Source organism: Eleutherodactylus coqui, chromosome 11 (genome assembly GCF_035609145.1).
Source record: "Eleutherodactylus coqui strain aEleCoq1 chromosome 11, aEleCoq1.hap1, whole genome shotgun sequence".
NCBI classification, from domain to species: Eukaryota; Metazoa; Chordata; class Amphibia; order Anura; family Eleutherodactylidae; genus Eleutherodactylus; species Eleutherodactylus coqui.
In genome coordinates, this window is record NC_089847.1 from 83,976,296 (window position 1) to 84,048,384 (window position 72,089).

Below are 72,089 nucleotides of genomic sequence, written 5' to 3' on the forward strand. Positions count from 1 at the left end.
CAGCTCCATTCTCGCTGCAGTGGCCTGGTTTGATACTACAGGCCAAGTTGCCATTAAAGTAGCTTTGCTTGTAATACCACGTCTGACCTCTACAGTGGTAATGGAGCTGTCTGCTTCCTGCAGAACTCTAGGTAAATGCACAAGCACATCAGCCCAGATAACAGCTGATCAGTGGAGATCCTAGGTGGTGGAGCCCCACCAATCTACTATTTATGGCTTATCATGCAGATAGGCTCATCAATAATTTGGAACTGGACCACTCCGTTAAAGACAACAGTGCTACCAACTGAACCGTCATGTTGCCTGTAGTAAATCTGCCCCATAGTCTTTTTTTATTCAAAACCTGCACTTTTTTGAATTATGGTGTTTTTTAATCACATTTTTGCTGCAAAAAAATGCTGCATCTACATGTTATCTGTCAGTGAATAGTAAATAATAAAAGCCAAAAAACCTTGTGTGTGTTGTGTTTATTTTTGTGGCACATTTTCTCTCTTTTGCAGCTTGAGTTCATGAAGTTGTTTTGGCAAACAGCGGCCTGTATTTTGCTGTAGCTCCTCAGTGGAGGTATTCACAGACCTGCCGCACTTACAGCGGGTTCATCACTTGTCTGTAAACACCAATCTCTGTGGCTTTCATGTAACACAGAGGACGGGCGGCGATGGCGCTGTGATCACCTCCGCTGAGGAGCAATGGCCGGACATACACATCTCCTTATACCCACATTAAGGCTGCGTTCACAAGTCGGTGATTTGGTGCGGATTTTTTCACAGATTTGTATGCGGATCTGCAGCAGATTTCATCCTTTCAATTAAATTCAAATTGTATGGGTGAATTCTGCAGCAGATCTGCACCAAAATCCACAGCAAATCAGCAAATTGTGAACGCATCCTAAAAACACGTCATCTAAACACGACCTGGAAGAAAGCCAAAAACTGTACTTTTCAGCAGCACATCTATTAATCACAGTAACATTTCACATTACACAATGTACATAAATACAATATAATACAATGTAACATTTCTATCACTTTCCCCTTCTTTCTCCCCGGAATACAACATACATGAATTGTAAAAAGACAACTAACCAGAAAACTGTACATTTCAGCAGCTCATCTATAATCACAGTAACATCTGGTATTTCACATTATACAATGTACATAAATACAATGGAATACAATGTAACATTTCTATCACTTTCCCCCTTCTTTCTCCCCGGCAGACAACATATAAACCATCAGACATGGCGGGTACAGTGTGTGGGACCCTGAGGGAACGTTCACACCCAGCAGATCTGGTGCCAAAAATCCACACCAAAATCCATGTCCAATCACATGCCAAAACCCCCCTCACAATCTGTACTATTGGCGCGGACTCTGACACAGAGTTTGGTGTGGATCTGCACCAACATCTACCACATGCAGCGCTTCCCAGACCTCCGGCGGTACCTGAGCCTCCCGGGTCTTCTTTCTTGATCTTTACAGGTGGATCCTTTTCTTCCTCTGAAGAATCCAGATGCCTCTTCTTGGGTTGTTTCTTACCCCTGAGGTCTTTCTTCACCGAATGAGTCGGTGGAATGATGGACTTCATTGCAGTCGATGTTTTCTTCCTCCTCTTCCTCCTTTGGCTTTTCTTTGAAGTCAGTGATGAGTCCAAGATGTGTCTTGGTCTTTTCTCTCCTTTCTCCCTCCGAATTTGCTCCATAAAATCGCTCTGCCCTGGTCCAGCAGACATCGCCTCCTTCTCCATCGCCAGTCTCCAACACTCTCAATTGCCAACCACCGTGACAACACAATTGCCCTGGCTGTTACCATGACAGCAGTCATGTGATCAGTAACTGACCAATCACAGCCAACCATGATAAGTTTGAAAGCGTATGTCCGCCGGTACTGAGATGTGAGGAAGGACATTTACAGGAATATTCTCACCAGTTTCTTCAGACTAATGATAATCTTTATTAGTAAAGTGGGAACTTGCCATGTCCGTGTGCTGAAGCTGTCCAGAACTTGCCGGGGGATGATATTTGAGGGGGACATTCACATACTTACAGTTTGTCTTTCTTTTTGCCCTTTACTATTATTCTACACAATATCGTCAACTTGTATAAAACCGTGAATCCGTCCACCATATTAATCTGCTCATAGAGATGAACATCTGTAATCATCCACTTTGCGGTTGTGTCATTGTTTAGTAGATTTCCCATTATGTCCCCATTTTTCCCCATATGACATGATGATAGCTGACATCCCGGCCCGGTCTCTTGTATAGATATGGTGATTAATGATGATATCTCTCTACAAGGTGCCTCAATAATTCTACTTGTAATTGGCGCACACGCGTTCTGGGTCTCTAAATCCTTCGCTCCCCACGGCACGGACATAGAGAAAATGATAAAATCCTGACCGCTGCTGGCACCATCAGCTGATTATTGAAGACGGATCTATCAGGTGATTAATGACCTTTTAGGCCACTTTCACACAAGTGGGTCTATAAATCTATGTAATACGGATCCGCAATCTAGATGTATGACAGCGGAAATTGTATCAGTAACCGGATGCAGAAGCCGCCATGTGTATCAGTCATCCCTATACACCAATCATAATGGCGCCAAGAAATAATGAAAATCACAAAGTTCATTAAACATGTAATTATATGTACACACCACTAAAACAATTAACCCCTTAGTGATAAAGCCCGTTTGCACCTTTAATGACTGACTAATTTGTGAGGTATTTTCATTGCCGCATTCCTAGAGCCATAACTTTTTAATTCTTCTGTCAACATTGCCATATGCGGCTTGTTTTTTAAGGACATCATTTGTAGGTACACAATGTACTGTATAACTTTTATTAAAAAAATTTAGGGGAAAAAAAAAGAAACTCCATTTGTTTTTTGTATTTTATTTATGACGTTCAGTGTGAAGAATATATAATGTGATAAGATTATTCTCAGGTCGGCCCGCTCCGGCGATACCAAGTTTAGGGCGCCCACCCACTGGCGTTTGCGATTTCCGTGCGTGAAAAACGCCGCGTTCTCCCCGCGTTTTCCGCGGCGTTTTGTGCCGCGTTTTCGCGGCGTTTTCGCGGCTTTTCCATTAATTTCCATTGACTTTCATGGGTGCATTAGGAGAAAAATAAGGACACATATGCAACTGCCGGTTCCTATGTTAAAAAACGCCACGCAATGCAACGCAGAACGCCAGTGGGTGGGAGTACATTCAATTCTAATTGCTCTTGAGAAAAAACGCAAAACGCAGAGAAACGCAAATCGCCAGTGGGTGGGCGCCCTTATACAGTTTTTTTGAATGTTTTGTTTTAATACTTTTGTGTATTTGGTATCGCCTAGGGCTGCCTTCACACGGGTGAGGAAATCCCACAAGATTTGTGCATTGCAAGACGCACAAATCTCTCATAAACATGAACCCCATTCTTCTGAATGGGTTCATACACACAAGTGAAGTTTTATCACATCACACCACAATCGCAACAATTTCTAAATCTTTTGTCACATCTCCCATTGTTCGTGGGGAATTCACATGGTGGCAAGTGCAATATTTGACTGTGATTCACGGCCTGACATCGCACTCGCCCGTGTGAAGTTCGCCTGAGGAGAGCAGCGAGTGTCTTAAATGTTTCCATGTGTAATTTGTCTAATCGTGGATGTACAGCCCGGTCTTTAGCAATGCTTTGGTAGCCTTCTCTAACTTCATGCATCTCTAGAACACGTCCGAGGTCTTCTGGAAGTGTTTTGGCATTGAAACATAGTTTATGCTAACTAATCATTTATTGGAAGAACAGATTTGCCGGTAACCGGACTTTTAAAAGCTTTGTGTGCCTTTTTTAAGAAAGGGCAAAGCACACGTGAACCGATTCTATCAAATTAGTCCTAAGGTTATTCTCACACATGCGTTCAGAAAATGCATTTTACCGTGGTGAGTGTGAGAGCAACCTAAGAGAAACCAAATGCAGAGGTTCACTTACTTTCTCTCCCTGCACTGTGGATGGTTACTCAATGTGTTCAATAAAAGACGTGAATGGAACAACTGTTTGTTACAATTATAGACAAATACAATGTAAATGATGTGACTGAGGCCTCCCTCACACAGGTATATGCAGAAACACAGTTTTTTTTCAACGCTGCGTTTACTGTGGTTTTAGCAGCGCTGGCATGCCTTGTGGCAGCGTTTTGGATACGTTTTCAGCACAGCTAAAAACATAGCCAATGAAGCTGAAAAGGAAAAAAAAAAAGCAATACTCACCTAGGAAGTGCCGTCAGGGTCCCTCCCGCTGGTCTCCAGTGCTGCTCCGGGCTTCCCCTGCACTGACAGATCATCTATTGTTGGGAGCAAGGTTTGAGAACCCCATCTCCAACAATAGATTACTGTGATTGGTTCTCAGCGCTGGCTCAGCCAATCAGAGCCGTGAAATCATTTTCAGCCAATCTGAAACTGCTGCCCATTCATTTCAATGGGCAATGAATGGCTGAAAATGGGCAAAGATAGAACATGAACAACTTGCTGTTGAAGACGCTGCATTTTGACGCGTGTGTGAACAGCCCCATTGAAATGAATGGTAGAGTTGTAGAGCATTTAGCGCAGGGCTAAAAGGGCACTGCTAAATGCTATACAAAAATATCTGTATGAGGGAGCCCTTAAGCAACATTCAGACCAGGTTATTAGTAAGCAATGCAGAAATGCAGTGGATTACATAGTAACATAGTATGTTAGGCTGAATGAAGACAATGTCCATCTAGTTCAGCCTGTTTCAACCCCTAGTTGATCCAGGGTAGTGTTTCCCAACTCCAGTCCTCATGGAGCCCCAACAGGTCATGTTTTCAGGATTTCCTCAGTGTTGCACAGGTGATGTAATTATAGTCAATACCTCAGACATTTCCACAGGTGTTCTTACTATAGGAGATCCTGAAACCATGACCTGTTGAGGTGCCTTGAGGACTGGAGTTGGGAAACACTGATCCAGAGGAAGGCAAAGAACCCCAAGAGGCAGAAGCCAATTAGCCCATTTGGGGAAAAATTCCTTCCAGACTCCGTAATGGCAATCAGAATAATCCCTGGATCAACTTTCATAGTTCCTACCTAAATATAAGACCCAGAACTACAAACCTGCTGGTCACCTAATGTCTATATCCTGTAATATCCTTCCACTCTAGATAGATGTCTAGTCTCCTCTTAAACTCCTCTATGGATTTTGCCATCACCACGTCCTCAGGCAGAGAGTTCCACAGTCTCACTGCTCTTACAGTAAAGAACCCCCTTATGTGTTGGTGATAGAACCCGCTTTCTTCTAGACATAAAGGATGCCCTCTTGTTACCGTCGCAGTCCTGGGTATAAACAGATCATGGGAGAGATCCTTGTATTGTCCCCTCATGTATTTATACATAGTTATTTGATCACCCATTAGCCATCTTTTTTCCAGGGTAAATAATCCCAATTTGGATAGCCTCTCTGGGTATTCCAGTCCTCTCATGTATTAGTTTAGTTGCTCTTCTTTGAACCCCCTCCAGCACTGTAACATCTTTCCTGAGCAGCGGTGTCCAGAACTGTACACAGTATTCCATGTGAGGCCTGACAAGTGCCTTATATAGTGGGAGGATAATGTTCTCGTCCCTCGTCCCTATACCTTTTTTAAGGCACCTCAAAACTTTATTTGCTTTTGCAGCAGCTAACTGGCATTGATTGCTCCAATTAAATCTACAATCCACTAGTACCCCGAGGTCTTTTCCCATCTCACTTTTCCCTAGCAGTACCCCATTTATTGTATATTGGTGACATCTGTTTCTCCTGCCCATGTGCATAACCTTACATTTATCAACATTGAACTTCATTTGCCATTTTTCTGCCCAAGCCCCCAGCTTATCTAGGTCCTTTTGAAGCCGCACATTGTCCTCCGTTGCATTAATTATATTGTATAATTTTGTGTCATCTGCAAATATTGATATTTTACTGTGCAGCCCCTCTATCAGGCCGTTGAACAGAATGGGGCCTGGTACTGAGCCCTGTGGCACCCCACTAGGGATGGTGGCCCAATCAATCAGAGTACCACTTATTACCACTCTCTGCTTTCTATCTCTGAGCCAATTGTTTACCCATATACACACATTTTCACCCAATCTAAGCTGTCTCATTTTATATACCAACTTATTCTGCAGCACGGTGTCAAATACTTTAGAGAAGTCCAGATATACGAGATCAATAGACTCTCCCAGGTCCAGCCTAGAACTTACTTCATCGTAGAAGCTGATCAAATTGGTCTGATATGATCGACCCCTCATGAACCCGTGCTGGTGAGGAGTTATTCCGTTGTTCTCTAGGATGGCGTTTCTCAGAAACCCCTTGAATATTTTTCCAGTTATTGAAGTGAGACTTACCAGCCTGTAGTTACCAGGCTCTCTTTTGGATAGGAAATAGTGGTCTAGCCATCACATCACTTAGTTTCCTTAGAACCCTTGGGTGTGTTTCATCTGGACCCGGCGATTTATCGATTTTAATCCTTTGGAACCGGCTCTGCACTTCCTCCTGTGTTAGGTATGCAATATGTAGCTGGGGATTCGTTTTATCCCCCTGCATCTCATGTGACATTTCCTTTTCGTTAGGGAATACACTTGAATTGCACTGACACATGGAATAAATATAGTGTTTTGGCATGCATAAAAGGTAATGAGGTCTATGGATACACACAGAACAGAAAAAAAAACTATGCAAAATGTAAATGTAAAAGAGCCTAATAAATACAGTATAGCCAAAAAAAGGAAAAACCTGATTGTTTGCTATGAGCAACTACTCAACTTTTCCGCTTTACAATTATAAGGGTATGTTCATACATGATGAACTTCACTCCTTGGGATGAATGGAGTGAAATCTGCTGTGAATCTACAATCTCAATATCAAAATCTGTACCTAAATCATCCCTACTGACCACAATACATTAATGCATGATTGGCAGAGCCACATTGGTATCTGGGCGAAAGCATTATCTACCTTTAAACTTTTGATGGCCAATTAACTATTAACGACTTAGCTGATCTGTAGGAGTCCCAGGTAGTAGACCATGTCCTATCCTCAGGATGTCTGCAGAGTCAACGGGTCAGTGAATGGAGCTGGAAGTAGAGCGCTCTGAACACAGTCGGCTACTGATAAACTATTGATCTATTCTGAGAATAGGCCATCAATACTTCGTTAAAGGGGTTGTCCACTTTTGAACAGGTAAAGGCGTTTTTAAAACTTAAACCAGCTGTACACATTGAAGTGGACAAGATCGGCGGATGATCTACCGTGTGTGGGGGGAACCCAAACAGCGCCATGATGTCTACTGAGGGATGAGGCATATTGGATTTCAATATGCACAATCCAGAGATGTCAACCTGGGAGAGACTTTCACAGGACGAGTCTCTGGTCACAGCAAGAATGTGATTGGCCTTTTCATGACGTGGCTTATATAAGGGGCATGGCTATCCTACAGCAAGAGTAGTACATGGAGACATAATGGAGAATAAAGTACATGAGAGAGAAGATGAACAACATTGTTGCTGCTACACCAAGAACAAATATTACCATCATACAGTATCTATATACGGCTATTGAACAAAACAGTATATAAAAACCAACAATACCTCCACATCATGACCACCAAGTAGTGAATGAATACCACCAGACTGAATAAAAACCACTGTCCTAACATCATAGTGAAGCTAGTGTTGGCACACTGAGGGCTTGTGTGTGGGGGATGCCAGGGCTGGGGACATGCTCAGCCTCTGTAGTATGACACTGGGCGAAACAGAGAGGTGATTTGGTAAAGAGGCTTAGGAAATCGGGAGACTCCTAGGAATTCTGCCTGGGCTGACATGTATAACAATCGTATGTATGTATATATACACACTTGGCCAAGTCCAGTGTACATGTGAATGAGCAGTCTGACCGCAGCTGAGTATTCCCAAACACAATACAGATGTATTGTTCAATCACTAGGTTTTATTGTTGTTACTTGAAATACTGCAGGCTTGAAAAGGAGAAGCGTCCATCTTTGAACACCCTTTTGATTTTATTTTGTAGATCTTTATAGAAGTCAGAAGTCTGTTTTTCTGTTCTAGATCCATTCCATAGCCATTCTGATTGCCATGCAGCCTTATGAGCCTACTGCATACTATACTGTCTCGTTAATAAAACCACACACAGTAAGCTCCCCCTAGTGGTGGCAACAAGCAGCCAGAATATCATCATTTAACCAGGTCTCTGCAGGAGAACTAAAGTTCTGTATCTATATGATTGTATTCCTTTTTTAAATTGTATACTGGTGTCCAAAATCCTTCCAACTTCTGATACACTTACTACTTTAGATGAATGTCAGAAAAGTGGAAAAGGTAATAATTTGTCACCAGCCATTGCTCCAAGCATGAATGCTGTGCAAGAGCTTGATCACACAGGACACCATTTGTTTTTTGTGAAAAGGGTTTTCCAGAACTTAGATACAGAAAGTCATCAATATCAGATCAGTAAGGATGCAACTCCCAGCATCCTCGGCAATCAGCTATTTGAGATGGCCACACCACTCAGGAGAACACCACGGCCTCTTCCTTGGCCTGAGACGTCACGCTCATTGGTCAGAAGGACTTAGCACAGCTCAGTCTCATCCAAGCGAATGGGGCCGACCTGCAAAACTGGGCACCGCCACTACGAAATAACCTGCACTGTGCGTGGTATAAAGGTCACATAGGTATACAGTGAGGTGGCCAGGAGTTGGACCCCCACGGACGCGATATTGGCGACTTATCCCAAGGATAGGTTATAACCATCTACGTCATGAGAACCCCTGTAAATAACATCCCACTCCCCCCCAAACAGCTCTGTGTGTACAAGGGTATAGAGCGGTATTTGCCATATGCCGCCCTTTTGATTACGTTTTTACACTTCTCCTCAATGAATAAAAAGCAAACATGAAAATATTAAAAACTATTTATAATAAAAAAATTCTTAAAACCCTTAGTTGTAATGGAAGCATGTTCAATATGATTCTGAGGTAAAACATAGTCCAGCGGGCGGTGGATTACATGGAGTCTTTTTCCGGTTTGCAAACTCAGGCCCTTTGGGTAAATTGTTCTATCCGCCATTTGCACGTCCGTTCGCTGCCATCTACAGCCTAAAGCTTTGACCTAATTATGTACAATACAGAAAGGTTTTCATCACTTCTCCATATACATGTGTGAGAAGAGGGGTCTCCATGCAGATATACAGATACTAAAACGTATTTACATATACACATCAACTACTATATACTACAGACTCAGCATCTCTGCGGCTAGTAAACCAGTAGCGTCGCAGGGTCACTAACATGGAGATAGGCTACACACACCTCCCTGCTGCTCCTACTTCATCAGGCGTATCAAAATCTGCTTTAAATATCACCACAAACATAATCATTCTAAGACCTGAGGTAGAGGCGTTAAAAACCCCTTTTTCTCCCTCTTGTGGAAGGAAGATGGTGTCAAATACCTAGGAACCAATATTACAGCAAACCTGGAGCAGTTATTTTCAAAGGACTATAGAGGTAAATTACACGTTACATCAATTCCCTGGGAGAGCTAGCCAGACTACTGTCCCCACTCACCCCATTTGAAAAACTCAGCATTTCCTCTAATAGGAGAACATGCAGGATTTCCACATTGTACCGATTAATACTGGAGGAAGAGACACAAGCGGAGGGTCTGACTTATGTAAGGGGATGGGAGAGATCTGGGTCCGGGAGCTGACTGAGGAGTGCTGGACCAAAGCTTTTATGCCTACACACACAAAATGTCCATGTCGGGCAAGATCTAAGACTTATTTTTAAAGTTCTCCAACAATGGAATAGAACCCCGGAGCGATTGGCCAGGATCTTCCCTCAGTACGCAGATGTTGGAGCTTCAAAGGGGCTGTGGGTACTCTTATACATTTACTTATATATTGATTTTGGATCATTGGAAGGAAATGAACGCTCTGTATAATGAGGTTACTAGGAACACTATTCCGTTCTCACTAGAGATGGCGCTCCTTTTGGTGATACGGGTCCAATTGCTAGGACCAAGACATTGCTCTTAAATTTCTTTGTCATAGCAATGAGACAAATCATCCCTAGATGTTGGAGATCCACTACTCCTCCCACGAGGTTGATGTGGTTGGAGGCTCTGGATAATCTTAAATATATGGAAGAGCTGTGTGCGGGTGATGAAAACAAATTCACTAAACACTACAGTTTATGGGCAATCTGGATCCAGTTTTGCGCTTCTAGGACGGCTGGCTCCAAAGAGGTGTTACGACTTCATAGTTGGCGGCTTTGGTTTCAAACCATCATGTAAGAAACCCCTAAGCTCGTTGTTAGATGAGGGGCTCACACTGGATACCCTCCCCCCTTCCTTCCCGCCCTTTTATTCCTAGGATAGAACTATCCTCTTTCTAAATCTCTCTCATCTTGTTCACTTTTTCTATTTCTACTTATATTTCTCTCTTTCCTGTCAGCTATTCCCTACCTCCTTGGTAGGCTTTCTTACTTATTTGGTCCTTGTCTCCAAGGAGAGAGGCAAGGCTTAAAACCAAAACGCCAGCTTGTTGATCAGTTACAGATTAGTTTGAACCGGGCCTCTGATTAGGTTATTAGGCTGCACTTTACTCCATGGTGATCTATAATGTATCATTCTTGCACAAAGTGTACACGACAATGTGTGATGCGCCATTGTTCTATGGCATCTGTAATAACAATAAACCTGGCCACATGCCAGGTGCATATTAGGGTAGAACTGTCCGATGGATGGCTCATTACTAGTTTGGTCTTGGGATTTGTGCATCATGCGAATCTCTGCCACACTACTGGGTTAGTAGCTACAGGTATGCTGACATGTTACCTCTGTATAGGTGGCGCTCACACTGTGCCCTGTTCAATTATTGTGTGCCATCCTATCTTGCATTGTTGTATCTTGGTTGAGTTGTATACCTGGATGATGGCCTGCAGTGTGTGGAGCAGGTGGCAGAGTATTAAATGCTTGCTGAATAAGCACCTCCTGTTAATCTGATGATGTTAGATAAGTACTATTGTGTGTATAGGTATTTATAGAGCTGGGATGCTGCCTGCCAGCTGCTGCTCTTCACCGCGAGCTGGCACCTTGCCGGAGGATTCTAAACTGATGAGTAATTGAAGATGTGTGATAGAAGAGATGATCAAATATTGTGATAAGTGTTTGCATAGAGGAACTATACATTGCTTATTGAGATATTACACATTCTCTATAAACTTTATATACTGATTATATCCAGAAACCTTTAGCCCATTAAAACTCAGATTTATTGCCAAAAGAAGTGTAAATGTGAAGTAAAGATGCGCCATGTAAAGTGTACTTTTTAACCTCTTAAGTGCGCTGCCCTTTTTCCCCCCCATAATTAGTTTTTCTTCCCCTTTTTAAAAAAAATCATAACTCTTATTTCTCCATCGGTGTAGATGTCTGAGGGCTTGTTTTTTGCAGGACGAGTTGTATTTTTCAATGGTACAACTTAATGTACCATATAATGTAGTGAAAAACTTTTTAAAAATTCTAAGAAGTGAAATGGGGAAAAAAAACTAAATGTTGTCATCTTTGAGTGCATCTTGTTTCTACGGCGCACAAACTGCAACAAAAAATGCTATAACAATATTCTATGGATCAGTATGATTACTACTATACCAAATTTTATAATCTTTTTTTTCACAAAGATATGTAATTTTTTAAAATAATTTTCTGTCGTCATTTTTTGACGGCCATAACTACTTAATTTTTCCGTCGACATAGTTGTGCGGGATGTCCTGTAGTATCTGTTGGTACCATTTTGGAGTACATACGATTTTTTTGATCCCTTTTTTATTACATTTTCTCTTAGAGACTGAGTAACCAAAAAAGCGCAATTTTGGCGTTCTTTTTATTATTTTTTTACTGACGTTCACGGTGAGGAGTTAATAATGCATTACTTTGATAGATCGGACCTTTACAGGCACAGAGATACCAAATATGTATTTTTGTTTTATTATTTAGATTATTTTATTATATATAATGCAAACATTTTTTTTATTTATTCCCCCCCCCCCCCCTTTTTTTTCAGTCCCCAGAGGGGACAGGAACTTGCAATACTTTGATCGCTCCTGCAGTATATATTTGATAGGCAATTTGCAATGACATCCCTGGAGCATTTCAAAAAGCCCCTGGCTGCCATTGCAGACAGCGATCCTCTTGCGGGAAGCCAAGCCGGACTCCGGAACATCGGTTGGGGTATTTAAATGCTGCTGTCAGAATTGGGGGTTAACAGCTCTGATGTGCGGCGCAGCTTATCAGAGCTGTTGCGGGCAAGTGTCGGCTGTAAGAAGCAGCCAGCACCCGCATTGGATGGAGCGGGATACAATAAAAATAATCATCTTCTACCACTAGTGACAGAGGTGTTGGATGGAATCCAAGGTCTTCACAAAGCTTGATGTCAGATGTGTATACATCCTGAACTGGATATGTCAAGGCGACAAATGGAAAACCATTCAATCCTTGCAATGGGCACTACAAATACCTTTTTATGCCCCTTGGGCTCCATAATGCACCTGCTGTGTTTCAAGGGTTTATTAATGACATTTTCTGTGATCTGTTGTATCCTTGTGGAGTCGTTCACCTGGATAACATTCTAATTTTCTCCCCTGATCTGACTACACGGTGCAAGCAAGTGAAGATGGTTCTCCAGCACCTCTGTCCCAATGATCTGTGTCTTTTGAATAGACCAGCCTGCCCTTCCGATGATACATTATATCAGATGCTGGTCTCCAATTAATTTCACATTATTCCACTCTTGTAGCGCCAATCTCAACTCTAATTGGATCATGTGGAAATCTCAGGCAGTCTCTCCCCGAGGAAGCAAGAGCCTTCCTCAAAGAGTATCTGCACTTTCACTTTGGTGTGTTCCTGCCCTGTCGGCCATTTTTGGCTCCTTCTGGCCACTGAAGATTGCCCGGTATAGCGCTATATGGGGCTGTCTTCAGCGTGCGTAAGGAGGCGGAATTGGCTAACAGAGCAAAAATGCTCTGAAGAGAAAGTGCAAGTAGCCTTCTAAGGTAAACAGGTTTTTGCCATAGCTTCATTTCTCCATCGGCCCAATATCACCAAACCCTTTCATCTAGAGGTCAACATCTCTATTGGCGCAGACGCTCTCCTTTACCAGAAGACTACTAAGGGTAAGAATGTGACCGGTGGGCTCTTCTCCAAGGCCTTCTCTCCATCTGAAAACAATGAATCCATCAGAGACGGGGAATTTTTATGGAATGGCTACATATGGTTGAGAGAGCTAATCGCCCTGTAAATATCTAACCCCACCAAAAGCACTGACGGTATTTACAGTCTACTCAACATCTCAACCCTGTTGCGTTCGCTGATTCTGTTCTTCACTTGCTTTTTATTTACATTTTTGCTCAGTCAACAAAAATATTAAAGTAGATACTCTCTCCCAGTTGTTTGAGGTTTATAATTGAATAATTAGTCCCTGTTCAGGTGCCAGTGGTGTGCCGCCAATGTAGCCAGGCTGCACGATTGCTATGGATCCCATAAGAAGGGGAGCCTGGGGCCAAATTAACCCATTCTACCCGGGGGCCCTTCCTCTGAATGTCTGGCCAGCAGCATAAGTTTCACTTACATCCTAGCTGATACTGGCCCTGCGCTGCCCGTTCAGCCGCCCCTGAGTGCAGACAGCTCCACCCCTTCTCTTGGCAGTACTATAAGCAGGAAGGAGGGGGAGGAGCCATCTGCACTGACTAAGAGCTCTGTCCCAATGTGATACATGTTGCCACTGGCCAGACATTCATGGTAAGGTGGGGGTGGCATATAATCTTCAGGGGCCACAGAGAAGACTGAGGACTTTGTGGGGCCACCATGGCTTTCTAAGGATGGTTCATTGAGTGGTAGGATAGGGAGATTGTGCAGAGACAAGTCATGGCTGGAAGGCGTCTTCATGGTGGTCTGGACCTAGAATAAAGAACAAGAATGTAAAATGGACATCACCAATCAGAGGGGATGCTACCTGCGATTACGGCTTTATTCACAGATAAACTAGAGCTGACTGGTATAGCTAAGGCCACCAATATGTCGATTTCTTGTTGGAGGGGGGGTGGGCAATTCTGCATTTTTTGGAATGAATTCTGTTTTTTATAGCTATACCTGTAATTACGATGAGGTAAAGCAATTTGTGTGGGGGTTGGGCTAAAGCAAGATATATCATTAGTAATTACTATCTGCATTTCTCCTGAACCTCCTAATTAATGTAGCTGTTTGGGGGCCTTTCCCATAGAACAGGAGTTCTGGGCGCAGTCAGACACAATGGCAGGGGAGCTGTGATTTTTTCTTCCATTTTCCTCCAATGCCCCCTGTAATGTGAGAACTGCACTGACTAGTAATAGAAGTGCTATGAGCTACGTCCACCACCTAGCAGCGCCCGACCTGCCCGTACCAAACATGGCGACCACCTTCTCCTGTGACACCAGGAAGCATATTTCTTTTTTCAGCCGCACTTAAGCTGCGCTGCTGATTAGAGCCACCAGATTGGCTCTTCGGCACCACGTGACTACACAGCGTGCACGCGGATTGCCTTCAGCAGCCGTGTGCACTACAGACTACAGTTAACACTAACCCTAAACCTAACCCTAAACCTAACCCTAAACCCTAACCCTAAACCTAACTCTAAACACTAACCCTAAACCTAACCCTAACCCCAACCCTAAACCTAACCCTAAACCCTAACCCCAACCCTAAACCTAACCCTATACCTAACCCTAAACCTAAACCCTAACCCTGTGCTGCTTAAGTGTAGTGTGTAGTGCACGTCTGCTTAACTGTAGTGTGTAGTGCACACGGCTGCGGAAGGCAATCCGAGTGCACGCCATGTAGTCACGTGGTGCCGAAGAGCCAAACAGGTGGCTCTAAGCAGCGCTGCTTAAGTGCGGCTGAAAACAGAAATATGCCACCATATTAGCACTTTCTGCTTAGGTTAAGCAGCGCTGCTGATTAGTGCCACCTGATTGGCTCTTCGGCACCACGTGACTACATTACCCTACGCTGCGACACCACCCACTACTTCCGGGTGCTCCTCTGGCCGCCCCTTTCTCTACGTCATCACCCCACGCCGTCAGCTGCACAGGAGCCAGTGATGCGGGACTACGTGGCGCTGACGTCAGCGAAACTCCCGGCATAGACAGAAGCTGCGAGCGGCGGTGACCGGGGGACGGACGGAGAACCGAGACGCTAAGAAGAACCGTAAGTCGCGCTCAGAGGATGTACAGGAGGGGGTCCTGTGTTATGGGGGCGTTAGGACTCAGGGGCAGGGAGCGCTCTCGTAGTTTACACCTATGACGTCGTAAGAAAGGGGACTGCAGTGTGGGGTTGTTACTGGGGTCCTCATACACTTGTATAGGGGGCGCCACTTGTTGCTGTGGTGTTAGTGACGGCCCTTCTGGCAGCGGCTGGTACCCCCTAAAGCGGGCTGCTTGTGGGTCTTCTGGTGTCCAGCGCTCCTATTAGTCGTGTCTGATGTGTCGCTTTTAGCGCCGCCCCCCAGGATTATACCGATACAGCAGGATTACGTCCCAGACGAGCGATAATCTAACACGGAGGCCCCAGCGGCAGTGTGGACAATGTGGGAGTACGCAGCAAGCATACATGTACGTGCGGACGGTCCATCCTCGTAGCGTATCAGCGCCAATACGGGACAAGCTGCGTTTTTTTTCGTCTGCGTCATATGAGTGGCACAGTGAAAGTCACAACCGCAGTCTATCAGTGCGCTGCCGGCTGTGTGACTGGTCCAACGCTGCATCCAACGCTTGGAAAAGAAGACCTATGTTTCTTGGGGGGAGGGGGGTGGTTCTGAACATGTAGAGAACATTAAGATACATTATAGGTTGAGAAACAAGACGCGGGTTCACCAAGTTCAACCTTTTTTTGATCTGTCATGCATCATTGTTTCCTAGATATTTTTTTTTTTTTTAGTGGTTTTTAATCTTTTTTTTTTTTTTTTTTTTTAATACTACCTAAAATCTTCTTTGCTTTTGTAGCTGCTGCTTGGCATTGAGTACTGCTGGTTGGCTCATTTGTAGTCCGAGTACCCAACTCCTTCTCTTGCCTGTTGTATAAAAACAAAGGTTCATTTAGGCCGCCTGCAGACGGCCGGGTCGGATCCGGCTGGGAGAATTCTCGCAGTGGGACCCGACCCGAGCTTCTGCAGAGAGCAGTGCGGAACTCACCTGCTCCCGCGGCCCCGTCTCTTTCATGTGCCGGCAGCCGGCGCAGAGCGGAGGCCGGGGAGTGACATTTCTGTGCGGGGCTCTGCGACACCCCCCCCGCACAGAAATAGAGCATGCCGCGGTTTGTTTGCCGCGCGAGATTTCGTGCAGCTAAATCGCGGCCGTCTGCCTAGGATTGCGTTTGTTACCGCAATCATATGGCAGCTTCCAGGGGCAGAAATTCCGTGGGAAATCCCGCCGCAGAATTTCCGCCCGTCTGCAGGAGGCCTAAGTCACAAATATTCTACTCAATCATGCAAACAGTGATGATTTTGTTTTGCATTATAATTACAGCTAAACAATCAGGTCCCTTTCACACTGAGCGATCATCGTTTAGATTGTTGCTGGTTTGTGGGCATCTGAACGGTAACTGTTCAGTGTAAATGCTAGCGAATGAACGACGAACGATAATTCGTTTGCTTATCGTTCGTCATTCAGTTTCTGCAGGCATAAAAATCAAACTATGATCGGTTCGTGTAAATAGGCAGTCATTCATGTATGAGCGACTGCCTGTTTACTGCGTGTGGTCCTGCTCATCAGCTCTTCTGCTGAACGATGGATTTCAGGCAGAACTGATCTCCCTCCATACAAACTCCAAATCTGCAGGATGTAACTGTACGGGGTGTTAAGGGGTTAAAGGAACTCTGCAGGGAGATAGTTCCAAACATCTTGGAGAACTGAGCACAGATCTTCTTCTCTAGATGGCAGCTTATTCAAATCCTTCTATCTCTTCGTGTAATCCCAGACAGACTCAATGCTGTTGAGCTCAGGGCTCTGTGGGGCCATGTCTTCACTTCCAGGACTCCTTGTTCTTCTTTACACTGAAGATAGTTGTTAATGGCGTTGGCTGGATGTTGGGTGTCATTGTCCTATATTTCTCAGCGTCAAGTACAACATTAATCCTGACTACATCCCCACCTTCATTTGCTGAAATGCAGCCTCAGACTTGCAAGAATCCTCCACCATGCCTCACTGCTGCCTGCAGACACTCATTATTGTACCACTCTCCAGCATGCTTCACTGCTGCCTTCAGACACTCATTATTGTACCGCTCTCCAGCAAGCTTCACTGCTGCCTGCAGACACTCATTATTGTACCGCTCTCCATCATGCTTCACTGCTGCCTGCAGACACTTATTATTGTACCGTTCTCCATCATGCTTCACTGCTGCCTGCAGACACTCATTATTGTACCGCTCTCCAGCAAGCTTCACTGCTGCCTGCAGACACTCATTATTGTACCGCTCTCCATCATGCTTCACTGCTGCCTGCAGACACTTATTATTGTACCGTTCTCCATCATGCTTCACTGCTGACTGCAGACACTCATTATTGTACTGCTCTCCACCATGCTTCACTGCTGCCTGCAGTCACTCATTAAAAACCTTTGAACATCACATCTTGAACAGCCAGTCTGCTTTGAAATCTTTGCCTGGGAGATACTGCCTCGTGTCTTGTTGCTGTGCTCAGTCTTGCCATGGTGAATGGCCTGTGACATGAAAGTGTCTTCCACAACCTCACCTTTTTAGCAGAGTTGGCTGTTCCTCACCTAGTTTTGAGCCTTTTGCACATCTGAAAATAATTATCACCTGTTTGGTGAGCCGGTGCTCACCGATGACGCGGGTCCTGCGATACTTCTGCAGCGCCGCGGGACAAACGGGCTTTCATTGACTTCTTTGGTAGCCGTATGTGCATAGTCTGCAGAACATCGCAGCATGCTGCAATTTTGTCCCCCACGAGCGGATAAATGCAATCTATTTCCATTTGTGGGCAGGAAATTAATGGAAGTAGTGGTTCGAAAAGTGGCAGGAAAAGCATGACATAATTAATAGGACATACTGTGTCCCATATTTAAATACTCTGCCCTCCTCCCTCGCTCTCCCACGGCATCTCAGATCCACTGCCGTTACCACTCTTGGTTCGGTACATGTGGAAAAACCCAGGCGGCGCAATGACATAATTGTGCCGCCTGCATCACAGAAGAGCTGCAGAAAGCTTCCTGTAGCACCGCTGCCGTAGGCAGTTTGTATCTGCATCTTCAAGGAAACCCGTAAGGTCCTATGAGCACCTTAAAGGGGTTGTCCCGCGCCGAAACGGGGTTTTTTTTTTCAACAGCCCCCCCGTTCGGCGCGAGACAAACCCGATGCAGGGACCTAAAAAAAAATCCGCACAGCGCTTACCTGAATCCCCGCGCTCCGGTGACTTCTTACTTACCGGTTGAAGATGGCCGCCGGGATCTTCTCCCTCGGTGGACCGCAGGGCTTCTGTGCGGTCCATTGCCGATTCCAGCCTCCTGATTGGCTGGAATCGGCACGTGACGGGGCGGAGCTACCAGGAGCCGCTCTCAGGCATGAGCGGCCCCATTGAGAAAAGAAGAAGACCCGGACTGCGCAAGCGCGTCTAATCTGGCGATTAGACGCTGAAAATTAGACGGCACCATGGAGACGAGGACGCTAGCAACGGAACAGGTAAGTGAATAACTTCTGATAACTTCTGTATGGCTCATAATTAATGCACAATGTACATTACAAAGTGCATTAATATGGCCATACAGAAGTGTATACCCCCACTTGCTTTCGCGGGACAACCCCTTTAATTAAGATGCTGGTCTCATAGGAGACGGGCGCTGAGTCCGGGAGTCTTATATACTCTACTGCCCCCCCCCTCCCTCTCCCATTTCCTAACTGATCCCTCATACCCTCCCCCCCCCCCACCCCGAGTCTGCTGCTTTGTATTACATGTACTTCTACTCCAATCACATTCTCAGTATTGAAATTGCGGAGTACATGCAACGAGACCAGAAAACCCAAATAATACAAGCAACAGTAGAAGGATACGATGGAAATAAAAAGAGGCACACAATGATATTCAGGTGAAAACAGAGAATTTTATTGATTTACAATTTTATTAATACGGGTGATTTGATGCATATTTTAAATAAAAGCCAAGGATATGTTACATCCATTGACTTTCATTGATTCAGGGGAAGGCGAAAAAACCCTAAAATGGGCAAAAATTCCTTCCCGACTCCACTGAGGGCAGCCAGACAAGTTCCCTGGATCACGTATTGTAATAAATGAATCCAGGGGAAGGCGAGAAAACCTCATTGAGACGTCTGCTAATTCAGCTTCACATGAGGAAAAACTCCTTCCCGACTCCGCGCACGGCAGCCAGAACCGTCCCCGAATAAATGTCAGAAAGTGTTTGGGAAGTGGCCGAATTGGGTGTGGAGGGGAGGGGAGGGAAGGGGTAGGGTGGGGTGGGGGGCGGCAGTTGTATTGATCCAGAGGAAGGAAAGAAAAAACCCCTTTAAGACATCTGCCAATTTGTCCTGATATAAGGGGAAAAACATTCCTTCCTGACTCCAAATATGGAATCGGAAATTAGTCCCTGGATCGAATGCCCATGCAGATCACCTCATCTCCATCCGATGTCGCGGGCACAGCCGGTGAGTTCTGACTTGCTAGTAGAATGGGGAATCGTCAAGGTCTTGAAGCATCGCTTAGGTCTTGAATTCATCTCAGAGGTCTGGTGGGCACAGGAGGCACGGGCTGCAGGGCCGGAGGCGCTGGTTCATCCTACTGTGTCCAACTAGGTGCCAGAAATGAGAAGTTGGACACAGGGTGCTGAGCTGGCGCATCTTCTGGCAAATCCAGGTGGCCGGTACCTACAACATGCTGCAAGAGGAAGAAACAGATATGTAATAAAGTATATAATATTTTCTCCTCTTCTAGATACTTGGCCTAGAAATATAACATTCAGTAAGTCTTCACTTACGGGAAAAGGTTTAAATGGTGGCACTATTTTCCTCTGCTCCAGTTCCTCCCAACGCACATCTCCGAAAAACGGGTGACTCCTGATGTTTCCGGTCAGTCCCAGGCGCCTCTCTGGATCCTTCTGTAGCAGCTTCTTGATGAGATGTCTCAGGTCCGGATCCAGCCACGGTGGAAAGATTGGCTTGTCGGTGGTGATCGACTGCCGGACGATGTGAAGCTGTTGGCCATCAAAAAATAGTGAATGTCTGGTTGCCATTCTGGACACAACGATGCCCATACTCCACCAGTCCACTGCTACGTTGTAGGCTTGCTTCAGGATCATCTCTGGGGCCATGTAGCGGGTTGTTCCTTCTATTCCGCGGATCTTGCTGGACGCTGTCAGACCGTCTTGCGCCAGACCCAGATCGATAATTCGGATGTGCCCATCTCTATCCAGCATGATGTTGTCTGGCTTGATGTCTCTGCAATCAAAAGAAAATCCTTTTTAGAAACAGCGCCTCTCCTGTCCATGGCTGTATCTGGTATTGCTGCTCAGCCTCATTCAAGTGCATAAAGCTAAGCTGCAGTACCTTACAGCTCATGGAAAACAATGACATCACCGATCTAACCGATGCACGATGCCACGTCGGTGGAGAAACTGGAGGCCGCAGATCAGCTCCGCTGTGAAGAACCTGATGAAGAGAGCAAAGTGTTTAGTATCAATGGTGATCATTCTGGATAACTGCTGCACAATGTCATCTTACCTCTAACATCACCAATCCGCCCGCCGTACCCCAGAGCTGGTTACTCACTGTGTAGTGGGACGGTTCAGTTTACCCGATACATTAATCAGGGTCTGCAGGCTGCCGCCGGACAGGTACTCCATGACAAAGTAGACGTGGTCCTGTAATACAAAGCACAATGCTGCAGTAGGGGCTCATTCACATGGCGAGAAAATCACATGAGTTTTGTGTTGTGAAAGATACACAAAACTCACACAGACCCATAGAGAAGAACGGCTTCTGTTTCTATTTACAAGGGCGATTTTTCTCTTGCACCAATGTTGCAAGACGGAAAATTGCAGCGTGTTCTATTTTCATGTGAGTCTCGCATGACAATAGAACATGCAGATGTGTGATGGGAGTCGCGTCTAGAATGCCGGATGCAACTTGCACTCATCTGTGTGAATCCGCCCTTAAGAAAACACATCTTCTGATCCGTCACCTATTATGGAAAAAGTGACCGGAGCAAGAAGACCCCCGTATATACCTCAGACTGTAGTGTGACACTGAGATGACACAGGAACGGGCAATCTCTGGCCGCCAGGAGTAGTCGTCTCTCACGCTGAAGTTCTTCTTTGTTGTCCTCCTCCTTGTTGATCATCTTGATGGCTTTGAAGATGCTTCGGCGACGGACTGATGCCAGGACGACCTAAGGGAAAAAATGCAAAATAAGCATTTCAATTCTTCAAAATCCCTAATAGATGATTCACTGAACATTACTGTTGGCCATCTCCCACACTAAAATGGTTAACGGTGGGGAACGTACGGAATATCCGCACTATAACACTACGGATGGGATTTTACATCTGGTTAGGAAGAAATGGAGAAGTGTAAAACTTACCTTGCCGAAGCTACCCCTACCCAGTACCTGATGGAATCTGAACCCGCTGATGGTAAGTCGGGCGCTGGACCAGGGTGTAACGGCGGGGGTGCTGGGTCCTGAAGGGAGCGAATAAGGAACACCGTGTGAAAGAAATGTAATAAGACAAGCAAGAACATGAGCGGTCTAAAAGAAAAACTGTCATTAAGGGGTTAAATAGAAGTGGTTTCTCTGGAGGAGGCCTACTGAGACTCCCTGCACAAGGACCTGCAGAGACCTGGACCTTTTTATAGGGGGGGGGGGGGGGGGGGGGTCACATTTTTATGTAATATTTGCAAAATCACAACAAAACTACTTGGAGACTTTTTTTTTTTTTTTAGGGCTCATGTCCACAGGCAAAATGTGATTTAAAATCCGCAGCGGATCTCCCGCGCGCGGATCCGCACCCCATAGGGATGCATTGACCACCCGCGGGTAGATAAATACCCGCGGATCGTCAATAAAAGGCATTTAAAAAAAAATGGAGCATGAAAAAATCTGGACCATGCTCCATTTTCATGCGGGTCTCCCGCGGGGACGGCTCCCGCGGGCTTCTATTGAAGCCTATGGAAGCCGTCCGGATCCGCGGGAGACCTAAAATAGGAATTAAAAGCATTTACTCACCCGCAGCGGGCCGCGAAGCTCTGCTCTTCCTCACGGCCGCATCTCCCTTGCTTCGGCTCGGCGGATGTGCCCGGCGCATGCGCGCGGCACGTCGACGACGTGCCGGCGACGTGCCGCCGGCGTCAGGAATTCATCCGCCGGCCGAAAATGAAGATCCGGCCGTGAGGAACAGCTGACCTTCGCCGCCCGCTACGGATAGGTAAATGCTTTTAAATTTCTATTTTCAGCGCTCATGTCCGCGGGGCAGGAGGGACCCGCTGCAGATTCTACATGTAGAATCTGCAGCGGATCTGATTTTCCCCGTGGACATGAGGCCTTAAAGTCTGAGCTTTCTGAACAATACAAGAAATTACATCTTATCAAATTCCCACAGTTTAGACAAAAACTGTTCTAATCTAGCTACTTGCTGACTGTAAACTGTCACTTTATAGCAGCCGTCACTAACTACACTATAATGTACATAAGGACCATCTAGCCAACTATCACACTAGAACCCCCCCCCCCCCCCCCCCCCATTACAATGTATCACGTGGACTTACATACTGGCTATATGGGCACATTCACCATAAATACACCTATAACCACTTTATAGACATTAAATGTCCCCCCATGAAGGACGTTCCCTACCAGCTCTTGGCTCCTCCTCTTCCATCCTCCTCTTTTTCCTGGGGTCTTTATCCAGGCTGTCTCCTCCTCTCTTCCTCTTCTCTTCTCCCTTCTTCTCCATATTTTTTTCTCCTCTCTCTTTCTTCTCTTCGTTCTTTCCACTGGACGTAAATCCTGTAGAAATCTCGCAGAGCAATCCAACAATCTTCTACACACGGCAGTCGACGGTTGGAAAGTGAGCGGCAGTTGGCTGGTCGATGACCTCATAGAAGTTGCCTAGCGCATGCCATGCAGGACCTGTAGGTCCTGCATGTACCTGCTCTGCTGCCATATGCATTGTACTGTAGGCATCCTGAGGGGCATCAGGGGTGTAGATGGGCACATAAATTAATGGTTGGGTTCCCCACTGGTGTAATGTTAAAAATAAATGGGAGATGGAGGCTCAGATGGTATAACTGGCATATCTGGGATGGCAGTGATGCCTATATTTCACTTCAGGCTCCTGGAGGTTGATAATAAGTAACATTGCAGGCAATCAGGGCAGTTTGGGAGATGAAGGATGAAAGTAATCCAGATGAGGGGCAGTTTTGTCCAATACTCAGACCAATGACTTGTCAATGATTGTGGATCTCCTGCTCTTACTGGTTACATTATCACTGGGGTCTAATAATGATCACATTGTAACTGGGGTATATCCAGTGTAGAGGGGTGCGGTAATACCTGCATGGGCTCCATGTTCTAACCCTTTAATGACTGAATAGTTTTAGGTCTTCAAAGCCAACATTTTTTTTTTTATCATCGTCACATTTCACGAGCCTTTGCTTTTATATTTTGTCATTGACCTCGCTGACTGAGGGGTTGTTTGTGCGACAAGTTGTATTTGTAATGGCACTATTTTGGGGTAGAGATAAGGTATTGTATAACTTTTATTTATTTTTTGGAGGAATTTCAGTTTTTCCATCCTGCCCAATGTTTTTTGGGATTTTGTTTTTACAGCGGTACAAATAATGATATATTTTATTCCTTTATGGCATTCACTGTGGGATAAATAACACAATAAGTTAGACCTCGGGTTGATGTGATTATAAAGATACCAGATTTATTTAGTTTTTCAACTTCACTTCTGTTCATCTAATAACCCGTGAGTCTCATCTATTCTCTAGTAATCTTTCATTGAATAACCCCCAGAGGTCTTCTATGAAGTTATGGAGAACATAGATGGTAAAAAAAAATTGTTATAAAAATAAGTAAAAAAAAATAAAAGTTACAGAATAAAATAAAAATATATGCTTAAAAAAAAAACCGACCCTCCGCCAATGCCAACAATACATATTATATGTTGCAAACCAAATGAGGAACCCGTTCCTGTACTTTACTTTAGCATAAATATACTAATTTAGGGGAAAAAAAAAAAATTAAATATATATATATATATATATATATATATATATATATATATATATTTTAGCTTTTTACCCACAGTAAAACTAAACAGAAAAAAGTCAGTGAAGAAACATATAAAAAATAGCCCTATATGTCACGGAGGGAAAAAAAGTAGGACCTGCTTCCATCACTGCCAGCATCCCCGCAATAAAGAATTGGCCGTTCTTGTTCTCTTTTATGTAACATTTTAGTAGCCGTTTTCAAGTCTTTTAATAATAAATCTTAGATTTTTCTGTACAATGTGATGTTATAAGCCACGCCCCTTTTACATCTTGTTTTTGGTAATTGTCTTGTTTGCACCAGAAAGCGCTTCTATAACCCTGTATTTGTACAATATGGTACGGGGTAAAAACTGTCTTCTCCAATGACCAATAAATGCCTCTTCTATCACCGCCAGCACTAGGAATGTCTTTTTTTAAAAAGGGTGTCAGCGCTACGAAAGGAGATCCTTTGTTTCCCCCAGATTTGGACGTCCTTAATTTGTGTACAGATGGGTCTCTAAAGCCCAGAGAAGTTGGACAACTTGTGGCTATATAGAGCCATGACATTGGAGGCGTTGTACAACACCCAAAGGTATGCTGATCCACATAAGACACATCGGTCAAACTCCAGGCCGGAGCGCCAAATCTGTCCCTCACCGTTTATATGGCCCGCAGCAAGGTCTGGGCATGAAAGGACCGACTCGACTCTACTCAAAGGACGCAGCCAAAACTTGGCACTGGGAGCAGCACCAGCACAGGGACAGGGTGCCATCTTGGATTCTCAGTTGTGGTGCACACTGCTCTGTTCAACTCTGGTGCCACAACTCTGACGCCCTAACTGGGCACACTGGACACCCTTTAAAGTAGGAAGCTCGGTGCTGGAGAGGGGGAAGGGGAGAAACCCCATCATGGTGCATAGAGCACCATAGCCGTGTGAATGAGCTCTTTGAAGGCAACCATAATGTTGATGTGGCCTTTGGTGAAAATGCGTTTGACACCCCTGACATAAGGGGGCACCACTTGAGGCACTTTGTACTTTTATCCTATTCCTGGTTAAAAGGCAGTGTGTTCGATGAAGTGTCACCTTCTCTGTTTTTTTTTGTAATTGATTTAAAACTGTAGAAGTGGCCCACGTTCTGCCAAACCTGCCCTGTTCATAAATGACATGGACAGATGGACATTCATTTGCCACATGTGTCCTCCGTGGCAATAGCAGCTGGTTGCTATAGTCTGTGCCCGCTGCAGCCAATCGGTGCCCACAAGAGTCACGTGATGTATTCCTGACATCAGGGCTCCTACTGTTAAGCAGTGATACAATGATGAATTCCAAGAAGCCTAGAACATGAATAAAACACAGGTTTCTTCATTGAGATGTCGCTGAAACTAAATTTTTGGGATTTCCTGCGATGAGATATTCCTGGACATTCGCGCTGGATGTTTCAGCAGTAGTCCTCCATCATATGTGTATCCCATCGTCCGCAGTCCTGGTCTTCCAGTGTCCCCAGTAGTCAACCATCATGTGTGTATCGCATGGTCAGCAGTCCTGGTCTTCCAGGGTCACCAGTAGTACGCCATCATTTGTGTATCGCATAGTCCACAGTCCTGTTCTTCCACTGTCGTCAGTAGTCTGCCATCACATGCGTATCCCATTGTCCACAGTCCTGGTCTTTCACGGTCCTTATTTCCTAGTGAAATCTCCCTGTTCATCGCTTACATCACCAAGACGTTTTGATATATAGTATGTACAGTTTTGGTTCACAGGGCGCCTACGGCGACTGTTTTGGTTGGCGTCGGCTTTAGGTAATTTTCTTTCTTATGTGTATATATTGTTGTTTTATTCTGTAATTTTGTTTTATTTGTGTATGTAATCATGTTTTTTACTATCTATATCCCCCATGATATCATATAAGACCTCTGGGGGACATTCACTTTTTTTTTTTAACACTTTCCCACTGTAGCTGGGGCAACCATAGGAGCCCCAGTTACAGGGAAAAGCAACCCCTGTAGTGGCATTAGTCACTGGCAGAGCTGCCCAGGGTCTAGAATGACCCTCCAGCTCTGCTCTAGCAGGAAATCCCTGCCTTCTCCTACGGGTTATTAGCTGTCGCTAACAGCTGATAACCTGCCCTGTCTCTGATCACAGAGCAGGAGGCTTAAAGCGCTGCCGTATATTTACTGTGCCTGGTCCTTAAAGGGTTAAAAGCTTTACGGCCAGCAGCTCTTATCAACTGATCAGCCAGTAGCAGACCCCTGCCAACCTATTGAAATTGGATAGGACGCCCTTACTTAAAGGGGTTGTCTGAAATTGGTGGGAAAAAAGCAAAGAAAAAAAAAATTCATAAAAACCTGTTCCCCATGCCAATAAATAAGTCATACGCACCTCCTGTGCCGGTAGATCTGGTCTTGCCTGTGACATCACGTTTATAGGCTGCAATAAGTCTTATTGGAAATAGTCAACAAGCTTGACGTCAGACTCCTCACTAATAACTCAGCTGTGCCCTTGTTGATCGGCGGATGCTTGTTAGTATTTTTCTTCATTTATTCATTGTAGTATTTATTTATTATAACTTGTCCCCAGAAGGGAAGAACATATTTTCAGGGGTTCCTACACCAAATATTTCCCCAGTTATGGGTGAAAATGGCTTTGATAATGTGTCGCCTAAACCAATCAGACCGCATCCTCCTCTTGCCTGGATGTTGGCACGCTGCGCTGCTGTTACTGGCAGGAATCATGGGTCACAACGTAAATGTGATGCAAGTGTTACCTGTAAGTGTAAGTCGTCCTAATTTTGATTAACCATTTACCTTCTGTATGATGACGATGAGTTGTGAGAAGCCATTTGTTGGTTGCATTAGCGATGCCCGCACATTATGGGGTCCGCGGGCGGAGGACCCTTATACTATCCTAGCAGTAAGTGGCGTTGGGACGGACTGTAATTGTCTGGACAGAGAAGCTTTATTAATCCTGCGTGCATGAGACGCCATCGGTGTGAAACCTTTCATCTTATCAGACGGAGCAATACAAATGCACTAGCAGGTAAAGATCATTAGAAGACCCTCTTCCGCCTTCATCTGGATGAGCTGTTGATAAAGGAGCAGATGTCCATGTACTTTGTGACGCCTCGTTACATCAAACTTGTTGGGAAAATCCATCCCGTATAAAATGATATGCCGCGTGTTTGTAGAGTTTGTTCTTGAACGGTGAATAGTCAGATGAGCCCTTCTTATATGTCCTGCTGGAACACAAGAGTTCTCCACCGGATGTGCCATAAATGGCTCAGAGAGATAAGTTCTGTCTGTTATGAGGAGGAAAGTGTCTTCACCCCTAAGTCAGCGGTCGAGGCGACCCCAGCGTTCAGAGGGACCCTGGGGAGATTGATGTGCCGCATACGGCCGCAGGCTTCCCCGCTGTACACCGTGGGAGTAACAGAAATCATGTGTAGAAATGTCTTTATTGGGGGGGAAACAAAACAAAAGCCCTTCAAGCTGATAAGACTAAGCATAGAGAGGACACAATATCTCAGCACTCCCCCCACCCCCCTCATTTCCTTTGCTCTTATTTAATCATAATACAATGAAAATTGAGAAATATGAGGATTGTTTTTCCCCAAAAAAGAAAGTCGTCTATTTTTAAGTATTTCGTCTTGCGCGCACCCCCCCCCCCCCCCCCTCCCGGTTCTGCTTGCGTGTCTACAAGGCGATTTAAAGGGAACCTGTCATGTCCACACCGCACCATGAAGTAAGTTACGGTTTTCTCATGAGTTGCGACAGGGAGCCGGGAAGAGTTTATTTTTTTTTTTAATACTCGCACTCTTCCCCATTAGTGTTGTCTTATGTTGAGGGTCTCTTCCCCCCCCATCAGCTGGATAGCCCCTTTTGAACCTTTAGTGAACCATATTGTGTGTTGAGGGCACATCAGCAGCTCATACTTTACATCTATTACCCCAAATGTTCTTTTGCTATACAATAATAAAGGCAACCTCCTCACTACCGCCACTAGTTCTGTACAGTTCCATCCTAAGACGGAGCCGTTTGGCCATGGGGATTCCCCTTTCCTTTTCCCCCAATGGAGCCGGAAACCTTAACCCCTGACACAGGTGTGAAACCACCCTTAGGCCGCATGCACATGGGCGGATTTGCACTGCAGAATCAGGACCGGGCATCTGCTTCTGGATTCCGCAGCAAATGCCACCCATAGCACACTATGGAAAAGTGATTCTTCATGCACACGAGCGGGAACCAATTGTGGTTTCCACTCGCGGATGAAAAATCGCAGCATGCTCCATTTTTGTGCAGATTCCATGTGGACGGCTTCCAGTCAGTAGAAGCCATCTGATCCATGGAAAGATCAGGGATTCCACATCATCGCTAGTTGATTGACGCAGGAGTTGAAGAAAAGAAGAAAAAAAAACTAAGAAAACTGTACTGCGCATGTTGGACGGTGAGCCCTGCAGACCATCCGCAATACAGATTGAAGAAAAGAAAAGCAGGTACATGCGGACACCGATGCTGCCATGGCCGGATCCCGCTGTGGGATTCCAGATGCAGAATCCGATCCGCCTGTGTGCATGAGGCCTTACCATTTCCCCCACCGTGGGAGTGTGCTGGCAGTGAGCATGGGAGGGTTGCGTGTTTCCCTATGATTAGAGCCCATCATGGACACTACGGGGCACATCCTTGACTGTGTTTACAAGCAGGTACTTGCACAAAAATCTGCAACTTTTTTTCTTTTTTCTGCACCAGCCCCACCACTCTTTTGAAAGGTTGACGGAGGGCTTGTTGGAAGCGGGTGGGGTCTTCCTGTGGCAGTAGATTTGTGTATAATTTACGCCAGAAACAGGTGTAAATTATACTATAAATATACCCCAGGTCCAACCTGATGTACATTTCTCAGAAGGATCTGCGGGGGGTGCACTGAATACATGAAGAGCTGTGCGCCAGAGGGAATGTGGGGCTTGGTCAATGTCCCCCTGTGATCGGCACGGTTAGGAATGACCTGTATGGGGGGACTCTGCAGTTTTTCTACTCTTAGAACGGAACAGAAAAACTGAGAACAAAATGCAGATGTAAAGCCAGCCTTATAGTGAGGGGGATCATTTTGATATTGCCTTTCCAAATGTAATTGTCTTTGTTTTTTCTTTCCTTTCAAAAATGCCCAAATCCGTCTCGTGCAGAAAAAATGTGATGCCGTATAATAATTGTAAGCTTTTTCCACAGCTGGCCCAGGACCCATGAACGCTCGTAAACGTCACGGTTCCCGAAACACTGAGAACGGAGTTTACGTAGGACCCCCACAGACACAGGTCCTGCCCTCCCAAGCCGCTCCAGAAGTTTTACCTCCCCCTGCTAGCGTCCCACCAGCTGATAACATGTCTTGCCGGGACCGCACCGCTGAGTTCATGTCTGCTTGCAAGTCTTTACGTGGACGTCAGGTTAGTGCTGCTAAGAAACGCGTTCGATAGCGTCCTCAAAGTGACATATATGTATTTAGGTGCAGGTTACTGTGACTGTAGAGCAAAAAACAAACATACAAACCAGATGTAACAGAACCCAATCAGTGCCGAGAAATGTATCCACACTGATATATGAATTTAGGACAACATCACTGCTGCATTTAATATATAAAATGAAGGTTCATAGCGCACATTTTGATCAGGTTGTGAGAACACCTTGTAAACCTCTTTAGATGGGACCCTGCAGGAAAAGCTAAGGGCACATGGCTGGAATGTGAGAGCATCTCGCATCATGCAGTACACGGACCCTGCAGACTGCATGTCCTGTGCTTGGCCATTAACATGGATGGGAATAAGATAGGCCTTGAGTTGTTTTGTTTTTTTTCTTTACACGGACCACTGGCCCATGTGAAAAATCATTCATGTGTATCGCCTCATAGGCTATAGTGGGGCCGTGTGCTGTATGTGGAACAGTCTCGTCTCTCTTTGGGCCGCAGCCTCTACATTTCCTGGTGCTTGTAGGGATAAAAATAATGTTGGGTCATGAGAATTATAGTCTTCTTCTGACAGGTCATGAAAAGACTGCTTTCACACCCGCATTGGGGTCATTTCATGGTTTCTGCCTCCCCTGCTCCTTTTTTGAAGGCGAGAAACTGAAATGAAAGTGAAAAAATTGATCCAATTTCTTTTACCCATTGATTTTAATAGGTTTTAAAAAAAACGGAAAGACTTTCGTTTGTTTCCATTCTGTTAGGTTTCCGTGTTTTTTTGTTTTTTTTAAACGAAAAAATAACATTGCAGACTGCTCTAACGGAAGGGCAGCAAACTGAAGCCTTTCTCTCTGCTTTCTACTTTTTTGAAACCGCATTGGAATCAATGGTGGGAGGGGGTAAACTGATCCATTTTCTTTCATTTTATTTCAGTTTCTCTCCTCCAAAAATGGAGCGCAGAGAAGGAAACCCTGAAGTGACCCTAACGCAGGTGTGACAGCAGCCTTATTGCTATATACTAATGCTGATGCTTAGTGGAATAGATGACATCAGGCATCCGCATTTCTTAGTATCAATCTGGTGACGTTAAACAGAAATTTCTTAAAAAGTGAAATCCTCTGTTAGTGCCGAGGCTAGGGGTTCTTATGTCATTTCCAAAGTTGTCATGTAGCCCAAACCTAAACCAGAAGGGAGGCAGAGGGAGGCGTCCTAGGTGCTTGAATTTGGTCATTTTCCAAGATAAATTCTTTCTCTTGTAACTTTTATTTTCTTACAGTTCCTTTTTTTTTTTTATTACAAGACTTCCCTGCAAATACAACTCATAAGATGCTCCTTTGCTGGGACCTCCAGTGATGAGCCGTCCTTTGCCGCACCACTGCAGTTGAAACGAAGCATTACATAGTTCTCATTGAAATCAATGGGTTGTCTGCGTAACACACGGACATGACAAGTTCTCCAGAGGGGGAGAAGTTCACCGCTCCAGCTAATAGATGGACATCCAAAATAGTGGTCTCCTGTCTTTTTAAAGGGATTGTCCAAGTAAATCATCTTACCTGAAGTCAGTCTCAGTCAGGTGGTGCCTCCACTACTGACCCATGTCAGATACCACATTGCAAGATATAAAGTTTTTTCGCCCCTTCTGGTATTGACTGGCTGATTCCTATAACTAATCCAGCCGCCTTCTCTCTATGCATCCGCCGTGACCGAGAAAAAGACTAGTTTAGTTAGTGAAATGAGCCAGTCAGCCAAACCTCTGCAAGCATGTCTTCAGTATCAATAGTTGTGGGGAAGCATTATCATGTGACCCAGCTGTGGCACCGAGCCAGCGGTGGAGGCACTACTACTGAATCCGGACTGGATTTATTTTCCCTGACAACCCCTTTAACTCAGAATGTCCTTTAGACCATTTGACGATTGGATTTCTATAAACTGAACAGCACCTCTAGTTACTGAACTGGCAGCGCATTGTCTTTTTTTGGTTGAAGCTAAGCTAAATCTACAACACTACTTTTACATTTGTGTCTTTTTGTTCCTCCTAAATATAAACTGTCATAAACCCTCCTTTTTGTTCTTTGACTTACAGAATGGTGTTCAGCTGTCCAACCCGTCCCTCAATGCTGTCAAGCAGAGAAGTGAATTCACTCTTATGGCCAAGTAAGAATCTCTAATGAAGAGCAAATACATTTGAGAGCACACCCTGTGGCCTCACTAGACGTACACCCTGTGGCCTCACTAGACGTACACCCTGTGGCCTCACTAGACGTACACCCTGTGGCCTCACTAGACGTACACCCTGTGGCCTCACTAGACGTACACCCTGTGGCCTCACTAGACGTACACCCTGTGGCCTCACTAGACGTACACCCTGTGGCCTCACTAGACGTACACCCTGTGGCCTCACTAGACGTACACCCACATGCTATGCAAATTGCCTGCTCTGCGGATTGTAAATCTACTGCGTGTTATGATCTTCAGTGCGGATGTCGCCCTATTGTAAAGAGAGTGAAATCTGCAGCAAATTCGCTGTATTTCTACCCCAAAATCTGTGACAAAACCACACTATTTGGTGGCGTTCTTCTGCAGATTCTTTGTGGATTCCCGTCATGTGGCCATAACTCTGGGCTAGAATCACACTTGCAGTTGTTTTTGAGCCAAAGCCAAGGGTGAATCCACAAGGAGGGGGGAGGGGTTGCAGGTCCTCAGGACCCTTTTACACTGCACGATGATCGATTCTCGATGCATTTCGGGAATCTGAACGATAATCGCTCAGTGTAGATGCCTGCAGGACCTGAATGGTGAGCGATGATTTGTTCATGGTTCTAATAATACAGGCATAGAATTCAAATGACAATCGGCCTGCGTGAACAACTGCCTGTTTACTGTTAACTGAGGTGGGCAGGCCTTAACGATGTCCTGCCGGCTCACCTCCATTCACAGAGCTACAGGAGCGGGTATCGCTGGGACAACTTGCAGGCGCTTCCGCACCCGACAGTTGTCCCATGTAAAAGGAACCTGGGTCTACTGATCTCTTGATGTTGCAGCAGATGGGGGTTGGGCGCTCCACTGTGCATTAATTTTTTAAAATCGGACTGATACTGTGGGAACCCGAGGGCTATTATGAGGGTCCTTCAAAGCATGCCATTTAACCCCTTGCTTGCAACAGCTTGTGACATTATCAAAGAGATTCTTCCTTCTATTGGAGACTGTGGGGCTTTTATGCTGTTAGAGCAACAGACACCCAAAGGACATAAGGGCTGTCTGTTTGGTAAACCTGCTGCTCAAGGGCGCTCTCACACATACATTACCAAAATGCCACGTTCGAAACCGCAGCGTTTAACCACAATTTCGCACAGTGTTTTCAAACGCATTCTACTGCATTTGACCGTTTTCTTTTTAACATACCCCCTAATTATAATGGGTGATGAATTAATTATTGCAAATTGAAAATTGCAACGGCTCTAGTGCAAGTCTGCAAAGCCCAACAGAAATCAATGGAAGCGTTGTACAAACGCCGCGCTACTTGCAGTTAAAAATGGGCTGCGACAGCGGCCTAAAGTCTGCGAAATATTATAACAATTTGCTTAGTGTAAAGAAAAATATATATAATTTTATTGTGCTGGATTGCATAGAAACTAAATCTACGTTTATTAGATTTTCGCATGACTGTAATAACTAGAATTAATTTGCCAGATATTTCCGTTTCTTTTGGGTTCCGCTCATACATGAAATTTTAAAATTCTGTATACAACTAGTTAATCTTGGATCACTTTCTGTTGTACAGGCGCATTGGAAAGGATCTTAGCAACACATTTACCAAATTGGAAAAGTTGACGATATGTAAGTACAGGCAAAAGAAGAAAAACACTTTTTTTTTATTTTTTAAATCAATTCATAGACAGTCATATCACATTTTTAATAATGTAATTTTCTGCGTGCACTTGACGATTTAATACTTTTTTCATATTTTTATATTAATTAAAACTAGTACTCTCCTTGTAACTAGCATTCTGGTATCCTTCACTCCAAAAACTTTTAACTTGTTAAGCTAAGAGATCAACTCTGTCCCAGGATCTGAACAAGGGATAAAACAGAGCTGTGGTCTGTACAAGCACGCCACTCAGCATTTTCCCAGAAGAAATAGCGCAACGTGCTGCGCAGTTTAATTCGGAAGTTATATGCTGGATCTGTGCTGCAGGCTTCAAATGGAGTCTCAAGTGCTGGTGTGAACCCAACCTTAACCTTGGCCTCAGCTTGACCAGCTATAATCTCTATAGTCCTTGCTGTCTCAGTGTTCACTCCATGTTGCAAAAAGGTTTTTTTTTTTAAGGGCTCATTTACGCGGGCAAGTGCAATTTTGGTCCAAGATCTTGCACTTGCATAAATGTAAATTATATATATTTTTTTCCTTTTTTTTCCTTTTTTTTTGTGAGTAAAACTAATCGAATTGCGGTTCATGTGAGCGTGATGCGATTTTATTTATTTTTTAATGGGTTCTTTTTCCATTTCTGTGAATCCCACAACAAACAGAAATACCGTGAGAAAATACCTGTGTGAATGCACCCTAATGTTCCTAATACGATTAAGCTCATGTTGCCATCTACAGTAACTTTTTTTTTTTTCATTGCAGAGAATTTAAACGTTTTCATTTTTTCTATAGTGGCTAAAAGGAAGTCTCTTTTCGATGACAAAGCTGTGGAAATTGAAGAGCTGACATATATTATAAAGCAAGTAAGTGCATAAGTATATAGTATGTAAGGCTGAAAATCTAGATATCTTACTGTAGAATCCTGCCATGAGGTCCTTTTAATAAATATGTTAAAAAAAACTCATAAAGGTACTCCAGGATAGCATCTCTTTGAAACCCTTTCTAAGAGGTTTTCTAACATATTTTCCACAATAGAAGCTAAATTTACCAGCCTGTAGTCTCCAGGCTAATCAATCCAGTGGAACAGAACCCGTCACTGCAGTGTCCTTGATATAAAAAAAACTATGTCAACCTATCAAATTTCTTAATTTCCTTAGAACCCGAGGGTATAGGCCATTTTGGACCCTGTAATTTGTCTGTTTAAAAAAAGTTTGTTTTTTTTAAGGTAGCTCCACACTTTCTGCTAAGTTAGACTGGTGACATTAGGGCTGCCTGTCCACGGGTGTTGCGGTATCCCGCCGCCCGGGAGCTGGAGCCAGCTGACAGATCTCTGTGGTGAGCCTATCTGACAGTCTCCCTGCGGAGAGTGGTAGCAATTCTCAGCATGCTGCGATTTGCCGCCCACTAGCGGAGAATCGCTATGATTCTCCGCATGTGGACAGAGGGGCTGCGCTTTCCATAGCAACACTATGGAAAGTGTGCATTGCGTTCCCTGCGACCGGTTTATTGCCGCGGGGAACGGAATCCAAAAACGCCCGTGGACAGGCAGCCTTAATGGAGAGTTTACTTGATCACTCCGAATTTCACCTGACCTTTCATTCTCCTGAGTGAATACACTGCTTTCTCCTCATGACCTTCTACATTTCTTTCTTTATTGCTTTTAAAACAGCCACCACTTTCAGGTTTCATCTTTTTACTTTTTATATAATTGAACTTTTAAAGCTTTCCCATTTATTGTCTGCACTCTTCTTTTTGAGGACACGTATAATGTTTTGTGTCCTGTATAATTTAATACACCCTTTTGTATCTTGTATGTTTTCCACCTAATGCATGAATTGTTTCTGTATATCCACAGGACATTAATAGTTTGAATCAGCAGATTGCTCAGTTACAGTCCTTTGTAAGAGCCAGAGGCAGTCAGAGTGGACGGCATCTCCAGACTCATTCTAATACCGTGGTCGTCTCCCTTCAGGTGAGGTGATAATAAACTGTCACAAAACTAATCTATCTCTCCGGTCATTAAAAATCATGCTTCTACAACACAAACTGTGATACTGGGCTATGTTGGGAAAGAAAGCAATTGTCCCCCTTTTTTTACCTTTTTTTTAAAAAATTTTTTATTTTTTTTTATTTTTTTTTTATTCCTTTAAAAATGGACTTGCTTATCAGAGGAGTTGGTTGTATAGCTTTGTATAACTCCAGCCCTTTTGTTACTTATACTTCTACTTACTTCTTCCACTAAACATTTAGCACCATTTTCAATAATCTTTATTAAAAGTTTCCTACCATTTCGTTACTGTAAAGCCTGGTAACTGTACCTAGCTGGCTGTTCTGCTACTTTTGGCATTGTTTCTGGCTGCCTTGGCTCTTTGCTGTACCCCTTCCTCTTTTTACAATAGCCTAGTGTAATGTCCCATTTAGATGGGACGGCAGTTGTTTTAAATGACTGCACAAGTGCTGACGTCACCGCTAGGTTGTTGGCGCTCCGGCAGATCACTGCTGGCTTCTCAATCAGCGCATCACATTCTATGTTGAGCGTTTACAGTCAGCTAGAAGTCAGCGATCCAGGGATGATTTTCATGCTGGTTGAAAGTGAGCGATCAACGAACTGTAAATGAATAGCGCACGATGTCTGCACATTTAGACGCGACTATTATCGCACAAATTCGTTGGTTTGAACAAATTTTGCTTGAGAATCATCTTATGTAAATGGTCCTTTAGAGATACCAGCAGGAAGCGAGGAAGAAAGACTGTACACAACAGATCAGAGTGTGGGTAATGAGGAACAGGTATAAAGGTCCTTTAATGCTAGCCAAATTCTTGTCCCAATGCAATGAGCTTAAATTTCCTTTATGTGTGCGGAGAATTGGCCTGCGGGGATGTATGATCGCTCATCTCCCTGTTGACACGGGGTGATGTGACTATTTTTATGTTCACTGAAAAAGTGATCAGCCAATGAACAAGCATTCACTCGTTTGCTGGCCGATCATTAGCCCTTTCTATTGCACAGTTATCAGGCCAATGATCGTTTGTAGGAACATGCATGCCAAATAATTGGGTTGTGTGAAAGGGTCTTAAGTCTTCTGGGATGGCAGATCAAATTTACTGTATTATACCAGACTGTAAATAGGGAAAGGGTAAACGCACAGCAGTCACCTGGGGGGTGAATCGCATAGGCCGTGTATCAATGTGGAGAGAGAGGAGAGCAACCCTGGCAGAGTCTGCAGTGAGGGGAAGGGGGAGATCACACACACCTCAGCGTGAGTCTGTTAGAGCAAGGGAGAAGAGATCCTTCATGGGTTGTAGGAGAAATCTCTACAGGAATGAAACTATGCTGATTTACGAGAGCTAGTGAAAGCAACAGCATCCTGGACACACAGACCTCACATCCCGCTTGTACTGTATTAGGCCGTGGCTACATGCAGATTTTCCAATGTTGGCTATCCAGCTACTGTTTAAACATATTCAGTTTTATGTAACCTAATGCAATCCTGTAGACTTCAGCTGCCTTATAATGGGTAACATGGGAAAATCTTGCAACAAAGTCTGTGTAGCCCTAACCCTACTGAGAGGGACACATCTGCATGAGAAAAATTAAGCTGTAATCTGCATATCAGGGATCTGAGAATAATTGAAGATTGCAGCCTGAAACTTTTGTGGAACTCTTTAAAGAGGTTGTCCAGTTATTTTTTGAAAATGTAATGGCAGGTGCATCTGTGAGAAAATAACAAATACATCAGTACTTGCTCATCCTTGACCTCGTGTTTTAGCCCTACTATTGTCCTAGTCTCTGTTGACAGCAGAAGTCAGCTGACCGCTGCCTGCCAATCAGAGGCCACAGAGTCCACGTTCAGAACTCCTGGCATCATGCTGCTCGATATGTGAGCGCTGATGACGGGAGAACTGGTGGTGACACTGCAGTCTCCAATTGGCAGATGGTGGTCACCTGACTCCCACAGATGCCAAACAGGGGTGCTGGATTGCCGGTGCCAAGAATGGATAAGTACTGCTGTAGTTGTTTTCTTACATCTGCACCTGTCATAAATTTTTTTTTTTTTTTTTTTTTTTAAAGCTAAGTGGACAGCCCCTCTAACTGAAGAAAACCACTAAACCTTTGTGTTTAAAAAAAAAAAACCAAACAAACAATGTCAAAAGTAACAATAGTCTTTTATAATAAGCATACTTATTATATTCTTTATTTTGTTTTTTCTCTTTCTAGTCAAAACTAGCATCAATGTCTAATGATTTCAAGTCTGTATTGGAAGTAAGAACGGAGGTAAGAGAGATTTTTGGAATTCTGAGATATAGATATAGATATATATATTTTTTTTTTACCAGAAGTTGGAATGGAGTTTTGGCATAAACAATAAACTATTGCTGCTTTTTGTTTTTGTTTTTTCTCTTTGGATTTATTAGTCTTAACATTTTATCTTTTGTACGACAGAATCTAAAACAACAACGAAGTCGCAGAGAACAGTTCTCTCAGGGCCAGGTCTCCTCTCTTCCTCTCCATCACAACAGCATGGGTAATTGGGACAAGATATCTTACATGCCACAGCTGCTTTCTTGTGTTCACCCTTATCTAGTATTGCTGTTTACAGCTGTCTTGTGGTGTCATTGTGACATTGGGGTTTTTGTGTGTGGTCTCATTGCCTGTTTTCACTTCTAGGGCCATCAGTTCTCTTTCAAGACGATTCCCGTAGACATGGTGATGTGACAATAGAGATGGATTCTAAAGTCAGCCAGCAGTTACAGCTTATAGATGAGCAGGTGAGGCCAAAAAAGAGGATTAACTCTATTGCTGCCAGGTTATTGGAACAGTTGTCACAATTTGACATACACTATAGGATAGGTCAGTAGTTGATGGACGTGGGTCTGCTGTTTGGGACACCTGTCCATCAGGTGATTGTACAGTTCGCTGTAAGTGCAGCAAGCGGGACTTCGTCATCGGTGGTCACGGCAGGAAGTGGGAGTGCCAGCTTCACTTCCATTAAACTCAGTGGGAGTGAAGAGCTTCTCTTGCACATCCTGCTTCTCTTATGGCCAGAACATCACATAGGGGTCGTGGGGACCATATCATTACTTCCAGGACTAGTTCTTCATTACGCTGAAGATGGTTCTTATTGACATTGGCTGGATCTTTAAAGCTGTTGTCCTTTGCAGAATAAATTTGGAGTCAGACGCTTTGTATTCATTTAAAAAAAAAAAAAAAAAAAAAATTTATATATATATATATATATATATATATATATATATATATATATATATATATATATATATATATATATATATATATATATCTTTTTCCACACCTGCCTAAAACCTTTGCACAGTACTGCATATGTGTGTTTGTATGTATAATATATTTATTGTCTTACTGAGAACAATCACACTTTGTTCTTCTGGCTAACACAGTACCAAACCTCTTTTTTGCTTGCTGCAAAATTCGGCATGCAGTTACATCTTGGGCAGATATGCAAATAATTAGAGTTGTGGGGTGATTTTCTTGCCACCTGAGGCCCTAACTATAATTCCACTCTTAGCCTGTAGAAAGGCTCTCAGAGGCTCCTTGTATGTAGTGATCTCTTTTTCCCGCTTGTGTAGAGCTTGTTGACCACTAGACGCCTCTACGATACAGAGAAGAGATTTCACTGTTACCAGAGTTTGAGAGGGGCGCTGTATCAGAATGCGAGAAGCTGGCTGGTCATATTGATGAATTACCCACTACCTGGGCTGTTTTGTCCAGACTGCTAGTAGGTTTTTAGGACCATTTGATGTGTGAGGGTACACAAGAAGACTGGCCAGGATGCCCTCGACAGGCCTCCAGTAAAGAGATTCGTCTGATTTCCATCAAGCACTAGCAGCTCCAACTGTTTTGTTGTCTGCCATCCAGAAACAGGTGGCATCATTGTTACACCCCAGTGTCCGAACAGTTTCCAAAAGCTTGGCTGAAGGATGTTTGGTCTCACAGTACCCATTACATGTAATGCCTTTGACACCCACCGTTGCCTCCATTTGCAGTGATGTTGTGAACAATGAAACTGGACTGCTACAGAGTGGAACCGGGTTGTCTTCAGCAATCCAGGTTTAGTTTGGGCACTGATTATAGCCGTGTTCATATCTGGAGACCTAGGAGTAAGCCCCTCAATCCTTCCTTTGCTGTGGAGTGGCACACTGCCCCCACTGCTGGTGTGATGGTCTGGAGGTAATCGCATACAACAGTCAGTCCCCCCTAGTAGTGGAACAAGGGACAATGACAGCTCAGCAATATGTTCAGGACATCCTGCAGCCACATGTGTTACTCTCATGGCGGCTTCCAAGAGGCATTTTCCAGCAGGATAATGGTCGGCCACAGGAATCAAGGGAGTCACGGGGAATGCCATCATAATATTGCCGTACTTCTGTACCTGCCTGGTCCCCAGATTCATCGTCAATAGAACATGTATGCGCCCATCTGGGATGACCACTTCAATAGGCTACGCGTTTGCATGTTCTAGAGGCTCAGCTACAGCAAATGTGGACCGATATGCCATAGGATACCATACGGAACCTGTATGCCTCAATGTCCACCCGTATCACATCTTGTATCCAAGCTAGAGGCGGTACAACAGGGTACTAGAGCCTCCATGCCTGTCTGTATGGCATCTTGTATCCAAGCTACAGATGGTACAACAGGGTACTAGAGCCTCCCTACAAGAGTTCAGTTTTCCACAAAAAATTCTCCTTTTGCTCTGATATTGTAATTACTGACTTATGTCAATGTTACAATCTCGCATAAATTTTCATTTGATTCTGACAACTCCTTCTCGGGGATGGATTTTTTTCCTCTTTCTTTTGTAATATGAATTAAAGTAATAATTGGGTAGATTACAAAAGTCCCTTTTATAATGCATCATTCAAATATATGAATATATGAAACGCTGTTCTTGTTATCAAGACCCAAAACACCCCTGGACATGAAAGGGTCAAAACATGTAACCATATGTTTTTCTGAATGGCACTTGACACACCATTTAAAATGCAATGCAGCATTTTACAGTCAGTGGCACCTTCATGAATTTTGATTCAAAGCTTAATATGTAAATAAATTCTTAAAATTCATGTTTATGGATAGAAGTTTGATCAAGTAGCCTCAGAGGCACAACACCTAAAAAGACTGACCTGACCTTCCCTCGCTCAGATTTTATCATTTAGTGAACACATATCTGCTGACTGGAAAGGGGTGATGATGGCAATGAAGATAAATTCCTGTATCGGCACCTTTTTTTGGTTACTGGGAGTTTTGCGTGAGACGGATGAGAGTATCAGACTGTTCATTCCTCCTGCTTTTATTTGCAGCTCCCTCCTTCCAATCCTTGATATCACTTGAAAGCCAGGAGTCTTTGCTTTAATGGGAACCCATCGGGTCCATAATTATCCCTAGGCTGCAGGCACTACAGTATAGTGACGGGCACGTTGGATTTCAGCGATCTGTAACTTATAGGCTCCAGCACATTGGAAAACTTACATTTGAAAGTGTGCGGCATGGGCCAAGAGCAGTCCAATGCATGTCATAATGACATGTCAGGAGTTTTGACCGGTGGGGGTCCGGCCGCTAAAACAAATTGTCAGAAGTGTTTATTTGAGCACTGCTTTAGATTGCCTGTTTCCATTACTGTTCAGAGTAGTGTACGGCTCCATAGAAAGTCTATGGAGTCCGTATACTGCTCGCAATGATGGGCGAATGGTGACAGCACTCAGATGATTGCTTCAGACCATTCATTTTAACAATTGGTGGAAGTCGTGGTACCTGGACCCACACCATCACTCTGACATGCCAAAGGTTTTTAAAATATCGAGTTATGCTTTAAAAAGTGATAAACTGTTACAGATAACTTACCACAATAACCATTTTCCTTTTCTTTCAGGATTCCTATATTCAGAGCCGAGCAGACACCATGCAGAACATAGAGTCCACCATAGTTGAACTTGGCTCCATTTTCCAACAGTTAGCTCACATGGTAAAGGAGCAGGAAGAAACTATACAAAGGTGAGGGTCTGCAGAACCAGCCATAATAACCTCGGCATCCCTGTCCTCATCCCTAATTCCAGCTTCTACCTATAATCCTCTCATTTATGTTTTCTCAGAATTGATGGAAATGTTGAAGACACACAGTTGAACGTTGAAGCTGCACACTCAGAAATCCTGAAATATTTCCAATCCGTCACATCAAACCGCTGGCTCATGATAAAGATCTTTCTTATACTTATTGTTTTCTTCATCATCTTTGTGGTCTTCTTGGCCTGAGACTCTTGCCCCCCCCAAAATCAAAACTATTAGCACACTCCATGCTACCTCCAGACAGCCCAGTCCTACACAAAGGAAGGAGTACCAGAACTTGTCACTGTGTTAGAGGACTGGGTATGTGTGTGAGGGATATTGTGACCTCTTGGAGCTGTGCATCCCAAAGTCCTATCACAACCATAGGATGCTCATACCTGGAATAAACTGTGCACATATTTGATAGTGTGAAAAGGACGAATGAACGGTTCATGGCGATGTGTGTATGTATAGATTTATTATAAGCATCGTATACATATAAATACCTTTTAGCCTATGTAAATATATGCACACAGTCATGGGTATAGTGTATGAATATGTTATATAGAATGAAAGCAGAATGCGTGTGCAAGAGTGCCTATAGCTGTATGCGATGTGTGTGTGTGAGCAGTTTATATCCACACAGGCTGTGACATTTGCCAATATTCTTGAAGTGTTTGGAGAATTGCATAGGAGCCAGTGTGAAGAAGACTTTGAGTGAGTGACTAATCTAAAGTGTCTTACTGGAACCCTTCTTCCCCCAAGTCAATCTTAAGGCATTTACAAGGATCGGCCAAGCTCCTTGGTCTCTTGACACAGACTCCATTATTTTAATCTCCATATTGACTTGTTTGTTTTTAAATTATTGATTGTTCTTTAGCATTAAATAAATACACCCGGCAAAGATTTACCCTCTTGCAGGGGACGATCCAACTGGTATGGATTGAATGACCTGGAGAGGAGGTTATTTTAACATTCCATAAAACACCGATTTACATCAACCCCTCTCTGTTGAATTTGGGGTCAGCTCTACGACCCTTGAAACAATGTACAGATTGTATATAGCTTGGAATGCAAGACAAATACAAAACATTTCAGCTCAGAAACTTGTGTTTTTGCTTCTTTATTGGTGGATTGTGACTATATGCATATAAAGAATAGACTATCACTGGTTGTGGGGGAGCCCATCCCAAGGACACCCACAGATCAGCAACTCCTTCACTGTAGTACCTGACACAGTGATGTTTGTGAGTGCGGGCTGTGCCTGGTACTTCATATAAATTCATTAAAGTAAATGTGGTTATAAACGGATGAGCTGCTGTATGAGGGAGAGCCACGCTCATATAGCACTGCAGTGTAGGGATCGCAGTGCTACAGCAAGCTCCAATGGGCCTTCTGTCAGTTGATCATGGAGGCACCAAGAGGTTGTAACTTGGCAATATGCTAGATAACCTCTCTATGCAGGTGGCTTTACCTTCTGGTGCCATATATACCGGTCATATCAGTTACTGCCTTTTGTAGGATAATTCTGACATTCTATGCCAGCTTTAATATGTTCACTTTTCTAGTATTGGGACAGACCCGACTTGAGTTCTTCATGGGATGGATTGTACAAGATTCTGGACTTAATTCATAGAGATTATATTCCATGTTGAGATTACACTACATAGCTGCGCATAAACATAGTATGCTGGGCTAAAAAAAAAAAAAAAAAAATCATATATCCATCTGGTTCAGCCAATTCCCCACCCACAATGTTGATCCAGAGGAAGGCAAACCCCCCAATGTGATAGAATCTAATCTTCCTCATGTAAGGGAAAAATAAGTTCCTTCCTGACTCCAGTCTGTCAATCGGAATAATCTCTGAATCCCCAACCCATCTAAAGTAATTGGTGACTATAACATGTAATATTGTAACACTCAAGAAAGGCGTCCAGGCTCTTCTATTGAGTTCATCAAAATCATGTCCTTGTGCAGAGTTTCATAGTTATCTGACGTTTCCATTCTATACCTTTCGAAATGCGTAAGAGCTAACTTCACATATTTACTAAAACATTCAGAGAAGATTATTGGCAGTTTCTTCACATATGGATTGCGGTGTACTTTCCTGCATATTACACTGCAGTAAACTTGCATCTACAGCTTTCTGTAGCATTTTGCCGTTGTGTTTGTCATTTTCTTACTACATCAGTATATTTATTTTAAGTGAAGACTAGCCCATGTGTCCCAGTAGGTGGCGCTGCAGAAGCATTATAACTTCTTCCATTTGTATATCAGATAGCCAAGAAACCCTCTATTTACAATGTCATACAACCTCCTGCTTTTATTCCTATAGGATGAAGCAAGGAACACTAAGCTCTGCAAATGACTATTTACTGATCAAACAAGCTACACAGTTGAGTCACATTATTATGACCACCTACTACTTTTGATGCTGGCAGCGTGTAGCCCATGAAGGAAGTGATGACGTGGGCTGGTTTGCTGGGTATATAAGGTGTGCGGCAGACTGCTCGCATTTTGCTCATTGTCATGTGTAAAAGGGACGATTTATCAGAGTTGCAAAAAAGGATGATTACTGGCTTTCGGGCCAACGGTGGTGGTAGTTCTCAAACAGCACAGTTTATGTGCTGCTCTGATGAAAAGGTATTGTGACAAATGGCACCAATGGTAACAACCGCCCTGAAACTGCTGTACACCACGTGCCATTGTGGTGAGGTGAATGTCTGGTAAGAAGGTGTGCGAGGGTCAACTGATACGTTACAGCAGAGCAGCTCACCAGGAAAACTAACCAGGGGGTTACCAGTTCGGTATCTAAAACCCTGCTGTGTATGGATCTCTGAAGCAGACGGACAGTCACTGCACCTGTGCTAACAAAGGTGCATCGGTAGAAAAGGCTTTAATTGGCATGGCAGTGTAGGAATTGGACAACCAATGATTGGTAAAGGGTTGCTTTCTCCGATGAGTCGTGTTTTCTTCTTCATCAAATGAATGGACGTTGGCAAGTCAGGTGAGAAACGTCCGAGAACAAACACCCTGCAACCATCGCTGGAAGAACAGAAGCTGGTGCCAGCAGCGTTACCGTCTGGGGATTTGTGTGGCATTCTCTGGGCCGCTCATCCACGTGGAAGGCACTCTGAACTGATTGGGTTATGACCCCATCCTTGCAGATGACAAACACCCCATGCATGCTACTTGTGTTCCCTGGGGCAGATGGGATCTTCCAGCGAGACGATGCAAAGCTAGAAATGTCCAACAGTTATTGGAAGAGCGCAACTAAGGCTTCCAAGTACTTTGCTGGTCCTCTTAATTCCTCAAGCTTGAACCCAATCGAGCAATTGTGGACCATCTCGATCTTCCTGTTCACTCTGTGGCTCCCCCCCCCCACACCCTTCAGAAACTGGGATGCATTGCAGCCAGCATGGCTGTAGATCCCGGAGACCACCTACCTGCACCTTTTATTGAGTCACTCCCAGCCCATCTAGCTGCTGCCTGTGCGGCACACTGCGGTTACTCTGGGTATTAGCTGGTGCTCATAATAATGTGACACTCTATAATATCTGTGTTGATTAATAACCAGATCAGTTCCTGAATGCCTTGGAGTGTATTACGGTACTTTACAGTGAAGCTCATCTCTGAACAGCTCAGTCACAACTCTGGTAACAACGCAATCTTGCATATAAAATGCAAAATCAGTTTGTGTCATATATAAATCCACAGTTCTGGTTCAATTTGAGTGAACTTTTGCATGAGCGGTCTCCAGCACCAGGCGACAAATGCTGGCAAATTTAAAAATCAAAAACTCACTGACTTCCACTGTAATTTTTGTTGCCAATAGCAACCAATCACAGCTCAACTTTCATTTCTTATACTGCTGAGGTAAAATGAAAGCTGCGCTGTGATTGGTTGCTATGGGCAAGACATTTTTTTTTAGCGATTTTATAAGCGTGTGTCGCAGGGCTCATTTTTGTGGCCCATTTTGTAAATTCCAAGCCTGCTATTCATAAATTCACTGCGCAACGCAGGATTTATCTCCCAGTATAAAATATTTCATACATGTATAAATGTACACTCTAGTGAAGCATTTTTTTTTGTAAATGCACTCCATTGTCAAAAAAAAAAATCCATCCCCTAGAAGGAGTTGTCGAAATAGAAAAAAATTTTTGTGTGATTTGTAACATTGATAGAAGTGATTACAATATCAGAGCAAAAGGATAATTTATTGCAGAAAATTGAACAATGTGATACAGGTGGGCATGGAGGCTCTAGTACCCTGTTTGACCCGCCTCTAGCTTGGATACAAGATGTGATACGGGCAGGCATGGAAGCTCTAATACCCTGTTTGACCCGCCTCTAGCTTGGATACAAGATGTGATACGGGCGGGCATGGAAGCTCTAGTACCCTGTTGTACTGCCTTTAGCTTCGATACAAGATGTGGTATGGGCGGGCATGGAGGCTCTAGTTTCCTGTTGTACCAACTCTAGCTTAGATACAAGATGTGATACAGACAGGCATGGAGGCTTTAGTACCCTGTTATACCACCTCTAGCTTTGGATACAAGATCTATTATGGGCAGGCATGGAGGCTCTAGTACCTTGTTTTTATTCCATTATAAGACAGATCCATTGAAGCAGGGATGCTGTTTTTCTACTCCCATAATGGAACAGGAAAATAGAATCCCTAAATGCAAACAAGCAGTGCCCCCCACCCCCCATTTATAATGTCCACGTGCGTAATAAGGCACGTGGATGGGATTAGTTTGTTTTTTTCCCTCTCCCTCCTGGCCTCCATTCTCACTTTTGCTAAAATGAATACAAAGAAGAAAGATGAGATACAGCAGCTTAAATTAGCCTATAATATAGAGAGAAATACATTTAGACACTGGCGTACACTAGGGGTTGCAATGGCAACCAGGCCCATTAGCAAATGGGGCCTATGGTCCCCCTGCCAGATGCTGTCTCACCGATGCCGTTAGCAGGGAAGACGGCAGCCAATCACAGGCTGCAGACTTTCCGGGTGCGCCCTCCCCCCACTGAGAGACTGCAGTTCTGATTGGTCACAACTGTAGTCTGTCAGTGTACTGGGCTGTGTCGTTGATCCTGCTGGTGGTGCACTGACCAATTATGTGGCCGGCAGTGTCAGGGAGCGTAGGACACCAGAGGAGGTGGTAAGTACTGTAATCTTATCTCTGGTATAAGTTATAATTGCACACTTTGCAAACAATTCAAAAAACGCATTAAAAAACACATGCGGTTTTTAATAGTGTACGCAGTTTCTTATAAACGTATGTGGTTTTTGTATACCGCATGCAGGTTTATGTGTTTTTCTTAATTGTGATTCAAAAGTACAACAAAAACATGAACACACCCTAAGGCCGCTCTCACTTGTGTTCAGAAAACACAGCTAGAAATCGTGGCAGTTTTATTGCAGTTTCGAGCAGCGTTCTTGAACGCATGGGACAGAGTTTGACAGCGTTTTGTATTGCACCCCATCATTGTGATGGGTGAGGAGGTGTGTTAAAAAACGCAAAAAAGAGCTCTCAAAAATCGCGGCGTTCGAAACCCCGCGTTCGAGCTCGGGTCTGAGTAACCCCACTAAAGTCAATCGGAGCGTTGTACCACAGTGAGCACGGCGCTCTTAGCGCTGCGCTAATAGTGGTTAAAACGATGTGTGTGTCAGAGTGGCCTAAGGGGCTGCAAACAAATTTTTAGGTAGTGCAGGAAATGTGTCATGCTTGGAAAGATTACGCCAAGGGGCTAGTTCTGAGCTGAACTTTTGCACCCGGGCCCCTGAGTCTTTAGTTACGCCCCTGGATTTACAAGTTATTTACATGTGCAGCATACTGGGGTGACAGCTTCTAGAGACACTCTTATGCCCCTTTTACACGTGACAAGACTCTCATGATTCTGCTTTGTGTTTAGGCAGCGTGTTTCACATTCCTATCTGAAACCCTAAACGATCAGTGTGTAAACTGCATGATGAGCGCACGAGCCGCTGCTGATTTTTATGTCGACTGAAGCTGAACAACGAACAAGAAGCGCATAAGGCCTCCTTCCCACGAACGGATTTACGCCGCGTAAATTCGCGGCAAAAATCCGCTGCGTGGCCCCCTGCTATTAGGTTCTATTGAACCTAATAGCACAATGCTCACGATGCGTAATTCCACCGTGGAATTACGCACCGCGATTTCTCCCGTCCTCACCCGCAGCATGCTTTATTTGCTGCGGGTGAGGACGGGCTGTACGCGCTGACGGCTTCCATTGCAGTCAATGGAAGCCGTCCGTTCACGCTATCTCCCGCTGTAACCAGCGGGAGATAGCGTGAAAAAACGCTTCCCCACCTACCGCCGCAGCGTCATTTGACGCGGCCGGCGCGTCATTTGACGCGGCCGGCGCGTCACGTGACACTGCCGGCCGCGTCACGTGACGCGGTGGGCGTGTCGCACGACGCAACGGCGGTGGGCGGGGAAGCGTTTTCACGCTATCTCCCGCAGGTAAGTATAGGGGCTCTGGGGGGCGCCGTGACGGGCTTCACTGCGTAATATTACGCGGCGGAGCCCGTCACGCTCGTGGGAAGGAGGCCTAATTCTCATTCGTCATACAGTCATTGGCCCGCGTTTAAACTAAATGATTATCGTTCAGTTTTGCTTGTTTGAGCAATTTTCTGAACGATAATCGTTTATGTAAACGAAAGATTGTTAATATTGTCAATGCTGTGCGTGTAAATGCACATAAGTATTAAGTATGTAACGAGAGTGGATCCAACATTTTGATTGGTCAGACACTTTATAACTCATTTTATTTCAGTTTGATTAAATACGGAATAGTGGAATGTATTTAATAAATGTTTTAGGCTAGTCTATGTGTAATAGAGCTTAGCCAAAAAAACACCATCAACCTTCTTATTCTGGTGGCCACCTTTCCAAAATATGTGTTTTCTAATAAGTTCATTACGTTTTGATATTTAGTTTTTGTCATTCAGTGGGAAGAACTATATATAGGCAGAAGGACCACTTAGCTTCGTTTTATATATAAAAAAAAGTGTGATTGTAGCATTTTTGTTCTTAGTTTTCCACAATAAAATGAGTGTATGTAAAAGGGCAAAGGCTCATGTATAAATTTCTACATCTGAATTAAAGCAATATAGGTTTTTTTATTAACAAGTTATGGGCTTTAAGATTCCATACTAGTCACACGATAACACAGATGTAGGTAAGTGTGTGCTTGTAGGATATTTCTTTATCGACTTCCATATTTAATTAAATGTTTTTTATTGCCAAGAATGGGGAAGATTCTAGCAGTTGGAATAGGAGTGATGTTTCCATTTCTCCTGCAGCCATCCACTCTTTTTGCTTTGCGAAGCCCAAAGTCATAAGGAAAGAGTATTTGCACAACGTGAAGCATGTACAGAGCCCTAGAAGTTTTATTACACTGCTCAAAGCCTTATGATGTCCTATTGAAAAAAAATCCATTGTGGTGTCTACCATCAGACACTCTATTATGTTGGCATTGTCCAACCCCTAAGGTTGGGTTCACACGGGGCGGATTTTCGTCGGAAATCTCGCGGTTTGGCCGCGGCGGCTTTGAAGCGGCCCGGCCGCGCTGCGGCCGGCGCTCCCATAGAGGAGAGCGCGGCCGCAGCGAAGAATGGACATGCTGCTTCTTTTGAAACCGCGGCTGCGGCCGCCGCAGCCGCGGTTTCAACCGGATTTACCGCACCGGATTAGCCGTCCCGTGTGGACGAGATTTCTGAGAAATCTCATCCACATGGCTGGCTAATCCCGGGATTAGCGGCCGCGGGCGGTTTTGCCGCGGGCGGATCTGCTGCGGCAAAACCGCGGCAAATCCGCCCTGTGTGACCCTAGCCTTACAGATCCATTGCTTCTAGAAAACTGTATCTCTATAATTTGGTGAATTGTAAAGGACTCCTTACTGGCGTCCTGCCAACTGCTTTGCCGTGTGCATGAGACCTAGATATGTTCTTCCATACTTTTGCTGAGTTTTCAGGGGTAGAATATTTTGCCAATAATTGTCTTAACTTACTGCACAAAAAATACACAAGAAAAAACATTTTTTATTAAAGGATGTAGTGAGCTTATTTACAGAGACTCCGCTGACTTGTGGATGAGTCTGTTTTCTCACCCCATTTGATTTCTCTTGAATTTCCTAATGGCCAGTGATTAGACCACAATGTATATTTTGTCAGCCAATACAATAAAACACAAAAGGGATGTATACAGATGTAATAACATTGGCATTGTTCCCTTATTGATCTAACTATAGAGATAACCCATGTAGTATTCCAGGGAAACCAAAGGTGGCATTCATAAAAAACTGTCCACACAGCGCTAGAAGATGGCCAGAACATTTTTGGAGTGCTATTTTTGAGAATGTTGAAGTGGAGACTTCTAAGATGCAGTCGGGTGACCTGGTTTGAATCTTGTATTAAATTTTTCTTGCCATCACCCAGAAAAACTGAAGCCTTTCCAAAAAGAAAGGGTTTTCTCGAATAGAATCCACGCCTGTTACAGGCGGGAGATACATGGATTTAATGCTGACCAAAAGCACCGTTCTGCAGTAGACTCTATAATGTATGTAAAGTTTAGTCACAATCTTCTTCCGTCATCATGTTAAACGCTGGCATACTTTTGCTTCTTGCTCTACAAGAAGCAACCTGCTGACCCTCAATATCTGAGTCCTGTGATTCCTCTAGTTGGAAGGGCATGACCTGTAGACGAGAAGGCTTGAAACTGAATGTGGCTAGGCTTCTGGTTCTTTTGTGTTTCATCCAGCGACCATCCTGTGACTTTTGTTGTTCATTTTCCTGAGTCATATGATCCTGCAGCACTGACCGAAAGAGACGTGGGATCTCCATAGCTTCAGGCTCAAACTCCAACATCAGCTTACGAAACCTGTACAGGAAGGCAAAGACCACTTACTTTTTTTTTTTTTACTGTAAACAAGGAGATATTCAGCCAACAAATGACATCAGAATTATATTAATGATTGCTTGTTCCCATAGTGCAGATCATCCGCTTGTGTAAGATAGCGAACAAGTGCCGATCAACATGCTTTGCTGATTGGCACTCATTTCCATGGGCCACGTGTTAAACCATAGGTCTGGGTCCAAGGCAACTTTCTATGAAATCTTGCAAGTCACACTCTAACTTTTCCCCACAGGGAAACATTGAGTTTACTGTTGCATGATCAGTAGTTGATGCTGAGCCTGATCTTACAAACTAAGGAAATCACACAAACTAAAATTTCCAGATATGTCACATTGTATTAACTGTAAAACCACTACATGCATGACCCTTATACTATTATGTATGAATCCTGTCAGGATCAGCAGATATAGGCCCAATGTGCCACACCCTGATTTGACTTTGGGCCAAATCCATAGGTGATATCTGAGGAACCCTGGTCTTCACCCCACCAATTGGGATCTGGGCTTCACTGCGGGGTCCCCAGGCTATTAAACTGGTTGCAGTCTCAGTCATGTAACAGCTAATGCTACAACAAACCAAGGCGTAGTACCAGAGGTCCGGAATAACAGAACACATTCAGTACAGTATAATAGGTCAGGAGGAGGGGCAGGTGACAGGCAGGAGAATGGTCAATAGAAGAAGCTGAGGTCAGGAATGAAGAATGCTACAGAGTCAGGAAAAGCCAGATGCAGACATAAACAACGCTTTCAGCTGGACCTGGAAGACCACACACTTAGTCACCTTTATTATGGGGAAGGTGCCTGATGTAACCAGAAGTGCTCTGTGATTGGCAGGGGACAAATTAGGAATGTGTATGCTAGCCCTTTAAGAGTGTAAGTGTGTGTGCAGAGTCAGATGGAGCTGGAGAGGGGGTGCGCCGTGGCTGCCAGCAAAGAGAGGTGAAGTAAGATGGCGACCACACAGAGACCTCATTCTGTTTAATAACCAAACGTAGGTTTAAAGATATATCACCTGAGTATGGCAGGGCCGCACTGAGAAGGACGTATTTTGGAACAAATGTCTCTGAGCTCCAGTTGGTCCCCTGGACTGATTTCGTAGCTTCGGCGTGGGATAGATGCTAGCCATGTGTAGTCAACTCCATTTTTCATTCGTCGATATTCATTGAGTCTCTCTCGCTGCTGTTTTTCAGCACGTTTTAGGTGGGTTCCCAGTTCTAACATTAGAGTCTGTGTAACTAGCTCTTCGCTACTCCTTGGAGCTGGCTTCACTGCAGAACCAACTGGGTCATTCCAGCCAAAGAGTCCTGCGAGGAACATTCTTGATACCTAGTAAGACCACATATAACAACATGTTAATACGAATACTACACAGATGTCGCAAGTCTCTTTTATTTACCCTACAAAGAAAAGGAGTGGAAGTCCCATATAATCTCATAGTGATGGTCCTCAATGTCTACAGTTGGTAAAAAATAATCAGACTGGATTGTAACTGGCACGAACATTTGTTGTTGAGTAAAGCCTAAGAAAGCAAAACTAATTGTTTCAAGATGGTGCAGGATCCCATCACTTCTGAATGCCTCAATATATCAGATGTGGCTAAGTTCATGCTTGCAGTATCTGTTTGATTTGATCTAGACAATTATTTGTATCAGTTTTTAAGTTTCTCATGCATTGTTCTCAATTATAAAAGGTAAAAAAAAAGATTATGTGAAAAACAACACTCAGGTTGGGACTGATGAATACTTATGCACATTTGGCCTACAGAGATGAATAGAATCCATCAACAAATGTAAAAAGAGACAAACATACCTACAAAAACTGCAGGTATGAACCTAGGCTTACTTGTCTACTTGACCCTACTTGCCCAACGTATGGTGGCCATACCTCTTTATATATTCTTTCTCAGATAAGATAATAGTAATTGTTATAAAATGAACCTTCCTGACCATAACCAATGACTTTGCAATTCTTCTTTCAATTATTCCAGGTTCTTTACATTTCAAAAAGGTGTGTGGATTATCCTACTGTATGTTGCATGTCTGAAGAAAACTCAGATGTCTCCCACTGCTTTAAGGAGTTAGGCAAATACACCAATATATAGGATGGAGGAATATAATCACCTCAGGTATCATGAATCTCCATACCATGAATCCTAGTCATTACTACCACTTACCTTCTAACTATTAACTCTTCTGGCATCTTTGTAATAAAGAAGTCTATTATCTGGCTATGAAAATAGCTACTAGTATATGATAACAGCTACTACTATACGATTAACCCTAAGTAGTCCTTTAGAAATCCTAAACATTTTCCTTATGTTCTATTTCATCATTCTTAAACGGTTGTCTCACAATCGACATTTATAACCTTTCCGCACAAAAGATGTCCATATGTGGGACCCCCATGATCACCTAGAATAGGGGCCCCAGCTTCCCTATTCCTTCGCACTGCACAATTGTGGTGAGGAGGAAATTGAATGGAGTGGAAGCCTATCCAAAGTCTGTGGGACTAATAGAGATACAGTGGTGGTAGTCTTAACATTACCAATACATTATGGACGATTAGGTAGTCTAAAGATAATGGCAGCCAGCTTGGCTGCCCAAAAACAGGACCCTGAAGGTGCAGAACCGAATGATGGCCAACTAAATCAACAACACATAATATACACCCTCTGGTCCCAGGACAGAATTTTGTTCCAAAACCGGAGAATCGCTTTAGGTAGAATGCCACAAGCTTACTATGTGCCTCTCTTCTATGCATTTAGACTTTGTTACTCCAGTTGGTGAGATTTTTGTCACTGAGGAAACAGGACGGTCCTACTACTTAGCCCATGTGGTCAACATTTCTAACTGGAAAATTACAGATCCCAGAAGTACATGCATTACCTCATGGCTGTTGACTTCTTCCACCTCTATACATTTACCAGTAGAACTACTCTGTTCAGGCCCAGACTGGCAATCTGGCAGATTCCGGGTGGGCCACGTTGCAGTGGGACACCGATCCAGGTCCTAGTCATACACCGCTGTCCAAAGGATGCTGGAACACTTGACAATTGTGGTAGAGCAGGGAACCATAGACTTGCAGCTCTATACTGCACCGTTTTCTAGGCTGCAGATGCAAGGACTTTAGCACAAAAGCGTGAATGCCCCGGTGCATACAGCATGATATCATTAGATCATGCTGCCCGTGCCAGGCTATAACAGTGCCTGAAGAGGCTTGGATGGGCATCAGAGGTTAGGTAAATATACGTTGTTTTTTTTTATTTCAGAGGGCATTCCCAATATATAAGGGGGCACCGCGGGGTCTTATTATTGTATAAGGCACACTGCACTGAGAGGCATTCTTAATATATAGAAGGTTTTTGGGGTGCTGGAAAAGTGAGGAACCAAAAAGGTCTGTGTTGCAAATTCCACAGACATGAATTGTGGCTGGAAGAAATCTTTATAGTGGTCTGGGCCAGATGGAAAAGTGAACGATACCAGACAAATAGGACGTCGCCGAGTCAAAGCGACTGTGTGAAACTGATATCTACCACTCTATGGTCATTTCATGGTAGTAGTATTGGTCTTTGTAGAGTGTTTTTCTTTTCTGTAACAGTATGGTAATATTATTTAGTCACTGTGTACTCTTCATGGTGTGACTGTATATTTGTGCCTTGCATATTGGTAATATTGGCCTATGTGTAGTGAATTTTGTTCAGTAACAATATGTGAATATCTGACCACTGTACGGCGGTATTATTGGTTATATTGGTACTTGTATAGTGCTAGTGTACACTTGTCCCTGAGTCAAACAAACATGTGTGTCTGTCCCTGACTGTGTGGTAACGTGATTACATGTTCCACTATTATTTTCCTTCTTTTTTGATCGAAAGGGATATTCCTGGACTTTGTTAACTTTTGCTATTGATGACTTGCTTTCCTCTGGAAACAACACTTTCATTTACATCAATGTTAAATGTAATATATAAACAGTTAAAACCAAGAACAAAGTCAGACTTGTTTTTATGCACCTTATTGCTGACATGTATAATAGAGGTTTTTTGTATTCTCTCACTATTTACATTTGAAGTACTTCATAGCTTAATGTTATAATTACAGACAAGTCTTCTTGTCCAGTATTGATAATTCAGAACTTCAATATGGTTCAGTATGGTATAGGATGAGCCTGTTGATAGGCTCCAAGGGCCTCCTAACAGATGCTGCCACAGCTCCCCGACACTCGATGAACCAATCACAGTCATTCATTGATTGGTTCGTCGAGCGCTGGCCCTGATTGGCTGAGCTGCAGTGCCCGAAAACCAATAAGAGGCAGCACTTTTTAAACGCCAGGACCAGGAAGAATTGCCTGAAGACCAGTGCCGAGGAACTGCGGCTGTTGGGTGATGTATTTGTTTTATTTTTTTAATTGCAGCCAGGTCTTATTTTTAGAGTAGGGCTAGAGTATATTTCCCAGAAAAAGACCGCTACAAAGTCGCTCACTTTGTAGCGACACAAAATCACGATATCGCTGCGAGAATCGCACAGAACACAAATCCGATATCACGGCACCTGTGTGGAAGCGGCCTAATGCATTATTTTTACTGCATTATGAATGTTGCCCCAACCTCCCCCCTCCCACCAGAATTACGCTTTTTTTTATCACCCCATTTGCAAGAAAAAAATGGAGTAAAAAGTGATCGAAAAGTCATATGTACTCCAAAATTGTACGAATAGAAACTACAACACATCTTGGAAAAATTGAGCCCTCACACAACTATGTTGATGGAAAAATAAAGACGTTATGGCTGGCAGAAGATGGCGGCAGAAAATTATTTAACGTTTTTCCAAATACATTTTATTTTTTAATAGAACAGCAGAAGAAAAAAATATATAAATTTGGTATTGTCATAATTGTACTGTGTGAAGGCCATAAAAACAAGACCCTCCACCCCCTTCCTTCCCCTACATGGCAGAATGTAGTTTTTTTTCCATTTCACTCCAATAGAAATTTTTTAAGGCCTCATGTCCACGGGGCAAATCAGACCCGCTGCGGATTCTCCATGCAGAATCCCGCAGCGGGTCCCTCGTTTCCCGCAGACATGAGGCCTAAAAAGAATTACTCACCTGTCCGGACGCTGCGGATCTTCCCTCCGTCACGACCGGATCTTCTTTTTTGGCCCGGCGAATGTGCTCGGCATGCCGGCAGCGTGCCGCGCGCATGTGCCGTGCACTCTATTTCTTTTATGAACTCCTGCCCTTCTGTGCTCTCGCTGCGGGTGTGCCGCCGATCAGGACAGCTTGTATAGGCTTTAATAGAAGCCTGCGGTAGCCGTCCCCGCGGGAGACCCGCAATAAGAGGAAGCATGCTGTGAGTGTTTTCCCGCACACGCAATCCGCACCTCAGGGGAAAATGACATCCGCAGGTATGTAGCTACCTGCGGGTGTCCAATGCATCCCTATGGGCGCGGATCACGCGTGCGGAGAAATGCTGTGGATTTTAAATGTTATTTTGCCGTGGACATGAGGCCTAAAGCTTTTCAGTACATTATATGGTACAGTAAATAGTACCATTGAAAAACGCAACTCATCTCGCAAATAAGCATGTACATTGATGGATAAATAAATTAAAATTCTTCAAATGTGGAGTAAAAAATGAAAATGATAAAAAAGGCCGCATCCTTAACGGTTTGAATCATTCAAGCCCTAAAGTTACACAATGGAAAACCCTGCCCTTGGATAGGACATCTAGTATTGTGATAACTAGGATGGTGATTCTCCTCAACGTCTTACCCTTTTGAAAGGGGGTCAGAAACGCTATCTTTTCTCCTTAGGGAGAGCACCTAGACGGTGAGTGAGGAGTCTCAAATGGCCATGCACGCTCCTCTGGGTAATATGCAAATAAGGGAGATGGAATGAAATCTCCACAGTGCCACCTATTGGAAGGCAGCATTTCTTCAAGGCAAAGTCAGATTTTTTATACAAACCTTGGAACAATGACCGGGAATGAAAAGCAATGGTTAAAGATTTGGAAGATTTGCACAAGTTTGGATATTTCACTTTTCTGGATCAACTGTTTATTCCTAAATTTAAGATGTGACATACTATATAGCTCATATAGTTGTAAAAAAAAGTAAGTGAACCATTTGGAATTACCTGGATTTCTTCTTCGATTACTAATAAAATGTGGTTGGATCATTAATAAGTCACAATTAGAGACAAACCAAATTTAAATAAACTAATAACACAAACTATTGTATTGTTCATGACTTTCTTGAGATATTGAGCATATATCCATAGTACAGAGAGAGAAAGTAAGTGAACCTCTGTGTTAAGGTGCATTTAGCCGGAATGATTATTGATAAAAAAAGGAAAATTGCTACATTATTTGAACTTTCCCCATTCTATATATTAGGTTCCTGCTCACTGTGCCTCACACCTGGGCCTGGGTTGCTTTATTTTCTTTTGGGGCTGGATGGATGCATTTGATGGGCTAAGGGGAGTTTATACCATCTATGTCATGACTAAAGAAAACCCGAACATGTCTTCAAGAAGTCTTAGGTAAATGACCTACATAATACTGGCTCTACATTATCAATACCATCTTATACAGTTAAACAGATCACTACCTGCACTGTACTGCTGACAAGTTGTCCTTCCTTGCCCAGTGACTTCTCTCTTCTTCAGGTCACACAGTTCCTTATCAAGTCTTTAGCTTCCTTATAGTTTTCTTGAATTATTCCTAATTGCGTTCTTTTAGATGCTGGTGTTGTAGATTCCCACTTTCTATGTCTGCTGTTTGCAGTCTTGTTTTACATTTAATCGTCTGTAGTTCCACCTCCTCTTCTGTCTCTGATGCTGCCTTCATTTCTCCAGCCCTACATATAAAGCTCCATTTAATACTATGTAATCTGGGGATTCCAAACAGTCAGCATAATTCTCGTTGAGAGATACTGAACTTGTTATATAACCAATGCACATAGAAATATGCACAGTGTTGTTCTGGGGCACCTAGGGCCCATCAGTGAAATTCTAGGGGCCCACCCTGCACCTACATGGAGATAATAATACATAAGTAGGACAGAGTGTTATACAAGCAATTAAATGATCGCATCTTCAAGTCCCTTGATGGGACTTATATATGTAAAAAAACATTCAATAAAGAGTAGTTTTAAAATATCTCGTTAAAAAATAAAACACGTTTTTCATAATATGTGCTTTTTTACACAACTTCTTAGGGAACGTCTTGGGAACTTCTTATATGTGTGACCTGAGGTGATGTATCTCCCTTCTATTGATGCTGCATTTCCTTTATGTTCTGTTTTTTAAATGTTTTTATTATATATGTGATTCTCAATAAACAATGTGTTTATGATAATCTCTGCAATCCTGTCTTGGACATTTATTTTTGGCTTTGAGGCTATCAAGATGATCAGATTCTTTCAGTATTGTGGGCTGGTTAATCAAATTAATGCATTTGAAGCTTAATTGATTGTAGTTATTGACCAACACCCAAAAGTGAAGTAATTGCTATGGGAGCATCAATAGTGGGGGTCTGGGGACTAGTAATATATAATGGCATGGTAATAAATGGTATAGCATGTGATATGGCAAAGGCCATAAATGCCACCTAACAGGCTCTTGACTTATTCTTGGATGTACAAGGTATTAGGAAAGCTACTCTGCAGAACAGAGCTACAATTGATTACCTATTGATGGTATTGAATCATGAATGTGAGGAATTTGAAGATATGTGTTGTTTCAACGTAAATGATAATTCGGAATCTATTCATAAAAATATTCAAGATTTCAAAAAGATAGTACAGACACTCAGATAAGATAAGGACCATGGATGGCTTGATTAGCTCTTTGGTACCTGTTCAGTGCATCTCAGCTTCTTCGACTCTTTGGTATATATTTTGTGGTGTAGTGCTAAGGTGTATACTAGAGATGAGCGAACGTACTCGTTTCGAGTAATTACTCGATCGAGCATCGCTATTTTCAAGTACCTGGCTACTCGGGTGCAAAGATTCGGGGGGCGCCGGGGAGCGGGGGATGGCGTGGTGGAGCGAGGGGTAGCAGTGGGGAACAGGGGGGAGCTCTCTCTCTCTCCCCCCTACAACCCCCCGCTCACCCACGGTGCCCCCCGAATCTTTTCACCCGAGTAGAGAAGTACTCGAAAATCGCGGTGCTCGAGTGAAAAAGGGGCATGGCCGAGTACGTTCGCTCATCTCCAGTGTATACTCCTTTGCTGTTGCATGCAATGCATACCTAATTTAGTGAGTTTATGTAGTAATTGGCTCACCGGTCCATGAACACACACAGGATCGCAACTCATGATATTAAGGCAAATCCAACCGGGATACAACTAGATGGTTGTGCCATGTTTCCTTGTACCATATCAATGCCCATATCCATAACACATAAGTCTCCTACCCTCAGACCCAGGGTTAGAATAGAGGACTTAGGGACAGGGCCACCCTAAGTAGGTATAACCGAGTAGATTATGGATAATTCTTTGAAATGTGCATCTTCTTAGAGTTGGGTAAGGCAACACGTTCCTTAGTGCTTAACCCAAGTTTCAGTGATGAGAATGGAGATCATGCTAACTGTGGGGCAATATGACATGAGTAAATAGTCGCAAAGTGGGGATTTGTGAGAGAAATCATAGTGTTTGAGCACCATCTTGTTTCCCACTCCCTTTTCTAACTTACTTGACAAATGTATTCAGATATTTTGTTTCCGAATACGACAAACAGAAGATTACAAGGTCTGAAGAAGAAAGCTGCGATTGACCTTTGCTCACACATATGTGTGCTTAGGGGAAGATGGCTGACTAAAGATGGACATTGCTTTAAAAATGTACTCTGCTTAGTAGTAAAACAGATAAGGATTTTTTTATTTGATCTTCTATACCAATATGTAAACCTTAACTAAGCTCAGGAACACTTATAGATTACCAATGAATGTCCTCAGAGAATTAGTAAACAGTGCGTGACTAGAGAAGAGGTTTGCCCAGAGAACAATGTCACTGCATGTGCTAAGTTTTAGTAATCAATAATAGAGGTGTAATAAGTTATGCATATGTATAAGTCAGATGACCCAGCTTTCAATGTATTTGTCTGAAAGGACTATAAATAAATTGACTTGTTAACAAATGGAATCATTTGCGATTTACACAACTACTGTGTGACCTGTGATTCTCCGAGCAACTCATACTAACTCTGGGACAGAAGAATATACTTGTAATGCTCAATTGCACTGACATATGTACCCAGGATCACAGTATCCCCATAGACGGGACCATCGGAGGCTGATAGACACCCCGCAGTATGGCAGCCCTTTCTCAATGGGCGACAAGGAATCCATGCCATATGAGTGTGAGGTCACTTCTTTTCCACAACTGATCTCCCTACACTACGACTGAGGTCTTCCTCAATGTTACTACTGTGTTGCTCTTAAGTTGCAAAGATCAGCAAAAACTGCTGCACTTCTATTCTTCTGCTGCTCCCACCACCTTAATGTAGAACACACCATCTCTGCCCCGCACCCTGTCTCTCTTGAGAGGCTCAATGTCGTCCTGACAAACCATAATTAATACAATCAGGAAGTGACAATGGGCACTAACAAATTTTTCTCGGAGATGACTTCTCTCTGGGGATTTTTCTTTTGTACATCCTGGGTGCCCTGGAAAGTTTAAAGTCTATATGAAAGGATATTTTTCTTCTGTTTCTTTTTTTTTGGCCTCACCAATTATAATCTCTCTGGTATGGTAAGAAGATCAATGTCATTCCATAAAGAATCTAAAACCAAAGCTGCCTATAATGTGTAATTTCCACCCCCTTCTCTACTGCTGTTCAGTGACTCTTTCCAGGCCACTAATGACACTTATGATACACCAGGCCATTGTGGACCACACTTATCTAAAGAAGCCGATGCAGCTTTGCAATTAAAAGGCATAAATCTCCTCTCCATATTCAAATCCATGTTCCAACAGAAACTGGAAACCATGGCCAGTGCATTAAAAAAAGCGTGACGTGAGAGATTCGTGAAATTGGTAACCACACTAATGCTCTTGAAACATTCAAGGATGATGCCACAGAAGTCTTGAGGGCCCAGGACCAAGAACTGGTTTCTTTGAAGGTGTACTACAAATCTCTCCTTCTCAAACTTGAAGATGTAGAAACCAGATCCAGACATGGCAATATTTGCATCTCTAAGGCGATTGAGGATCTCACCTCAATATCACTGTCCCTTTGCAAGGACTCACTCCTGCTATCACTATTAACTGTTTAGAAGTGGATAGGATGCATCGCTCACTGGGACCCAAAAGTTCAGACGGCAAACCATGACACATTATTGCCAAGTTCACCTTTTACAGAACCAAAGATTCTATCATGCAACTGCAGGCTCCCCGCAACTGCCCTTCCATCACTTTTAAATCTTATCAGGTCCAGATGTTTGAAGATCTCTCTCACCAAACCATCTAAAGGTGATGCTCAAGTAAGCAACACCTGGAGATATTGCGCTAACACCAAATTAAATATTAATGGGGCACCCCTTCTGTCTAACCTTCCGGCACAACAATTCTCCTCATTCAGTGACCTCCCCTCTGGAATTAAAGTCCAAGCTGGAATCTCTCCAACTCCTCGACCACTCTAACTCCCCAGCTGCAACTCCACCAGGCCAAAAGCACCCCATCTTTGCTCATTGTGGTCCAAGATCACATCAAAACCCCAGAGGTTTTGGATCTCTTGCAAGCCCCGGCCTGAACTAACAGACCCTTCTTGATCAGATTAGGATCAAGTTCCCTGGCTCAGAAGGTCACGTATTGCATTACCGCCTAGATTTTGAGACATTCTCCATGTTTATATTGGTTACTATGCTGATTTTTTTTAGACTTTGGTTATTGGGGCCTAGTGCTATAGCCTCTTTATTCCCTTCTGCCAGGGGTTCCATATGTTCCAAACAATTTCATAACACTATCTCGTTTTACTTTTTATGGATTAGTTATGCCTTCTGCGTGCATTCGGGGTCCCCTGATGTTTCTGAGAGGTGCTGCACACTTAGCTTTGCTTTCCCAACATTTCTATATTAGACTTCAAAAGCTCAGCCTGTTTATTGTACCGGCTGCTTTGAAATTCCACACTGACCTTGCTGTCTGGCAGCATGCTCTTTAACGTTAGTAACCACCTGTTAATTTGGATGGCCTGCTGTTCTTGGGGGTGTGGTGTGTGTGTGTGTGTGTGGGGGGGGGGGGGGGGAGATTTTGACTTTTAAACCTCACAGCGCAGAGAAAAAATCTGCAATATCGCTCAGTGCCTTCAATGGGGCTGGCGCAGCAGCCCCCCAGAAAGAGCTGGTCTCTTTGGCTGAGCACTCAGCCAATCATAGGCAGTGCTCAACCATTGAATGACAGCTGAGTGCTGCCTGTGATTGGTCACAGCACTCAGCCATTCATTGAATTCAAGCCGCAGCAGTGCCCACCCCATTAAAAGCAATGGGATAGCATCACAGACTTCTGTCACAGTTGTGGCAGAGGATTCCTTCATCCACGCGGGGATGAAGGAATCCTCTGCCATAGCTGTGGCTGAAGTCCAAGATGTACTCCCTATGTTTTCCATGGGGTTGGGGCTGCTGCCGCTGGCCCCATTGAAGAAAAATCAGCGATATCGCAGAGTTTTCTCTGCACTGTGAGGCGCAAGGCTCTCTCATCGCAAGAAAAAATATCGCTAGTGGGTAGGCGCCCTTACCGGGCTGTTCACCAGGAACCTGCTGCTCTTCTCCTGTACCTCCAGCAGTCTTTCTGCCGCAGTGCAGAAGCTGGCAAAGTTCCAGCTTCTGCCACTGCTTCGACCAATGCCGGACGGCAAGTACTGCTGCCCAGGTCAGTGGGCTACGCGTCACAAGTGGCGCGTCGCCTACTGACTAGCCTGGTCGTGTCTAACCTGTGATGCCCCGGAGAGTTGACGGCGAGTGCGCATGCGTTCCCCTTTCCCTGCGCTTGTGCACTTGCCGTAGACTCTGCTTCATATTACAGGGTAGTTCCGGCCTCAGCGCGCAGGTGCTGATGGGGGATGATCCCTCACGTGCCAGGTAAACAAGGGAGGGCAGAAATACAACGGGATTAGGTACGTTTACTTTGTTTTTTTTTAAATGTTTTCTTTACACAGGTTAGAATGTACAGGGGTGCAGGGCAGGATGCAGGGCACGGGTAAACAAAGGCTTTTGCTGACAGAATCCCTTTAAGGCGATTCCCATTTATTTGGTGTATTTCCTATTACTTCCAGATCACAAACATATTCTGCAGCATGATGAATGTATGCAGACTAGAGGTAAATATACGGGCAGATAACACTAATGGTTTCCTTGTTTTGGCTTCTGGATGTAAGAATTTATGTGTTTATCAAAGAGAAGATGATCCCAGATCTCGTGCAGAAGTCTGGGCCCAGGAGAAATACAAATCACACCAGCCTGTGCGGTATCAGATGATTTCTAATTTATTCTAAGGTGTATTTGGTTTTTATACCATAAATTACATCACAGAAAAGTAAATACCTCCAAGATTAATAAGAATACATAATAGGCTGAAACTAAAATGTTTAACATAAGTTACACCTCCTAAGGTGTTACTATAACATACAATGAAACCGTTATGAATTCAGGGAAAAGGAATGCAAGGGGGGGGGGGGGGGGGTCTGAGAGACTGTCCTATCTCCTGTCTGTCTGTCCCAGTACCATGCACTATAGAAACCTTTTGTTTAACCCCTTCACTACTTATACTAGCATCATGCTATATCTTTCTAAATGCAAAAAAGAACAATTAACTGATACATTGATCTACAATTTTCTTAACACTGGAATTGTACTATGTTTTTGCACTTTGTGTTTCATTGTACTTTGGGAATAATGCAAGAAGAACATTAATATTTAACCCCTTAGTGACCACCCTATAGTGTTTTTACGTCCTGCAGCAGCAGGACGTGTATGGAGGGAGGTAGCGCCGCTATCTCACTCCATACAGCACGGGCGTCAGCTGTTTATTACAGCTGACACCCGCGGGCAATAGCCGCGCTCGGCTGTTCGGCCGATCGCGGCTATTAACCCTTTAAATGCCGCTGTCAATTCTGACAGCGGCATTTAAATTCCCCGAACGCTGTTTGGGGGTCCCGCACGTCATGGCAGCCGGGGGCCTAATGAATGGCCCCAGGGCTGCCTTAGCAGACTGCCTATCAAGCTATCCACACAGGGTGGCTTGAAAGACTGCCTGTAAAAAAGCAGTATGACGTAATGCTATAGCATTTCAAAGGACTTCAAAGTAAAGTTAAAAAAAAGATCAATAAAGTTTTTTAAATTGTAAAAAAAAAAAAGTTGTAAAAGTTTAAATTACCCCCCTTTTGCCATATCAATTACTAAAAAATCTAAATCATAAAATAAAAATATGTATTTGGTATCGCCGCGTCCGTAAAAGTCCGATCTATCAAGGTAGCACATTAATTTTCCTGCACGGTGCACGTTGTCTGAAAAAAAAAACAAAGAATGCCAGAAATACACTTTTTTAGTTACCCTGTCTTCCAGAAAAAATGCAATAAAAAGCGATCAAAAAGTAGTATGCATTCCAAATTGATACTATCGGAAACTACAGGACATCCCGCAAAAACTGAGCCCTTGCACAACTACTTCGACAGACAAATAAAAAAGTTATTGTGCGCACAAAATGACCGCAGAAAATAATTGAAAAAAATTAAATATCTTAAAAAAAAAATACAAGTTTGGTATCGTAGTAATCATACTGACCCATAGAATAAAAATATCAGGTCATTTTTTGTTGCAGTTTGTGCGCCGTAGAAACAGGACGCACCGAGAAATGGTGGAATGTCGTTTTTTTCCCCATTTCTCTCCACTAAGAATTTTTAAAAAGTTTTTCAGTACATTATATGGTACAATAAATAGTGCCATTGAAAAATACAACTTGTCCCGCAAAAAACAAGCCCTCATACAGCGACGTCGATGGATAAATAAAGGAGCTACGATTTTTGAAAAGGGAGTAGGAAAAAACAAAAATGGAAAAAAGCAAAAAAACCTGGTCACTAAGGGGTTAAAGGGTGATTTCCTCAAAATAAAGCAAAGTAATATAACGATATGGGAGCTCACATGATTTTACAACACATGGCTATCTCCACTAGTTCCATAGAAATGAATAAAGCAGCAGCGAACAGGCTTGATGACCCCCACCTTTCATACGGGGGTGCAACAAGCAGGGGATATATACATGACTGCCAAAAGTTGTACACAGGGCCGAGGAATGAACTATATACCAACTCTTCTTGTTACCTGTAACGGTAGGCGGTGTTAGTGTATCTTGACACCACCGGAAGCTAGAGGTTTGACAGGGAGAACGCCCCTCTCACACCCCCAGCTCCTGATTGGTGCAAGAATACATGGTTCTAGCAGCCTCTCCATAACTTGTAGTGGGCCGACTTACGTGTACATTAGGAGCTTTAGTGTGTATAATGAAAGCAAACAAAGAAAGCTCACCCTCACACCAAAGCAGATAGGGTCACAAAAAAGAATGCAGATGCAGCAGCAGTCTCACCAGTGGCTCCTCCGCCGTTTCTCAGCACTGCGTGCCGGAGGATAATGCGTGACTCACTCCGGACAGCTGCCTGTAGCATTGCGGCTGGTCGCTTCCTGCAGGCCGCCACCTGAAGGCTTCCTGACGGACGGTCGCCCACACACATGTAATGCACATGTGCCGCCGCTGAGGCTCCAACTCCCCTTCTCCCGTGGCTGTGCAGTGCGATGAGTGATCGCCTGCTGCATTGTCGCGGCGGCCGCCTTTGGCAGTGTCTGGGCCCGCCGCTCAGCTCTGCCAGCGCAAACTGAACATTACATCGGCCACAGGGGAAAAAGCCTTGCTTCAGCATCACAGTAATTTCAGGGCGACAGGGAAGACCTGGAGTGGTGTGTGTTCTTTGAGCCTGACGGGGACGACATGGACGTGGGGATCGCGGTATGCAGGTGTGCTACAAAAAAACACTTCCTTTGTGTGCTGCCAGGACCTGCAGGCCAGGCACATGTGCAGCCTATCACATTCAGGGGGTGTCACCCCCCTGTCAATCTTGACTCCACCAGGACTTCCTGGTGGCGTCAAGATACACTAATACCACAATAGGCAATGATGGGGGTGGTAGTAGTTGTCAGTTTGTGACACCACCATTCCATACACCAACATTCACACTCGGCGCATTAATAACACTGGAAAAGTGCATAGTACCTCGGGTCTGCTGGAACGGTGGAGGCTCGGTAAAACTTACTAGTAAATTTTCTTGGAAATACAGTAGACTTCAGCAGGCAGAGTTTACAGTGCAGGAAAACTTAGTACATATTCAGCAATATTTGACATGAAAGTCAATGGCTACAGAATGGCTATAATGATCACCCTGCTCTCATAGACTTCAGCATGCGTGGGTGTCAGTTACGGGTGTACCACTATACAGTAATCTATACTTCAGATGACCGCATAGGAATCATAAATAATCTTAATATCTTCAGAGGTTCAGTAGACTTCTGCACTGATATATAACTGTATAAACGTCTTGTCACTTGCAAGGGGGGAAAACATTTAGGCTCACTCACTCCCATGCACTTCACATACGGTCCGGCGGTCTCTCTTTTTCCCCCATCTTCAGCTGCACAAGGGCTGAAGGTGCCCTAATGAGCCTCTGTGGAAGCAAACCCTCAGGTGTTAGATGGGTGCTCCTCGGCAGACAAGATGGATCTCCCTTCTGGAACCCAATCACTCAGACTTATAGATTCATGCACTCCACATCACATGACATAGCAAGGTAGGTACACTTAACATGCAACCAAACTCACAGCAATGATTTTAATGTAGTTAACCCTTCAGACACTGCAGCTGTGCAACACACATACAGAAAATTAGACATGACAACTTTGCACAGTGCATCTACATAAGACAAACATGTATGACAATTTGGAGGGGTCCAGAATGATGTTCTGGGACACTACAGGTGGGATAAGAGGCCCCTGCTCTCGTGATCAGTGGGAGTCCACTAGTTGGACCCACATCTATGGCGGCACCGCTCTTTTTGATCCCAGTTCCTCCAGCCAGCAAATAGTTTGCAGTGGCCCAGGAAATATTAAAGTAGTGTTTAGCGGTGAGACCTCTGTCTAATGCACTGCAGACATAGAACAATATAACTGAAATACTTTGCAGTACCCTTGGCAATTTTAGAGTGCAGTTTCACGGTGAGAGCTCGTTGTAAGGCACTGCAGGCTGTGAACACTATTAATGAAAGGCTGGGAACAGGCCTAGATGCGTAATGCAAAAATTGGTGCACTACTGCTCCCAGCCAGCCACAATTGTAAAGCTCGTGGTGAGATGTAGCCCTAAGAAGGAGCGTTGGGGTTCTTGTACGGAGGATCAGGACTGTAAAACATTCCCTATAGAAGTCACTGTGTCCCTACACTCTGCCCTATGCACAGCACACACAGAGCGGTATAACTGAACTACTTTGCAGTAGCCTTAGAAATATTAGAGTGCAATTTCACGGTGAGAGCTGGTTGTACGGCACTGCAGGCTGAGAACGCTATAACTGCAAGGCTGGGAACAGGCCTAGATGTGTAATAAAAAAATTGGTGCACTACTGCTCCCAGCCAGCCACAACTATAATGCACACGGTGAGATATAGCCCTAAGAAGGAGCATTGGGGTTCTTGCACAGAGGATCAGGAGTCCTGTAAAACTTTCCCTATATAGGCAGCTCTGTCCCTTAACTCTGCGTAATACACTGCAGACTGAGAATGCTATAGCTGAAATGGCCTGCACAGCCCGAGATGCTCAAAAAAAAAATTGGTGCACTACTGCTCCAAGCCAGCCACAACTATAATGCACACGATGAGGAGTAGCCCTAAGAAGGACCGTTGGCGTTCTTGAAGACAGGATCCTATGCTAACACTATCCCTGAATGAGCAGCAGCACTTTCCCTAACCTATGCCAGCATGCATCTGAGGCGAGCCGCGAGCGGGACCACTTTAAGTACTCGGCGGTCACCTGATCGGCCCAGCCACTCACTACTGTAGGGTGGGATAGGGCTGGCACGTCACAGCAGGAAGTGATAATGCCTTCCCCGCATATTTATTGGCTAGAAAATGGTGCTAAACATGTGGGGAAGGAAATGCAATTGACTCGAGTACCGCGTGGCGTTCGTCTCAAGTAACGAGCATCTCGAGTACCCTAATACTCGAACAAGCATCAAGCTCAGACGAGTGTGCTCGCTCATCTCTAGCGCTGTCCAATGGAGAGTGCCGATCGCATTAAAGTGCAAAAAAGTTTTTAAAATGTTAAAGATTCAGCTGCCCGGAATGTTAAAGATTCATTGGATCCATGGGGGCAGCTAAGATTACTCCCCCCGATCCTCTGCTGATCTGGTCCTACGGGACCAGACGCTGGCCTTCTACGCCAGCCGGCATTACGTCAGCAGCATGCGCAAAAGGCCCCGTGCCCCGGAAAATTTTACCTTTAGGTGCCAGGAGATGTTACTGGGGACCTCGGTGAGCGAGGTGTAATGGCAATCACGGAAAAGTGAAAAAAAGTTAAAGTTTCACCTCCCCTCATAGATTGGATGTCCGGCGGAGATCGGGACCTGCCGCAGGCTTCTGCACATGCACCGATGTGATGAGCATGTGCAGAAGTGTGGAGGACCCAGGAAATTTAAAATTCCGCTGCACCTGGCAGTCAAAGATAGCCGAGTGCAGGGAGATGTTACCGGGGACTGCTGTATGCAGTTCCCGGTCACATGATCACTGTTATCCATCGAATAACAGTGATCATGGAAAGTTTAAAAGTTGTTTTTAAAAAGTTTAAAAAGTTAAAGTTTCATCTCCCCTTACAGAATGTATCCGTGAGGGGAATTGAAATTACATAACTAAGGGTTCCGGATTTGACCCCTGATGGGATCTATATCCGCGGGCCTTACCCCAGCTTCGGCGCATGCGTACGCATTTGCAAAAGTCAAGGACTGCTCAGGAAATACAGGTAGCTGAGAGCCTGGAGATGTCTCGGGGGGCGGCGGGATGCGGTCACTGGTCACGTGATCGCCGTTATCCAATGGATAATGGTGATCTCGTAAAAGCTTTAAAAAAAAGTTGAAGATTCATCATCTCCCCTCACCGATGCGATCAGTGGGAGGAGATGAAACATCTTCCCGGAGGCCTCCACTTTTGAGCTTCGATGCGATCCTCCTCCATGGACCTTCCCTGGCTTCTACACATGCGCCCGCCAACAAAATGCCGGACACAGGCGCAGGAATAGTGGAGCCAGGGAAATTTTAAATCTCCTTGCTCCCAGCGACCAACAGTTTTAGAGTGCCTGGGGCAGTGACCAGTGGCATTGTTGAGCGTTTCCTGGTCATGTAATAAAAAGGTAGCGCTCTTTAGGCCGGTCTCACATGACCGAATAGAAATTGCAGATTCTGCATGTGTTTGATTTGCAGTAATACGCGAATCAATCAAATGCATTGGATTACACAATTCAGCTTAAATTAGCGGGTCGGAATTACGTAAACCACTCGCAGAAAACTGAATGCAGCATGTTCTATTTTACCGTGGATATCTGTGACATAGAGCCCATTGTGCTCCATGGTCACAGATATAACCGCAGCTCATACGTAACTACATTGTGTACGGGCTGCGGGTACCAGTGTCATCGCTAAGCGTCGGTACGGGAAATATAAACAAAGGTGTACTGCGCATGACCACCTGTGTGAGTACGCAGTTATGTGCAGTACATTACGTGGCCGTACGTAGGGCCACAAACAGGCTTACAGCTGGGATCCGCTGCGGGCCTCCGCAAGCGGATTCCACATAGGGCCGTGTGAGCCCGGCGTTATTCAGACCGCTACCTGTGAAATGTAATTTACATGAAGCCCCGGTAACGCTCGCCTTCCTGCAGTTCCATGAGCAGCTTGTTGAACGCCTTTGTGTGAGACTGCCGCACCTCAGAGAGCTTACGAAGCCTCACAGAGCGCCACTTTTTACACCCCATCCCGGCCACTGAGGTCAAGAAACACCCCCCAGAAAAGCATGAGAGGAGGGATACCCGGTTTTATTTCCCCATGTGCCCATCCCAACCAGCCTCCGTAATTACCCCTGTCTTCGGACATACCACACAGTTTACATCATAACTTTTATTGAAGATTTGGGGAATGCCAAAAAATGGGGATGGGGGGATTATTTTTAAGGAGTCAATTTTTTTTTTCACAAGTGAGCAATGGGGCCTGGAATTTATTCAGTTGTGCCCTGCAATCCAAAGGGTGTTCCCTTCATTATAGGCCTAGCCATGTGTCCTATAAGTAGATTGAGGCTACAATGGGTATGTCTCTGAACAAAGAACAAACAGGGGTATCCAATTTAGGGTGCAAGTCTTCATTCCTATGTACACTGTACAAAAAAAACTGTTTTTAAAATGACACAATTGCTGAAAAAAATGAAAATTGTAATTTTTTCCTTCTGCTTTGCTTAGATTCATTCAAATACTGTGGGGTCAAAATATGAAGTACACCCCTAGATAAATTTGTTAAGGGGTCTAGTTTTCAAAATGGGGTCATTTGTGGGGGTTCTCTATCGTTTTGGCCGCTCAAGGTCTCTACAAGTGTGCAATGGGAATGAAACACCTTCAAGCAAAATCTCTGTTCTGAAAGCCACTGGCTGCTCCTTTCATTTTGAGCCCCGCTGTGCATACAAACATAATATTAGGGCCACAATGTTTCTGAACACAGGACAAATGGGGTATCCATTTTGGGGTGTAAATTCTCATTTTCATGTGTACTATAGAAAAAAAAACTGCCTTTAAAATGACATATTTGCAAAAATATGACATTTTATTTTTTCTCCTCTACATTGCATTTACTCCTGAAAAAAAAAACTGTGGGGTCAAAATACTCCTGACCCCCCTCAGTGAATACATTAAGAGGTGTAATTTTTAAAATGGAGTCATTTGTGGGGGTATCAACCATTCGGACACCTATGAACCTTTGCAATCTTGGCTTGGTGTAGAAAAACAAAGTGTTCCTCAAAATGTTGATAATGTATGTCTCCTAAACGGTTTAAAAAAAAACAAAGCTTTTCAAATGTGCCTCCAAAATAAAGTAAGCAGATGGAATTATATATCTTATCAAAAGTGCTGAAAAAACAATGTCAGAATCACTTGGATATGCAAAACCTTTACGGATTTATTCTATGTTAAAGTGACACATGTCAGATTTTCAAAATTTGGCCTGGTCATTAAGGCGCAAACAGGCTTGGTCATTAAGGGGTTAATGATTATTGCATATCTGCTGAGCTGAGGCATAGCTGTTGTGTAGTAATGCCAGTGTACCAGCGCCACACCACCACCAGGTGTCAGCAGAGGAAAGGCCACAGTGCAGTGATTAGATATGTAAGGAACAGGTTATAAAATAAAAAATCTGCAAGTACAGGTGAAGCTACTCTAATGTCTCTGATTCCTGTCTCCAGCCTAATCAGATAGATAATAAGGGAGGTGGGAAGAGGGGGAGAGAGTAATTTCACTTCTCCTGCAGGGGCATGCTGCTATAAGATGCTGCTGTTCTTACTTCACTTTTGCCCATTTACCTTTATTCTTTATTCCCTCCTCTTCTTCTTCTTCCTCAATACTCCCTCTTTCTCCCCTCCAGTCCCTCACAGCCATGAAGGGACAGTAAAAACAGCGCGCCTCCCCGTCTTCCTGCTGCAAGATGGTGGCCTCCCCTGGCAGGTGCAGGGGCTTCAGAGCATCTCAAGGACTGGAACGGTCTTAAAGTCTTGAGACCCGGGGAACACCGGCCTCACAGCACAGCAGGGCCAAGGTAGTGGGAGCCGGCAGGCCGGGGTTCATCCGGAATTGGGACTGTCGGAGCCGCCGCTAGTGGCAGCGTCACTCACCTGGACACGAGGCGGTGGAATGCAGATAGGCAACAGCTCTTCTTATGTAGAGGTCTCCAGTCCTGCCCCTGCTCTAGATCACCGAGCGAGCCCATCATCCAGTAACGTTTCTTACTAACCATAAAAATTTTGAATTTCTCCATACTGCCAAGAGGTTATCTGCAAAACAAGCACGATGGGCCTTGTTCTTCTCCAGGTTTAATATCATTGTGTTTTATTGCCCCGGTACCATAAATGGCAAGGCAGATGCATTGTCCAGGATATTTTTGGAGCCTGAAGAGAGGTCAAATATAGACTAGACAATTCTGTCCGCCAAATTTTCGTTCTCAGCCTTCCTGCACTCTGAAGACCTTCTAATTAAGCTTAATGGAGGATACAAAAATGATCCCTTCCTGAGTTGTCCTTCTAAGGATGTGAAGCTGTGTTTAAAAGGGTCCTGAGGCTGGTCAACCCAAAGTC

General features: G+C 44.0%; 2 protein-coding genes across 2 annotated transcripts; one reads left to right on the forward strand and one right to left on the reverse strand.

The window, feature by feature from the left end:
* The first annotated feature begins 15,129 nt into the window (after window positions 1-15,129).
* On the forward strand, window positions 15,130-42,851 carry STX5 (syntaxin 5). Its single transcript, XM_066582861.1, has 11 exons — window positions 15,130-15,286; window positions 29,575-29,789; window positions 31,884-31,954; window positions 33,582-33,637; window positions 34,458-34,528; window positions 35,521-35,637; window positions 37,885-37,941; window positions 38,110-38,191; window positions 38,335-38,435; window positions 41,573-41,694; window positions 41,793-42,851. The coding sequence occupies exons 2-11, from the start codon at window positions 29,589-29,591 to the stop codon at window positions 41,950-41,952; spliced, it is 1,038 nt and encodes a 345-aa protein (XP_066438958.1). The 5' UTR covers window positions 15,130-15,286; window positions 29,575-29,588; the 3' UTR covers window positions 41,953-42,851.
* A 7,493-nt stretch (window positions 42,852-50,344) lies between these two features.
* Window positions 50,345-52,011, reverse strand: LOC136581733 (protein RD3-like). Its single transcript, XM_066582357.1, has 2 exons — window positions 51,702-52,011; window positions 50,345-50,654 (listed from the first exon to the last, which is right to left on the reverse strand). The coding sequence occupies exons 1-2, from the start codon at window positions 52,004-52,006 to the stop codon at window positions 50,345-50,347; spliced, it is 615 nt and encodes a 204-aa protein (XP_066438454.1). The 5' UTR covers window positions 52,007-52,011.
* Window positions 52,012-72,089: the final 20,078 nt, after the last annotated feature.

Excerpts from the sequence above, each read along its gene's own strand:
- STX5 (XM_066582861.1), top strand. The coding sequence starts at position 29,589 with ATGAACGCTCGTAAACGTCACGGTTCCCGAAACACTGAGAACGGAGTT. Across the intron at positions 33,638-34,457 it reads ATTGGAAAAGTTGACGATAT|TGGCTAAAAGGAAGTCTCTT; the intron begins GTAAGTACAGGC and ends TTTTTTCTATAG. Across the intron at positions 38,436-41,572 it reads TACAGCTTATAGATGAGCAG|GATTCCTATATTCAGAGCCG; the intron begins GTGAGGCCAAAA and ends CTTTTCTTTCAG.
- LOC136581733 (XM_066582357.1), bottom strand. The coding sequence starts at position 52,006 with ATGTTCCTCGCAGGACTCTTTGGCTGGAATGACCCAGTTGGTTCTGCA. Across the intron at positions 50,655-51,701 it reads TGCGGCCCTGCCATACTCAG|GTTTCGTAAGCTGATGTTGG; the intron begins GTGATATATCTT and ends CTTCCTGTACAG.